At 38.6% G+C, this 72,089-nt stretch overlaps 2 protein-coding genes across 10 annotated transcripts; one reads left to right on the top strand and one right to left on the bottom strand.

The window, feature by feature from the left end:
• Positions 1-25,645: 25,645 nt before the first annotated feature.
• On the top strand, positions 25,646-33,879 carry LOC131158828 (probable plastidic glucose transporter 2). Of its 9 annotated transcripts, none has more exons than XM_058113734.1 (15): positions 25,646-25,871; positions 26,597-26,746; positions 27,456-27,567; positions 27,691-27,758; positions 27,866-27,998; positions 28,602-28,701; positions 28,795-28,907; positions 29,031-29,124; positions 30,814-30,967; positions 31,133-31,276; positions 31,357-31,430; positions 31,862-31,950; positions 32,930-33,044; positions 33,164-33,348; positions 33,540-33,879. In XM_058113734.1, the coding sequence occupies exons 2-14, from the start codon at positions 26,656-26,658 to the stop codon at positions 33,344-33,346; spliced, it is 1,470 nt and encodes a 489-aa protein (XP_057969717.1). In that variant the 5' UTR covers positions 25,646-25,871; positions 26,597-26,655; the 3' UTR covers positions 33,347-33,348; positions 33,540-33,879. The 9 variants fall into 9 exon arrangements, with proteins under 9 accessions (XP_057969717.1, XP_057969714.1, XP_057969718.1 ...); XM_058113735.1 differs by having other exon boundaries at positions 25,652-25,871; positions 26,594-26,746; XM_058113733.1 differs by having other exon boundaries at positions 25,661-25,871; positions 26,624-26,746.
• Positions 33,880-38,702: 4,823 nt separating this feature from the next.
• On the bottom strand, positions 38,703-51,121 carry LOC131158827 (cyclin-dependent kinase F-1). Its single transcript, XM_058113726.1, has 2 exons — positions 50,479-51,121; positions 38,703-39,821 (listed from the first exon to the last, which is right to left on the bottom strand). The coding sequence occupies exons 1-2, from the start codon at positions 50,974-50,976 to the stop codon at positions 38,883-38,885; spliced, it is 1,437 nt and encodes a 478-aa protein (XP_057969709.1). The 5' UTR covers positions 50,977-51,121; the 3' UTR covers positions 38,703-38,882.
• Between the last annotated feature and the right edge of the window lie 20,968 nt (positions 51,122-72,089).

The raw sequence follows: 72,089 nt of genomic DNA, 5'->3' as shown, positions 1-72,089 counted from the left end.
ACAACAATTTTAGAATACCATGATTATACAGTATACAGTACCATGGCATACAAATTTATAGTTAATTTCAGAAATATAGTTCTTATAAAAACAATTCATTTCAACATCATGGTTAATGCAACTATTACAGAATCATGGTAAAACAGATAGTTATATACAGAAACGTACTATATAGTATCAGACCCTAATGTAATATTACAGATACAGTTTACATAGCACGGTACCATAGCTATATACATAATAGAGTTCAATCACATATTTAGACAATGCGTGGTAGATAAGTCGATCATGCCTATGTTGCGGACAGGCTCCCCATCAGATATAGGTTGAGGGCCGATCTGACTGACGGAGTACAGTGGTTTATCCTGGAAGGCCAGCCAGCAATAAATCTCGCCTACGGGCCGCACAACCCTGTCATAAAGGGTTAAATCATGACATACAATTATCCATCCAGGGAAGTTTTCAGTTATTATTATGTATGTACAGTTTCACAGAAACAAGAAATATACCTATGTACATTAGAAGTATTATGAATAGAAACCTAAAATACAGATATGTTAAGCAACATGGTTAAATGTGGTGCTTTATATTACTTGTATTGTATTTACAGATTCCATTATACATGATTATATAGAATCATATTTTCATAGTATTGTACCTCATTTGCCACACACTAGCAATAGCATATTTCATCTTACTAAGCATCGTCTCATCCTATTAAATTAATATTTTTCAGGGGATCCAGTTAGGCAAGAAGATCAGGCTCGCAGATAGAGGAGGTTATAGTTCAGGCTTGTCAGTATAGTGAGTATATTAGGGAGGTTATTTTTGTATAGCCCTAGTCTCAGTTGAGGGTATTTTGGGAAATAGTCGTATATGTATATTTTGGGAACATTTTAGCACTCTAGTATTGCATATTTTTTATTATGATTATATGAGTTCAACTTCTCACTGCTTAGGTTGATGATTTGGTTTAATCTAGTAGATATCAGAGCATTATAAATTCCATAGTACAATATAAAAAAAACTGAAAAATAAATAGCAGGTCGTTATAGTTTGGTATCAGAGCCTAGGTTGTTAGGTTCTATAGACTTTAGAGTGTAGCGGAAGCAATACCCGAGTATAGGAGATGATTTAAGGTTTGTTCTGTAATCTGGGTACAGGATTACCATGGTGGTTTCTATTTTTTTCCTGGGGTGAAGATTATAAGAAAACCATAGTAAACTATTGTCGGGTCATGTGTCTAGGAGACAAAACTGGATATCAAATTAAGATCAGGGAAGGTAGGTAATTTTGAATTGGTATAGGATAGGTCTGTGTATAAGATAAGGTTCTTAAGTATGTTTCTTGTTTTCAGGATGGACCCAGAAAGTAGTGGCATGAATGCTGGGGGAGACATGCCAAGACCTTCCAGCATGGGTGGTGATACCGATGAAGTACTACGCAAGGTCACCTAGCAGGTGATGGTTGAAATGGCCAGGAGCTCAGGGAAGCATAGCTGTTCGATCGAACAGTTTACGCGAATGAAGCCCCCATCCTTTGCTGGAGGAGACGACCCAATTGTAGCTGAGAATTGGGTCCAGGACATCAAAGAGACGTTGGCTACGCTTCCTTGTTCAGATGAGCAGAAGGTAGTGTTTGCAGCATTTAAACTAACAAGGGAGGCGAAGTGCTGGTGGAGATTAGCATGACTGATAGAGGAGCAGAGGCAGGTTCCAGTGCCAGTGACGTGGGATCGATTCAAGGAGCTATTCTTTGAGTGGTATTTCCCTGCTATCATTTGGAGCGCGAAGGCAGCAGAGTTTATGCTTCTGGTACGGAGGCAGATGACTGTATCTCAGTACGCGGCTTAGTTTATCTAGTTGTTGCGTTTTGCTCCACATCTAGCACCTGATGAAGAGAAAAGGGTAAGGAAGTTTGAAGAGGGACTGAGGCAGAACTTGTTTGAGTAGGTGATTGGTTTCAGGGCTCAAACATTTATGGAGGTTGTAGACAAAACTACGATCATTGAGAGTGGTATACAGAGGGGTATAGCAGCCCGGAGTCAGAGGAAGAGGCATATGCCTCAGGGTTTCCAGGATGGCTTCAATAGGGGTCCATGGAGAGGAGGTCGTGATAGGGGAGATCAGAGACAGATGATAAGACCTTGTGAGAATCAGGGTATGACGATTTTCCCAGTATGTCAGACGTGTGGAAGACGTCATTTAGGGGAGTGCCGGGTAAGGAGAGATGTATGCTATTGCTGTGGAAGACCCAACTACATGGCACGTGCATGGCTAGGTCCACTAGACCAGGCCCCAGCTCCAAGGCCCTATTGGTGAGGATATCAGGCACCTTGTGGAGGTCAGCAGATGAACGTAGCCCCGACGAGGGTTTACGCATTGACGCCGGGTGATGCTGAAGCTGCTACGAATGTGGTGACAGGTACTTTTACTATTTTATCACATCCCGTTATTGTTTTATTTGATTCTGGTGCTACTCATTCCTTCGTTTCTGTATCCTATGTTAAATTATCTGGAAATGAGACTCAGTTATTAGATAGAGAACTGTCAGTAGCTACACCATCTGTATCAGTGATGAGGTAAAGAGTACTTAGAGGCTATCCTATAGAAATTCAGGGGAGAGTGCTACCAGCTGACTTGATTGTATTAGAGATGTTCGAGTTTGATGTAATACTGGGTATGAATTGGCTGGCAGTTAATTATGCCAGTATTGATTGCTATAAAAAAGAAGTAGTTTTCAGACCCCCTGATGAGAAAGAATTTAGGTTTACAGGTTCACGTGTATGTGTGCTGTCGCAGTTGGTATCCGCTGTGCAGGCGAGCAGATTGCTCCTAGATGGAGGTTAAGGGTTTGTAGCTTTTTTAAAAGAAGTGACAGAAAATGAATCAAAGTTTGGCAATACACCAGTCGTGCGAGAATTTCCCGATGTATTTCCAGAGGAGCTACCAGGGTTGCCTCTCGAACGCGAGGTGGATTTTTCTATAGATTTGCCTCCACGGACAGCGCAAATCTCTAAGGTTCCCTACCATATGACTCTAGCTGAATTTGGAGAATTAAAGGATTAATTGCAAGATTTACAGGATAAGGGATTTATATGACCCACTGTATCGTCGTGGGGAGCTCCAATGTTGTTCGTAAAGAAGAAGGACAGGACTATGAGGATGTGTATTAATTACGGGGAGATAAATAAGGTTACTATTAAGAATAAGTATCCTCTACCCCGTATAGACAATCTGTTTGATCATCTCCAGGGTACACGGGTGTATTCCAAGATCAACCTCAGATCAGGTTACCATCAAGTGAGGGTAAAAGCAGAGGATGTTGCGAAGACAGCCTTTAGGATCAGGTATGGGCACTATGAATTCCTCGTTATGCCGTTTGGTTTGACGAATGCCCCAGTTGTGTTCATGGACTTGATGAATAGAGTTTTTCACCAGTATCTTGTTCAGTTTGTAGTAGTTTTCATTGACGATATACTAGTATACTCGAGGAGTTTTGAGGATCATGAGGTGCATTTGAGATAAGTTCTGCAGACACTCAGGGAAGAGAAACTTTATGCCAAGTTTAGCAAGTGTGAGTTCTGGCTTTAGAAGGATGCATTTTTAAGTCATGTGATCTCAGGAGACGGTATATCAATGGATCCCAATAAAATTAATGCGGTAGTGAATTAGGCCAGGCCGAAGAATGTGCAAGAACTCAGAAGTTTCTTGGGACTGGCAGGTTATTACCGTCGATTTGCAGAGGGATTTTCAGTTTTGTCAGGACCTCTCACGCGTTTAACCAGGAAAAATGCCAAATTTGTGTGGGATGAAGAATGCGAGCAGAGTTTCCAGGAATTAAAGCAACGATTCATCACTGCATCAGTTCTGATAATTCCATTAGGAGGTGATAGGTATGTGATTTACAATGACGCATTTTGAAAGGACTTGGTTGCGTGCTGATGCAGCATGGTAGGGTAGTAGCGTATGCTTCTAGACAGTTGAAAGAATATGAAAAAAACTACCCTACACACAATCTGAAATTGGTTGCGTAGGTACACGCGCTAAAGATCTGAAGACATTACTTATATGTTGAGAGATGCAAAATATTTTCTGATCACAAGAGCCAAAAGTACTTCTTTACACAGAAAGAGTTGAATATGAGCCAAAAGAGATGGTTAGAACTCATCAAGGATTACGACTGCACCATCAGTTACCACCCAAGTAAAACAAATGTGGTGGCTGATGCTTTGAGCCGTAAATCAGAAGACATAGCACAACTAGCAGTAGTAGTTTAGCACCCAAATCAGATGGACTTGGAAAGGATTGGTGTGGACTTAGTGGAGGATGATCCTCAGGCACTTATTGCCAGTTTGGTTGTATAGCCTACACTTTATGAAAGGATTAAAACTGCTCAAGGGAATGATCCAGAATTACTAGAGGTGATAGCCAAAATACAGGATGGGCAGGGAGAGGGACTTAGTATTTCTAACGATGGGGCTCTGAGATTTCGCATTAGATTGTGTGTGCCTGCGGATGATAGTATCAGGAGGACGATTCTAGAAGAGGCACACAGATTTTTATACTCTGTTCATCCTGGCAGTACGAAAATGTATAGGGATCTGCGGGAGTATTTCTGGTAGAGTGGCATGAAGAGTGAAATAGGAGAATTTGTACAACAGTGTTTGACGTGCCAACAGGTTAAGGCTGAGCACCAGAGGCTGGTAGGTCAGTTCCAACCACTTTTCATTCCTGAATGTAAATGGGACCACGTATCCATGGATTTTGTTACTAGGCTACCGCCTGCGCCGCATGGTCAGAATGTCATTTGGGTAATGGTTGATAGGTTGATGAAGATAGCTCATTTCCTGGCCATTAGAGTTAGCTACCCTATGAACAAGTTAGTAGAGATCTACATACAAGAGATTGTTTAACCCCATGGAGTGCCGGTATCCATAATCTCGGACCGTGATCCACGTTTTACATCACGGTTCTGGAGGAGCTTGCAGGAGGCATTGGGGACTCAGCTAGCATTTAGCACCGCTTTCCATCCTCAGACAGATGGTTAGACAGAGAGAACAATTCAGGTACTTGAGGATATGTTGCAAGTGTGTATATTGGATTTTGGGGGTAGCTGGACTCAGTATATGCCATTGGTGGAATTTGCCTACAACAATAGCTACCAGGCTAGCATTGGCATGGCTGCTTATGAAGCACTCTATGGTAGGAGGTGTCGTTTCCCTTTATACTAGAGTGAGCTGGGTGAGAGACAAGTTTTGGGGTCAGAAATAGTACAGCAAGTGTACAATAAAGTTTGACTCATTCGAGATAGAATCAGTGCAGCATAAAGTTAGCAGAAAAGCTACGCGGATACTTGCCGTTGGGAACTGGAATTTGAAGTGAGTGATTATGTATTTTTGAAAATAGCACCATTGAAAGGGATCATGAGGTTTGGGAAGAAGGGTAAGTTGAGCCCTAGGTTCATTGGCCCATTTGAGATACTCGAGAGGGTAGCTTTACCACCATCTCTATTCAGGATTCATGACATATTTCATGTTTCTATGTTAAGGAAATACGTCCCAGATCCTTCCCATATTATTAACTACGCAAAATTGGAGTTTAGTGATGTTCTGGCATATGAGGAAGCTCTAGTGCAGATCCTAGATAGGAAAGAACATGAATTACGTAGCAAGAAGATATCATTAGTAAAAGTCCTATGGAAGAATCACGCGATAGAAGAAGTCTCGTGGGAGCTTGAAGATGAGATTAGATGGAAATATCCCACTTGTTTAGTGAATACAATAGTGATGTATAATTAAGGTAATGGTAATTTTATTTTGTTTAGCATAGTGGAATTGTAATGTAGTGTATATGATAGGTAGTATTTTGGTTTTGGGGGAATTTTCTTTTATACTTGTAATATCCCAGAACTACCTATGTAACCACGGTACTCCTCTGCCATAAGTGAGGGCAGGTGATAAAATAAGTAGACCAATTATCTTGAGAGATGAGGGATCAGATGGATAAGTGAATTTCGAGAACGAAATTTTATAAGGAGGGGAGAATGTAATAACCCAAGAAATTAATTCATGGCCATGTCAACGAACACATGAGATTCATCGACGAGGGATCAAGAGGGTCTCGTCGACAAGGACATGTTTCGTGGATGAGAAGATACCGAGAGACTATTTTCTAAGTTCTAAATTTTGTCGACGAGAAGATGGTATTCGTCGACGAATCTCCTTTGTGGCCTCGTCGACAAGATGACGTGGCTAGTCGACGAAGTCTGCAGTATAAATAGTGCTAAACTCAGTTTTAACGTAGGAAAATCGACCCAAACCCTCTCTCGTCTCTCTCTACGGCCTTTCCCTTCCCTCTCTTCGATTTTGGCCCCGTTAGTTGCCGGATCGACAATCTGAGGCCACCACGACGCTCCTAGAGAAGTTCTCTCCAAGTTTGCTAGAGTGGATCATTGGTGGGACGAAGTTGAATTTCATCCCAGATTCAGGGTAAGACTTTTTTATCAATTTTTGTAGGAAATGTAGTAGACGTAAAAATAATGATATTTTGTTCTGGGATGTATGATTTTCAGGGTGTTGAGTGGAGAATCTTGTGGGTGTAGGACCCGTCATAGTAAGGGATTTTAGTAGGAATCAGGTAAGAGAAATATGCTATGCTAGGCAGTTTTAGAATGATCTTAAGTATGAAATATATATTTTTACTAGATTATTATTCATAGCAGGAATTTATATAGTTTATCAATTATGTTTAATATGTTTTAAATTACTGTGTGACTTGAGAATATAGATATGATACAGAAACCTATTTTATAGTAATTTTCGGGATTATGTTTACAGAATGTACAGACAAGAGATATGTTTTACAGCAATTTTAGAATACCATGATTATACAGTATACAGTACCATGACATACAGATTTACAGTTAATTTCAGAAATACAGTTGTTATAAAAACAATTCATTTCAGCGTCATGGTCAATACAGCTATTACAGATTCATGGTAAAACAGATAGTTATATACAGAAACGTACTATATAGTATTAGACCCTAATGGACTATTACAGATACAGTTTACAGAGCACGGTACCATAGCTATATACAGAATAGAGTGCAACCACATATTTAGACAATACGTGGTAGATAAGTCGATCGTGCCTATGTTGTGGACAGGCTCCCCATCAGATATGGGTTGAGGAGGGCCGATCTAACTGACGGAGTACAATGGTTTATCCTGGTAGGCCAGCCAGCGATAAATCCCTCCTACGGGCCGTACAACCATATCATAAAGGGTTAAATCATGACATACAATTATCCATCCAGGGAAGTTTTCAGTTATTATTATGTATGTACAGTTTCACAGAAATAGGGAATATACTTATGTACATTAAAAGTATTATGAATAGAAACCTAAAATACGGATATGTTAAGCAACATGGTTAAAGGTGGTGTTTTATATTACCTGTATTGTATTTACAGATTCTGTTATACATGATTATATAGAATCATATTTTCATAGTATTGTACCTCATTTTCCACACACTAGCAATAACATATTTCGTCTTACTGAGCGTCGTCTCATCCCATTAAATTAATATTTTTCAGGGGATCCAGTTAGGCGAGCAGATCAGGCTCGCGGATAAAGGAGGTTATAGTTCAGGCTTGTCAGTAGAGTGAGCATTTTAGGGAGGTTATTTTTGTATAGCCCTAATCTCGGTTGAGGGTATTTTGGGAAATAGTCATATATGTATATTTTGAGAACATTTTAGCACTCTGGTATTATATATTTTTTATTATGATTATATGAGTTCAACTTCTCGCTGCTTAGGTTGATGGTTTGGTTTAATCTAGTAGATATTAGAGCATTATAAATTCCATAGTATAATATAAGAAAAAAAAACTGGAAAATAAATAGCAGGTCGTTACAACTAACATAATATTCCTAGAATCATAAACTTCAGTTTAATTGGTTCAATTTTGAAGACAAACTGACATAATCTATTCCCCTTACCTGTTCTTGAAAATATGCCTAAAAAGCTCGGAGGATGGAACCCCAGCTTTCTTAAACTTGCCGCGAGAAGTGAGCCGACAAGCTGAGAGGGGAGAGAGAAACAATTAGAGAGCGAGAGCAAAATCTCACGAAGCCTTAGGGGAGAGAGAGAGAGAGAGAGAGAGAGAGAGAGAGAGAGAGAGAGAGAGAGAGAGAGAGAGAGAGACGCGTGAGGGGTGAGAGAGAGAAAGCAAACCGAAGCCCTAGTTTTAGAGGGAGAGAGAAAGGAGATTTCTAAAAGAATGAAACTGTCGACGGTTTGGCCCTGTGATCCTGTTATACAAGCTTTCAGTTGTTTTAACTATCGACGATTTTTCCAAGCTTCTTGAAACCGTTGAAGGTTTTTCCAAGCTTCTTGAAACCGTTGACGGTTGGCTTGTACCAAATCCATTTCCTTATTTTCTTTTTATTTTATTAATTTTTCTCTTCTTTTCATTTATTTTTCTTTTCTTTTCTGGGTTCGGGTTCCTACAACCTTCTTTCTCAACACTCATTCATTTATTTGTGGAATTTCTAATTACTACATTGTTCGTATTATCCTTAGATCCCTTCATGTCTTTGATAATTTGATAATCTAACAGTTCGTGCATATGAAGACCTAAAAAGTCATATTACATTTTTCATTTACTCATTTCAATAGAATTCTTTGAGTGTTGCAATTTCACAAATTTTAGAAAAAGTACAAGAAGAAAGCCATCGATTATCACTAACAAAGGACCATCCAAGTAAAGAGACCTTACTTGGTTGATTCGAAGTATGGTGCATTCAATTGCGTTAGTCATCATAGTGGAATACTTGAATTCGATTCGACTTAGAGCAGTTGCGTTAGAAACTTTTCTCAATCTTAATTGATTATAAAATTGTATAATCTGACATCGACTTGGCTGCAAGTTCTTAAGATTCGAGTTTGACTCAATTAAATTTAATTTGATTAAAAATAAAATACGTTGATTTATATTAAATGAAAATAATAAAATATAAACATACTATTAAATATCTATAAAAAATATATTCTATATCTTATGTAATTAAAATAATAAAATAATTAAAATTGGATTAACTTCATGCATAGTATTATAAAGTCTAATTCAACTTATTTAGCTAATTAAGTAGTTCTAACTCCACTTGAATAAAATCAAGTGAAGTCTGAGAAGATTCGATGGCTGCTAAGAGGATTCCAACCTACGTAGATATTGGGAGTGATGTATCACGTAATGTGGTCATTTAAGAAGTTCGGGTGTTTATCCCTATACCCGTAACTTCAACGAAAATTGTTGTTTCTCCAGTTGTCGAAGAGTAAGATAACATTGAACAATAATCTAGTAATCAATCACTCCATAATGAGAATGTGGCGACCTGCTTAATTCCCACACTTCCTTTTTTTTTTCTTTCCATAATATAAATACAATATCATAAAGCTTAGTAGATCATAGTCCACCTGGACCCGTGGGTACTAGGGATATATCAGAACATATAATGGAAGCTTAAGTAGCAGGAAACATACAATCATATACATCTCATTATACCATATATCATAATACCAGAGTTACTAGAACAATTGTATTTATATACACACAGTACACAACCCAAAAAATAAATACATCTGACCCTATCAAAATACTTACCCTTCTGGAAGGGCAGTTCAACCGTACTAGATCAGCGGGGCTTTACCCGCTTTCCTATCAGGGGCTCCTGAAATGTTTATGAAATTCGGGGCGAGACACCTCTCAGTAAGGGAAATAAACTTACGCAAGTGTGTGGCAACATGAATATTTCTGTGGTATACATATAATCATAAACATAACCAGTAGAACTGTATATATATCATTTCTGGGCAACGGTACCGTGCAAGTGCTAGCCTAGACCAAGCCAACCAGGTTCTTATATCATATAACATATACTGAAACTGTGATACATGGATATTTTTATATCATTAATTATCAAATCAATCATATCATTTTGCATATATACGTATATCATGAAAATTGTCGGCCCGTACGCCAGTATTTCACATTTTACCATAGCTGGGCCCGTACGTTGGCAAATCATATCCATAGCTTAGCCCGTACGTTGGCAAATCACATCCATAACTTGGCCCATACGCTAGCAAATCATATACATAGCTCGGTCCGTACGCCGACAAATCATACCCATAGCTCAGCCCGTACGTCGGCAAATTATATCAAAATCTTGGCCCGTACACCGGTTTTTCATTATAAAAATTCATATCTTTATCATATTCCCAGAAAACAGTATTTCATATTATTTTCAAATCATGCCACACGAAACATGTTTTTCGTATATATAACATACCATCATTTTCAGTAGTATTTCCCAAATATAAAACATATATACATATATTTATTTTCCTAAAACCAAATGATGTAATAACATACATACATTTTCATAAAATAACTAACTTAGTTTATCCCCTTACTTGATTCTTGAAAAGTCCCTAAGAAAATATGTCCTGTACCCGCAGGGTTCCCCTTTCAACACCTTGAAAATGACATTTCTCAGAACTAAAGTTCAGTATTTCTATGCGTACCACGCTTTCTACAATTGTCAAATAGGCAAATATTGAGTAGAAAGTCTTACCCTGGATTTGGGATGGTTTCAACCTCAGCCCCACCGACGATCCGCTCCGGAAGATTTGTAAATAAATTTCCCAGGAGCATCGTGGTGGCTTCAAATCGTCGAATCGGCAGAAAATTGGCCCGAGATCTTAGAGAGAAGGGAGGAGGGGTGTAGAGGAGAGAGAAGGAGGAGTTTTTGCGCAGGTTTTCGGCTAAAAATGAATTTTTTCCCTACTTATACACTGGCCTTCATTGATGAGCCATGTCATATCGTCGACGAGGTCATAAAGAAGACTCGTCGATGAACTCTCTCTCCTTGTCGATAAAATTCGAAATCCCTCAAACCCTTGCTCGGTATTTTCTCGTCGACGAATACTGTCCTCGTCGACGAGCTCCTCTTATACCCTTGTTGACGAATCCCCTATGTTCGTCGATGAGGAGCTGAAAAATTCCTCGGGTTATTACATTCTCCTCTCCTTATAAAATTTCGTCCTCAAAATTTACTATCTATATAATTCATCCTCCCTTAAACAAAGCAATCTACTTTTTTTATTACTTACCCTCACTTATGGCGGAGGAACCTTCCTAGTCCTGAGAGATTACATATACAAAAGAAAAATTCTCCCAAAACTAAAATGCTACACTAATTAAACCATATATGTACCTGCATAAGAAATATTATCTAACTACTTACATTTTACCCGATTAGACTTCTTGGAATAAGTGCAGATACTTCTACTTCATTTGCTTCTCGGATTCCCAAGAAGCCTCTTCAACTATATGATTCCTCCACAAAACTTTTACCTGAGGAATCTCATTGTTACGTAACTCCTGCACTTTCCTATCTAGAATTTGTACTGGTATCTTCTCATACACCAGTGAATCACTGAGCTCAAATTCACCATAACTGATGATATGAGAAGGATCTGAGACGTATTTTCTCAACATAGACACATGGAATACGTCGTGGATCCTGGACAACATAGGTTGCAAAGCTAGCCTATAGGCAATCGGTGTAAGAACCGGAATCGCGATATATGGGTTTAAATAAATAAGAGAGGGGCAAATTGGGAATTTGGCAGATTTCATCGACGAAGCTCGAGTTCGTCGACGAAGTCCATGTAATTCTTGTCGATGAAGTTTAGAGGCTCGTTGACGAGGAAAAGTTGAGAGGTTTCGGGAAACTGGGGATATCAGGATTCATAGATGAATCCATCGTCTCGTCGACGAGCTGTCTATATGACCTCATCGATGAGGACGCCTGAGTCAAAGGGCTATAAATATCATTTCTCTTTACTTCCAAGCTAAGAAATCTAAAATTTTTTTTTCTCTCTCTAGAACTCTCCCTACACTTCCTCTCTCTAGATTTCTTCGCCGTTCATCGCGATAATCATTAATCTGAAGTTACCACGAGGATCGTGGAAGGATTCTCTACAAAACGTATAGATCAGAATCCCATTTTGGAGATTTTCGGGTTTTGACTAAAAATCGAGGTAAGGCTCAGTTTTTTTCTCTGATCTGGTAGTTTGGTAGAGGACGGAGTCGTGAGTATTTTCTGTACTGTGTTTTATAGATTTTGAGAACTCGGTTCACTGTTTAGGATTCGTAGAGTTTGGGATTGTTCTTTTGGGGGAAAGGTAAGAGAATACAATTTATATTAGTTATTTTTGAAATCGGACTAGGTGGAACTGTGGTCCACGGTCCTGTGTGTGTTTTGACTACTCATTTGGGGGAATCTAACGGGTAAAACTATGGGTTTTTCATGGTTACAATTTTGGGAAAAGGGGGCGACGGGCTACATCCTTGGTTTTGTTGAAAATCGTGTGTATATGATGATTTATACTGTGATATAAGGATGGTCGTGCCTTGACTTATTTAAAACTGTGTGTGTTTGGAAAACCATGATTTTAGATTACCAAATAGGTGTGGTTTGTTTGGTTATATGAGCATGCATGTTTGTGTTTTGCTTGAAATGCAGTAGGAACTGGGTTCCAAATTGTTCCAGGTATGAAAGAGTGTCCAGCTCTATATCCGAGGGCGTGTGTTTATCGCCTTCCATGTAGGCAAGAGTGTTCGGCTCTATATCCAAGGGCGTGAGCCTATACTGGTTGATCACTGAAGGGTGTGGATCCACCAGTTAGCGCTGGTGCAATGCCATGGTTGTCTGGGACTAGCCATGTGCTGGTGGCGCCGTGTATTGCGGGTTGGCTATGGGCTAACGCCAGATATCGCAGACCGGCTTAGGGCCGAGGGGTGTGATGACATCGGGTAGATCATGGGCATGTGTATGCGTGTGTGTGCGTGTATGCATTGTACTGGAACTGCATTGTGAAAACACTAGAAATACTTTTAATTGTGTTTATATTTTCTGTCATGATAACACTCAAATACCACACACTAGTGTAACCTGTATTTGCCTTACTAAGATGTGTCTCACCCCTACTGTACGTACATTTTTACAAGACCTTTGAGTAACTGGAACTAGCGTCCTTGTATTAGGAGCGTAGTGGCTGGTGTACTGCAGGTAGCGCTTTGGTAAGTGTTAGGACTTGTGTTTTGTGGGTTGCCGTTTTAAGATATGTTGGGCACTCGGTTGTACGTTGTATGCTAGAGCCTTGTTTCTGCTCTTGTATAGACTCTAGTATGGTACCATGCTTGTATAAAAAAACCTCTTTTCACTGCGTATATTCTGTTGTGTTTGGATGTGTATAAGGTGCCTGAAAACCTCATAGGGTCAGACCCTCATCCTTTGTATTGTATCTGTGGATGGTTTGTATGATACAGGGACATGTTAGATTACATTTTCACCTCTAGGTCCCATTTTCGGGTTCGAGGCGTGACAACCGGCCCCACTTTATCTAGAATCTCAAATGGACCGATAAATCTAGGACTATGTTTACCCTTCTTACTGAACCTCATAACCCCTTTTAGCAGATCTATCTTCAAAAACACACAATTACCCACATCAAATTCCAGATTCTTGCGGAGATTATCAACATAAATTTTCTATCAGCTCTGAGCTGCACTGATTCTATCTTTGATAAGCCAAATCTTATCAGATGCCTGCTGCACAAGCTCTGGTCCCACTACTCGCCGCTCACCCACTTCATCCCAAAATGAAGGAGAATGACATCTCCTACCATATAGAGCTTCAAATGGTGCCATGCCGATGTTGGTATGATAACTGTTATTATACGCAAATTCTACCAATGACATGACTTGAATCCAACTACCCCCAAAATCTAATACACACGCTCAGAACATATCCTCTAATATCTATATCATCCTCTCAGTCTGCCCATATGACTGAGGATGGAATGTCATGCAAAAAGACAACTGAGACCCTAGTGCTTCCTACAGACTCTTCCAAAAACATGACGTGAAATGCGGGTCTCAATTTGACACAATAGATACTGGCACCCCATGTGATACATGGATATTTCATATCTTAATTATCAAATCAATCATATCATTTTGCATATATACGTATATCATGAAAATCATCGGCCTGTACAACAGTATTTCACATTTTACCATAGCTCAGCCCGTACGCTGACAAATCATATCCATAGTTCAGCCCATACGCTAGCAAATCACATCCATAACTCAGCCCATATGCCGAAAAATCATATACATAGCTCGGCCCGTACGCCGGCAAATCATATCCATAGCTCGGCTTGTCACACCCCGAAATCGAAAATGGGACCTGGGAGTGAAAATGGAATCTAACCTGTCCCTGTATCATAGAAATCATCCAAAGATACAGTATAATGGATGAGGGTCCGACCCCGTGGGGTTCCCAGGTACCCTAAACACATCCAAATACAATCATATACACAGCGGAAAAAAGGTCATTCTATATCAACATATACAGTACCATACTAGAGTCTATACAAGAGCAGAAACAGGCTCTATCAAAATGTATAAATGGGTGCCCAAATACATCTCAAAATCGCAACCCACCAAAATTACAGTTTTAGCACTTACCCAAGCACTAACAGCAGTACACCGGCCACTACGCTCCTTACACCAGGACGCTAGTTCCGGTTACTCGAAAGACCTGTAAAAAAAATGTACGTACAGTAGGGGTGAGACACCTCTTAGTAAGGAAAAACATAGGTTATATCGATGTGTGGCATTTGAGTGTTATCATGATGCAACATACACGTAGTTGAATGCAATCCAGTACTAATTTACACAGTGCATACACGCACACACAACACAAGATCAGCAATCCCAGTGTCGTCACACCCTTCGGTCCGAAGCCGATCTGCACAATTCGGTGTTGGCCCGTAGCCAACCCATGAAGCACGACGCCACTGGCACATGGCTAGTCCCCGACTCCCATGGCATCGTATCGGCGCTAACTAGTGGATCCACACCCTTCGGCCTGATTTGTCAGAATAGGCTCATGCCCTCGGATATAGAGATGAACGCTCTTGCCTATGTGGCAGGCAATAAACACACGACCTCGGATATAGAGCCGGACACTCTCAGTACCAGGAACAATTTCGGAACCGCATTCCTACTCGCATTTCAACATATCACACACACATGCATGCTCATATAACCAAACAAACCACACCCATTTGGTAATATAAATCATGGTTTTCCAAAAAAATACAGTTTAAACAAGTCAAGGCACGACCATCCCAATAATCCAGTATAAATCAACATATACTCCCGGTTTTCAACAAAACTAGGGATGCAGCCCATCGCCCCCTTTTCCCAAAACTATAATAATGAAAAACCCATAGTTTTTCCCGTTAGATCCCCCCAAATGAGTAGCCAAAACACACATAGGACCGTAAACCACAGTTCCACCGAGTCTGATTTCAAAAATAACCGATATAAACACAATTCCCCTAACCTTTTCCCCAAAAAGCAAATCCCGAACTCCAAGGCCCCTAAACAGTGAACTGAGCTCCAAAACCTACAAATCACAGTACAAAATATACTCACAAGACTGTTAACTACAAAACTACCAGATCAGATACTAGCCCCGAACGGTGCCATCTCGATACTAGATTGGAAGTTGTTGTTATAAGCGAACTCCACAAGTGACATAAACTGTATCCAGTTACCACCGAAGTCTAACACACAAGCCTGTAACATATCCTCCAAAATCTATATCGTCCTCTCCAATTGCCCATCATTCTGGGGGTGGAACGTTGTACTGAAAGTAAGCTTCATCCCTAATGCCTCCTGCAAGCTTATCCAGAATCGACAAGTAAACCTCAGATCCCGATCTGATACTATGGACACTGGTACTCCATGCATTCTCACAATCTCATGCATATACAAATCTGCTAGCCTACTCAAAGGATAGCCAACCTTCATCGGGATGAAATGAGCAGATTTTGTCAATCTATCCACGATCACCCAGATAATATTCTGCCCGTGAAGTACTGGTGGCAATCCAGTCACAAAATCCATGGAAATATGCTCCTATTTCAACACTAGAATAGGCAAAGGCTGCAACGGACCTGCCTGCCTCTGATGTTCAGATTTCACCTGCTGACACGTCAGACACTGCTCCACAAACTGAGCAATCTGCCTCTTCATACCAGAGCACCAGAAGGTCTCACGCAAGTCTCGATACATCTTTGTACTACTAGGATGTACCTTATACATAGAACGATGCGCCTCCTCTAGAATCGTCCTTTTGATCTCATCATCGTTCGAAACGCATAGTCTGGTCCCAAAATTCAACACACCTCCCTCAAAGATGTTAAACTCCGTAACCAGTCCTTGTTGTACCTTTTCCATAACGTCTGCCAACTCTGCATCACTAGCCTATGCGGCTTTTATACGCTCAAACAAGGTCGGTTGGATCACCAAACCAGCAAGATAAGCTTGATGATCGCCAACCATCAACTCTATACCTGAGCTTTCCAAATCCTGTCCGATGTGACACTGAGTTACAACCGCAGATACAGCTAAAAGCCCTGACTTCCGACTCAACGCATCAGCCACCACATTAGCCTTCCCCGGGTGATAACTTATCGTGCAATCGTAGTCTTTAATCAACTCTAGCCACCGTCTCTGCCTCATATTCAACTCCTTCTGCGTGAAGAAATACCTGAGGCTCTTATGATTAGTGAAGATCTCACACTGCACCCCGTACAAATAGTGTCGCTAGATCTTCAGTGTATACACAATAGCAGCCAACTCCAAATCATGCGTAAGGTATTTCTTCTCATATTCCTTCAGTTGCCGAGAAGCATAAGCTACTACATTACCTTGTTGCATAAGAACACATCCAAGACCTTTCAAAGATGCATCGTTATAAATCACAAACCCACCATTCCCCGAAGGAATAGTCAACACTGGAGCAGTAACCAGTCGGTGCTTCAACTCCTGAAAACACTGCTTGCAATTACTAGTCCAGTCAAACTGTACTCCTTTCCTATTCAATCGTGTCAGAGGTCCAGATAGTTTAGAGAAACCCTCTACGAACTGACAATAGTAACCCGCCAGTCCCAGAAAACTCCAAACCTCCTACACATTCTTCGGCCTTCCCCAGTCAACCACAACTTCAATCTTTCTAGGATCAACTGATATACCATCCCTAGTAACCACATGGCCTAAGAACGCAATTTGACTCAACCAAAATTCACATTTCTTCAGTTCAGCATACAACTTCTCCCGCAAAATCTGTAACACTAACCTCAAATGTTCCATGTGCTCTTTCGTACTCCTCGAGTATACCAAATTTCATCAATGAACACCACTACGAATCGATCTAGGTACTCATGGAAAACCCTGTTCATCAGATCCATGAACACCGCCTGAGCATTCGTCAACCCAAATGGCATGACTAAGAACTTGTAGTGGCCATATATGGTTTAGAAATCTGTCTTTGCTATATCCTCCGATTTGACCCTCACCTGATAATATCCTGACCGCAAGTCGATCTTCAAAAAGACCTGCGTCCCCTGCAATTGGTTAAAGAGATCATCTATACGTAGTAAAGGATAGCGATTTTTCACAGTCACTTTGTTAATCTCACGGTAATCAATGCACATCTGCATCGACTTATTCTTCTTCTTTACAAACAATACTAGAGCTCCCCAAGGCGAAACACTAGGTCGAATGAATCCCCTGTCCAGTAATTCTTGCAACTGCTCCTTCAACTCCCAAAGTTCTGCTGGAGCCATCCGGTACGGAGCTTTAGAGATCGGTTCCTTACCAGGCAGCAACTCTATCGCAAACTCCACCTCATGATCTGGAGGTAAACCGGGTAAATCATCTGGAAACACATCTGGGAACTCGCTGACAACCCGAATGTCCTCGAGTCTCAACTCATCCCGCGGTAGTTCCTTTATACAAGCTAGGTACCCCTGACATCTGTCCAAGAGTAGCCTCCTCGTCTGTAGAGCCGACAGAATCTGTGGCGCTGAACGCACACATGATCCCATGAACTCTTACTCCTGCTCCACAGGAGGTCTGAAAACTACCACCTTCCTACGACAGTCGATCATAGCATAACTGGAGAACAACCAATCCATCCTTAGAATAACATAGAACCCCGACATGTCATATACAATAAAATTTACCGGTAGCAGCTTTCCCTGAATCACCACTCGGTAGTCTTCCAACATCTTCCTACAAAAATATACACTCTTAGATGGCGTAGTAATAGATAACTCCTCATTCATATCTCGGGTCTCAACCCCACACCATCCCACAAAATTCACAGACACAAAGGAATGGGTTGCACCTGAATCGAACAAAATAGTAGCTTTATTTGAATGCAATAACAAGGTACCTGTCACCACGTTACCTGCATGCTCAGCGTCTGCTAGAGTAAGAGAGTATACTCTGGCCGGAGATGTATTCGCCTGAATGGTTCCCCGAGGTATCTGATTACCACCTCGGTTCCCACTGAATGCAAGCATATCTCGCTTCGGTGCATGACAATCACGAGCTATATGGCTTGGCTGGCCACAGTTGTAGCAGTTACCCTTAATGACCGACACTCACCCTCGTGCCGTTTGTGGCACCTGGTACAACGATCACTAGTCTGGATCCCTTACGAATCCTAGCGCTCGGTATTTTGGCGGTAGCCCGAGCCCTTGCTCCTCTTCTTACACGATCCCTGACAAGATCCTATTTGAGAACCAGAAGGTAACGTCCTCTTCCTCGATTCCTAATCCACCTTGTCCTCTCGGATGCCGGTCTCAATCACCGTGGCTTTATCCACCAACATTGAGAACTCGCGGATTTGAAGCATACCCACTAGTTTGCGGATATCCTTCCTCAAACCCTTCTCGAACCTCTGAGTCTTCTCATACTCGCTCGAGATCAAATATGGTGCAAAGCAAGATAGCTCTATGTACCGAGCCGCATACCCCTGCACTATCATACTCCCTTGAGTCAGAGTAGAAAACTCATCTGCCTTCGCATCACGTACAGAAGCCAGGAAGTATCTGTCAAAGAACACCTCCTTGAAACGGCTCCACGTCATCTCCTCAGGACCACCTCTCTACTTCTCCAGCAGACTCACCGCAGTCCACCATCGACCCACCTTGTCAAATAGCTGGAAGGTGGCATAAAGGACTCGCTGCCTATCCATACAATGTAGGACCGCCAAGATCCTCTCAGTCTTCTCCACCCAATCCTCTGCTATCATTGGGTTAGGTCCCCTAGAGAACGTCGGAGGATGCATGCATGTGAACCTCTCAATGGAGTACCCCGCAGCAGTAGGAGAGCGCTCGCGTCTCCTCACACTCCGCCCGATCTCCCGTAACACCTGCCTCGTCAAACCTCGAGGCACAGAAGGGGACTCATCACTCACAGTCTCCTCGGAGCCACTTCCCAAGTCATTATCCTTGGGCTCCATTCTGCAGCACAATAGGAATCTATCAGTATTCCGTACTACACATACAGTTAACACAATGGTCTACACTAATTGTGTTAACTACTCCCTACTAGGTCTAGGTCTATCCTATCACACAAACATGAAAGTCATCAATGATCTACCCTTCTTTTACTAGAATCGTCATCCTAGGAAAAACACGGAATACCGTCGACAAATCTCGATCTAGCAACCGAACAACCCTTAACCAACTATACCCATATCCACATCCTATACTTTGGTATGTACTCACAACTAAGCCTAACTAAGTCTACAAGATCTAGTAACTTGGTTAGCTTTGATACCAAGTTGTCACGCCCCGAACCCGGAAATGGGACTCGCGGGTGAAAATGGAATCTAACCTGTCCCTGTATCATATAAATCATCCAAAGATACAGTACAATAGATGAGGTTCCGACCCCATGGGGTTCCCAGGTACCCTAAACACATCCAACTACAATCATATACACAGTGGAAAAAGGTCATTCTATATCAACATATACAATACCATACCAGAGTCTATATAAGAGCAGAAACAGGCTCTATCAAAACGTACAAACGGGTGCCCAAATACATCTCAAAATGGCAACCCACTAAGATTACAGTTCTAGCACTTACCCAAGCGCTAACCGTAGTACACCGGTTATTATGCTCCTTACATCAGGACTCTAGTTTCGGTTACTCGAAGGACCTGTAAAAAAATGTACGTACAGTAGGGGTGAGACACCTCTTAAAAAGGAAGAACACATGTTATATCGGTGTATGGAATTTGAGTGTTATCATGATGCAATATACACACAGTTGAATGCAATCCAGCACTAATTTACACAGTGCATACACGCACACACAACACATGATCAGCAATCCCGGTGTCGTCACGCCCTTCGGACCGAAGTTGGTCCGCGACAATCCGATGTTGGCCCGTAGCCAACCCGCTAAGCACAGCGCCACCGATACATGGCTAGTCCCCGACTCCCATGGCATCGTACTGACGCTAATTGGTGGATCCACACCCTTCGGCCTGATCTGTCGAAATAGGCTCATGCCCTTGGATATAGAACCGAACACTCTTGCCTACATGGTAGGCAATAAACACACGCCCTCAGATATAGAGCCGGACACTCTCAGTACCTGGAACAATTTCGGAACCGCGTTCTTACTAGCATTTCAACATATCACACACACATGCATGCTCATATAACCAAACAAACCACACCCATTTGGTAATCTGAATCATGGTTTTCCAAAAAAATACAGTTTAAACAAGTCAAGGCACGACCATCCCAATAATCTAGTATAAATCAACATATACGCTCGGTTTTCAACAAAACCAGGGATGCAGCCCATCGCCCCCTTTTCCCAAAACTGTAATAATGAAAAACCCATAGTTTTCTCCGTTAGATCCCCCCAAATGAGTAGCCAAAACACACACAGGACCGTGAACCACAGTTCCACCGAGTCCGATTTCAAAAATAACCGATACAAACACAGTTCCCCTTACCTTTTCCCCGAAAAGCAAATCTTGAACTCCAAGGCCCCTAAACAGCGAACCGAGTTCCAAAACTTACAAATCACAGTATAGAATATACTCACAAGACTGTTAATTACAAAAACTACTGGATCATAATTGAAAATCGAGCCTTACCTCGATTTTACACCAAAACCCAAAAATCTCAGAAACGAGATTCCAATCCGTAGAAATTGTAGAGAATCTTTCCATGATCCTCGTGATAACTTCAGATTCCCGATTCCATTAACGATCGACGAATAAATCTAGAAAGAGAGAGAGTAGGGAGAGTTTTAGAGAGAGAGAGAGAGAGAGAGAGAGAGAGAGAGAGAGATATGTTTGAAGTTTCTTAGTGAGGAAGCAATGAAATTTGATATTTATAGCCCTTTGAACCGGGCAACTTTGTTGACGAAATGGTGTTCTCATCGACGAATCTTCCACTGCCTTTGTTGACGAATCGATGGCCTCGTCAATGAATTTGGGATCTCCGATTTTTCCGGGACTCCTCGGCTTCTCCTCGTCGACAAGTCTCTGAATTTTGTTGATAAGAAGAACAAAGGCTTCGTCGATGAAATCTGGTTTCGTCAATGAGGCTTGCTCTTTTACCAAAATGTCCCTCTCTTTAAAGTATTCAAGTCCACTCATCACGGTTCGGGTTCTTACACGGCCCGTATGCCAATAAATCATATACATTGCTCGGCCCGTGTGCTAGCAAATTATATCAAAATCTCGGCCTGTACACCAATTTTTCATTATAAAAATTAATATCTTTATCATATTCCCAGAAAACAGTATTTCATATTATTTTCAACTCATGCCACACGAAACAGGTTTTTCGTATACATAACATCATTTTCAGTAGTATTTCCCAAATATAAAACATATATACATATATTTATTTTCCTGAAACCAGATGCTGTAATAACATACATATATTTTTATAAAATAACTAGCTTAGTTTATCCCTTTACTTGATTCTTGAAAAGCCCCAAAGAAAATCTGTCCTGCACCCGCAGGGTTCCCCGTTCAATACCCTAAAAATGATATTTCCCATAACTAAAGTTCAGTATTTCTACGCGTACTACGCTTTCTACAACTGTTAAACAGACAAATACTGAGTGGAAAGTCTTACCCTGAATTTGGGATAGTTTCCACCTCAGCCCCACCGACGATCCGCTCCGGCTAATTTGCATAAAACTTTCCCAAGAGCATCGAACCGGCAGAAAATTGGTCTGAGATCTTAAAGAGAATGGAGGAGGGGCGTAGAGGAGAGAGAAGGAGGAGTTTTTAAGCAGGTTTTTGGCTAAAAATGAAAATTTCCCCTACTTATACACTGGCCTTCGTCGACGAGCCGCGTCATCTCGTCGACGAGGTCATGAATAAGACTCGTTGACGAACTCTCTCTCCTAGTCGACGAAATTCAGAATCCCTCAAACCCTTGCTCGGTATTTTCTTGTCGATGAATATTGTCCTCGTCGACGAGCTCCTCTTATACCCTTGTCAACGAATCCCCTGTGTTCGTCGACGAGGAGCTGAAAAATTCCTCGAGTTATTACAGAGAATGTCACCAATGAACCAGTTGCAAAACAATCACAAGGAATAACATTAAGGAGATCTCAAAGAGAAAGGAGATAAGCTATTTCAGATTATTATTTTGTATATCTGCAAGAATTTGATTGTGATTTAGGGACAAGTAAAGATCCAATTTCATTTTCACAAGCTATTGAAAGTAGTGATTCTTAAAAGTGGATCAATGTTGTAAATGATGAGTTGAAATCAATGGAATAAAATGAAGCTTGGGATGCCATTGATTTGCTTAAAGGTTTTAAGATAGTCGGGTGTAAGTGAGTCTTTAAGACCAAACGCGACTGTAATGACAATATTGAATAACATAAAGGTAGACTTGTTGCAAAAGGTTTCACTCAAAAGGGAGGTGTTGATTACAAAGAGACGTTCTCTCCTGTATTGAATAAGGACTCTCTTAGGATCATAATGGCTCTTGTGGGCTATTTCGATTTGGAGTTATACCAAATGGACATGAAAACTGCTTTTCTGAATGGGAATTTAGATGAAGAGGTTTAGATGGATCAACCTGAAGGTTTCTTGATTAAAGGAAAGGAGCATATGGTATGCAAATTAAAGAAGTCAATTTATGGACTTAAACAAGCTTCCAGACAATGGTATCTTAAGTTTAATGATACCATCACGTACTTTGGATTTAAGGAAAATACCGTTGATCGGTGTATATATTTAAAGGTTAGTGGTAGCAAGTTTATTTTCTTGATTCTGTATGTTGACGATAGATTGCTTGCCAGTAATGATCTTGGTTCATTGAATGAAACCAAGAGATTTCTTTCTATGAACTTTGAAATGAAAGATATGGGTGAGGCAACTTATGTGATAGGAATTGAAATATTTCGTAATAGATCACATGAATTGTTAGGGTTGTCTTAGAAGGGATATATTGATAAAGTTCTTGAAAGATTTCATCTGGATGAATATGTGGCCACTCCTACTTCTATTTGTAAAGGGGACAAGTTCAGTGAAAAATATTGTCCACATAATGCATTAGAAAAGAAAAAATGGAAAATATTCCTTATGCATTTATTGTTGGAAGCTTCATGTATGCTCAAATTTGTACAAGATCGAGCATTAGTTTTGTAGTTGGAATGCTCGGGAGATACCAAAGTTATCCTAGAATGGAGCATTGGAAAGCTGCAAAGAAGGTTTTAAGATACATGAAGGGAACAAGACACTATATTCTCACATATTGAAGGTCTGATCAATTGGAGGTGGTTGGCAACTTCGACTCAGATTTTGTTGGTTGTGTTGATAGTCAAAAATCAACTTTTGGTTACTTGTTTCTATTAGTTGGAGGAGCAATATCATGGAAAAGCGCCAAACAGACTATCATAACAACATCTCTACTATGGAAGCTGAATTTGTTGTATGTTTTGAGACCACAGTTCATGATTTATGGTTGCGAAATTTTATCTCAGGATTTGGAATTGTCGACAGCATTGTCAGGCCACTAAGAATGTATTGTGATAATTCCGCAGCTATCTTTTTCTCCAAGAACAACAAATATTCTAATGGTGCTAAGCACATGAAACTCAAATATTTGACCGTTAAAGAGGAAGTTCAGAAATAAACAGTATTTATAGAACATATTAAGACTGAGCTCATGATTGTAGACCCTTTGACTAAAGGGTTAGCACTAAAGACATTTAAGAAACATGTTGATCGCATGGGCCTTTGTTGCAATTCCTGAGGTATGTTTGTGGATCTTTACGCTTTTTTTTTCTTTCTATAACATCTATAGAGATATCACTAATTGTGTTTCTGACATTTTTCTTGCTTACCATTAATTACGTAATTATGAAGATGAATTATTGATGATAGGAATCGTCTTTGACAAAGACATTATGGGGACAATACAGTTACAACCTATTATAGATTATAATTAAGTGATTTTTTAGCATTATAGTGCATGGAAGGGAAGATGTCACTTTATTGATATTTACCGCCATGACTCATGTTGGTAAATTATTTAATTATGATATTATTGTAATCTCACTAAAGTGCAAATAAGCTAATGTTATGCGCATATTATGTTTACCTTGTCAATCTAAATAAGTGTCGTTCATATGGGTCAAGTGGGAGAATGTTAAAATATGTCCTACATGAAAAGGTAATATGGACATTATTTGGACTTAATGAAATCAGGTGGTTATTGGCTTTGGAAAAGAGATGCACAGTTGCTTAAATAGTGGGAAATAATAGGGAAAGTTATTTTCCTATACTTAATTAATGAGAATTAATAGGGGAAGTTATTTTCCTATTTACCTACTTTTATGGGAAGTAGGATAACGGTTTATTTTAAAACGTAGGAATTGTCCTCTTTCTACCTACATTTTTATTTTTCATCGGATTTTCCCATAGGTTCTGGTGAAACAAAGAAAATGGGTTAAGTGAGAGAAATAATTTCTACAAACTTTTTTCAAGAAGAAGATTTCATTATGGCTGATTCTGGTATGTTTTATAAAACATTTTATTTCCGTATAAAAGATGATTATGTAATTTCTATGATAGTTGAAGATTTATATTTCAGGAAATTAAAGTTTTACATATATCCTTTCATGTCTTTGATAATTTGATAGTCTAATAGTTCGTGCACATGACGACCTAAAAAGTCACATTACATTTTTCATTTACTCATTTCAACAACATTCTATGCGTATTGTTTAGCTCTTGTGAAAGATTTCATACAATTTCACTAATCTTAGAAAAAGTACAAGAAGAAAGCCTTTGATTATCACTAAACAAAGACCATCCAAGTAGAAAGACCTTACTTGGTTGATTCGAAGTATGGTGTATTCAATTGCGTTAGTCATCAGAGTGGAATACTTGAACTTGATTCGACATAATAAAAATAAAGAAATTATAAAAATTTGATTAACCTTCTTGCATAGTGTTATAAACTTCACCGGAAGAGTCTCTAAGAAAAGGTATTAATTTTTTTTTAAAAAAAAAAAGAAAAAAAAAAAGATATTAAATTATTAATTAATTGGCCGCGTGTAAATCCCATGGGCTATTTAATTTAATTATCTTTATTTATTTAATTATTTATATTTAAAGTGTCTGTTTCTCTTTCTGTCGTCATCGAGCGAACAGCGTTACTTTCTTTGCAGTCTACTGCGCAAGGCAAGGTTGTCTTCTTCTGCTTCGCCCGGATCAGGAACTACACCCCAGGCGCACGTTAGCGCACCCTCCACCTTCAGAGATAAGAGGTCTCCGGAGTCGCGCGACCTTACCTTGCAGTTTCCAAGTCACCAACACTTGGACGTAATAGTCAGATCTTCAATCGTTGAATGCTATAAGGTAAGGAGCTTTGAGCATCGAATTTGATTCATTTCGGTGGCTGAAATCAGCTTATCTTCACTGATTTCGTTGATTTCCCACCCGTAAGTGCTTAATTGGGATTGAATTCTATGTGTTTTGCTCCAAACATTCTTTCCCCTTGTTCTATCTGTATGGCTTGAATCAAGCGTAAAGAGAGACAGGTTATGAATTTTGTTCTGTTTACAGAACCAGAAAATTTGAAATAACTCAGATTTTTTTCTTATTTTTAAAATCAGTTGATTGAGATTTTCTTGATTACTTTGGTTTATTTGATTGACTCGTCCTGACGTTTTCCAGTATAAGTTGATTCTAAATTTCTAATTCGCGCAAAGACTGGAGTTATTGCCAAACTTAAGTCAAAGGCGCAGAGTTCTTATTCATAAAATTAAAATTCCTCTTGCTTCTTTGTTGGTTTTTAATAAATTCAATCAGTGTTATTTGTTTTGTTCAAATAGGTTAATGACTTACTGGGATCTTAGTGGATATATTCTTGTAGTTTATACCGATCATCTTTTTAGGCGGAGTAAAACATAGGAACAGAACTAGAAGCTTGGAAAGATTGAATTAGGTTTACTTTGGATTGGCTGTTGTAAAACTTTACTTATTATGGGAGCAAGTGGACCATACATTAAATAATTATTAGTTCATGTCCTGATGATGACTTGCTCTAAATGTAATTGGTCTGTCCTGGTAACTGCTAGCAGTTTGATTCTGGAACTCTCCAAATTAAGGGATTTGGAGGGGAAGCTGGCTTATATTTGGCATGTGGGGACGCCTCCGTGAAGCTTCCTCAACTTACAAGCGAATGTCATCAAGAGATTATATGCATGTAGTTGATCCAAAGGAAAACTCAGGTAAGTCTAGTCGTTAATTGGGCCATTGCTAGTTTTATTCAGGTATATTTTTATGTTCTCCATGAGTCCGCACAGACTTTATTTTTGGACTTAAGATATTGAAGTATTTAAAACTTTCATTGCTAATATTGTGAAGATCCTGGCTTCTCAGTTGGTTGTATCTGACTCTTACTGTTAAAAACTAGACCTGAATCAATTTTAGAATATTGATTTGGTACAATTTTGCTGTTGCTTGTTTCCAGTGCTCTCATTAATTTGTTTAAATATTTTCTTTTGATGGATAAAACTGGAGGTAATAAATAAGGTAGGTGAATTGGAAAATATTGATTAGCATGCACATTTAGGGCATGTTTTTTAGTTGTGGAAAACAATTTTCATTTTTTCATTTCCAATTGTTCAAATAATTACAATTTTTTTTTCCATTTTCCAACATCTTTTAATTGTTTTCCAATTTCTCTATATAAATGTTGGAAAACTAGAAAGTTTAGTCCTTTGGAAAATTGGTAATGGAAAATGAAAACTATCCTTACCCTTACCTTTTTTTCAGAATTAAATAGGCCTTTAATTACTCCAATTGTGTGCATGATTCATGTGTAGTGAGTTTGAGTATCCTTCTTCAGTTGACGAGGTTGATAGGGTCCAAGCTTGGTGAATCATATAGAGCAGAGCTTGTAATAATGCTTGAGCTGAATGCTTCTTTGTGTTTTAGCTCTTTTACAGAACGATATGGGTCAAGAAACTACCAACCCTTCATGGAAGCACTCACTTCCCCATGTGCTTGTGGCAACCATATTCCCGTTCTTGTTTGGCTACCATCTTGGGTCTGTTTTTATCCTGAATTCACTATCTCTTGTAGCATTTTTTTCTCACTATGATTATTTATAATTTGGGAGGGAAGATAGTGGAATTATTGTTTACTTTGTTTGTTTTCTTGTTATACACAGAGTGGTTAATGAACCGCTTGAAAGTATTTCTTTTGATCTCGGTTTTAGTGGGAACACATTGGCAGAAGGTGAGATATGCTGTTGATTTAATATTTTTATTATTTGATCTACTCTAATTTATGTTTCTGGCATATTATCTCCATTTAACCTAAATCAGTTTTGTTGTCAAATGAAGGTTTGGTGGTGAGTACCTGTTTGGGTGGTGCCTTAATTGGGTCTCTACTTAGTGGTTGGATTGCAGATGGAATTGGGCGCCGAAGGGCTTTTCAATTGTGTGCTTTGCCTATGATTATTGGTGCTTCTGTGAGGTATGATGTGTGTTTTTGTGGGTGCATGTGTTTGTGTGTATTTGCTCCTCCTCCTCCTCCTCCTTTTTCCTTTCATAACACTCCATCATTTTTCTTGACAATCAATTACAGCCTGACCTTGAGGGAATTATCATGTAATTTACTTTTGTCCTGTTCAGTGTTATGAGAGGGTTGAACACTTTCATGCAGAACTACTTAATGAATAATGAAGATGGGAACATTTTTAGGCAGGAGAAACTACAAAGAAAAAGAAATATAGGTCTTTTAATCTTGAGGATTATTGTGTCAGTTCTTTCTATGGCCTAAGAAAGATGATACATTTTACAAAACCTAAGTAGTGGCAGGTTATATCCTCTAGGGAATCAGCTTAAGATATTATAAATAAATTTACTTAGAATATTTCAAATGGTTGGTGTTCTTTAAGTTCTGTTGATAGATCTTCTTTACATATTTTTATATATGTTTACTAGTCTTTGCATGTAATCATTTTATATTTGTTACTGCTCAAAGATCAGTACTCATATTTCTTATATTGTTTTCCTAGTCTAGATTTGCATGGATATTGAATTTAGTCTAAAAGATATTCGTACCTGCATTTTTCAGCGCAATAACAAATAATCTCGAGGGTATGCTTTTAGGGAGGTTACTAGTTGGGGCTGGGATGGGTATAGGTCCGACTGTTGCAGCCCTTTATGTGACAGAGGTATGAGAATTGTTATTGTCGTATCGTAGTATTTCTCGGTGTATAATATGGGGTATCTTTGCATTTTTAATTTTTTTTCATCTTTCTAAACAGGTTTCTCCTGCTTTTGTGAGGGGTACTTATGGAAGCTTCATTCAGATTGCAACTTGTCTTGGCCTTATGGCTGCTTTCTTTATTGGAATCCCTGTCAAGTCAATAGTTGGTTGGTAATAAACTGGACTCAAAATGCCTCCGATGATTGAAGCTAGTGTTATTATTTTGTATTTTATATCATTCCTTGTTATACTTGATATTATGCTTCAAATTTACTTATCTCAGTACTTGCATAGGTGGCGTATGTGTTTCTGGGTATCTACAATTCCAGCTGCAATACTTGCTCTTGCCATGTCTTTTTGTGCAGAGTCTCCACATTGGCTGTACAAGGTTTGCTATTCAGCGTCTTGGGATGATTCATATTTTATTGCTTGTTTCTCTACCTCGAAGTCCTCATTGACGTGGGTCTTAGAAAGATCATATCAGTGACATTTTGAAAATTATCAGAGCCTTGTACTGATATTAGCCACTCTTCATATATATATATATATATATTTGTCATTGGTCTATCACTTTTTCTTGATCTGCTTGTGAGTGAAAATCTTCCATTCTTAATGATGAAGATTTTTAAATCTCTCTTCCTTTGTTGGAAATCTCTGTCTGTCCATATTTCTCTCTCTCTCTCTCTCTCTCACACACACACACACACACACACACAGAGCATTTTATTCTTAAGATCCATTGTGCTTGCCAAATGACCCCAATGCATCTTTTACCCTTCCTTGAAATTTTGATTGATTGGTGGAACCTTGTTCTGGTCAACCAATAGTTTTTCCATCTTGATCTGAACATTTTGTTTTACTTTCAATTTGCATGGTTAAAGTGCACATATCATCTAAGAGGAGGTTCTTGAACAGATCTTCATCTTGAATTGCTGATTAAATTTGTGCAATTAATACTCAGCTTTTGCAGCATTCTGCTACTCTAGTTACAAAGCTAGTATGCTTTCATGTTCTGCTTTAACAAGTATTAGTATGGTGTTCAAACTGCCCCAGATTCTCCATGTTATTTATTTCTTAATGATTTGTTCATAACCTTGTTTAGTTGATCTGTTTCTGCTTTTATTGTTTTTATCTAAATAAAAATCCTTCTCAATCTTCTAAATAAATGTATCGACTCCTTATGTGTGTTTGATGCATGTTCACACATTCTTACTCGTTCACAGACAGGCAGATGCAGCCAAGTGTTTTGTAATTTTTATCAATAAAATTCGTTGTGTTCAATTAGTATAAAAATGCAAAATGTGTGTATCAATTTTCAACTAGAAAGAAATAGCTGAACCTTTTCCTTTGTAAAAAAAAATGTTCTTCAAATATACTTACCTGAGTCAATGTTTTAAAAGGCGAGCGTGTAAAGTGAGGCATTTTTAACCCTTAAGAGGCGAGGCATAAGCCTTATGGCATTTGGGTGTACGCCTTTTGAGAAATTTACTTTTAGATAAAAATATATAAATAAATTACATGTATTTTAAAAATAAAGGAAAAATTAAAAAAAAATCACAAATATGGTGTAAAAAAGACAAATATAATTTGCAAATTACTTGTTGGCCATTTAAAATTTGCTGACTTGAATTCGTTACAAAAATCACGACAAGAGGTTGCTATAACATTACAAAGTTCAAATTCAAATTATTCTTAATATCTAAGATACACAACTCTCAATTATTTTGGAAAGGTTGAGGTGCAAGAGTTTTAGAAATCAACTCATATTATGGCATCCTTTTATATAAATATGGAGTTAAAATTTTCCGGCTAAATTTTAGTTGAGAATCACACACCCAAAATGTGTATGCTTCAATGTATAAATGCATAAGCCTCAGCATGTGATGTGTTAGCCTTTTTGGGATTTGATATTTTTAAATCAAGGCATTTTAGGCATGTCCTGCCTTGGAGCTCAGGGTGTGCCTTGATTGAGCATTTTAAAACATTGACCTGAGTGGTGTATGGGATCATAATCTTAAAACAATATCAACAACCTTGTGTTGAAGGCGAGCGCTAATTTGTTTCTGTGTGATTACAGCAAGGAAGAAGTGCTGAAGCTGAAGTTGAATTTGAGAAGCTCATAGGAGGATGGTATGTCAAATCTGCAATGGCAGAATTATACAAGTCGGACCGAGGGGATGATGCAGATACTGTAAAGCTTTCAGAATTGTTTTATGGTCGTCATTTCAGAGGTAAGTATGATATTTTTCTGGTATACTTCTTGAGCTTTGTGAGTTCAGTTTTTCTCTATTTTGCAGTTACTGGCCACATTTACTGCCAGTCTGCCGCATCTTCTTCACCTCCTTGCCCCTTTTCTCTCCCAAATATTTTTTGTTATTCACTCATTCCTTTTGCAGTTGTTTTTATTGGGTCAACCCTATTTGCTTTACAACAGCTATCTGGTATAAATGCTGTTTTTTATTTCTCATCAACTGTCTTTAAAAGTGCGGGAGTATCATCAGAACTTGCAAATGTTTTTGTGGGACTTGCAAACCTAGCTGGTATGTTTTTCTCTTTAATAGTTACTTGATATGTTGGAATATCATGTACTGTTTCTCAAATTTTAATTATTATTCTCCAGGCTCTGTAACTGCGATGCTTTTAATGGATAAAGTTGGAAGGAGGATGCTTCTTCTTTGGAGCTTCTTTGGCATGGTAATTGCAATAACACATCATGTACTCATGCAGATGAAAAATTTTAGTTGTCATTGGGCATTTTTTAAGAAAAAGAGTTGTCATCAGGCATTTAGGTTCATGCTATACATTTTGCATGCTTTAAAATGCTTGAAAATGAGGTTGGCAAAAACTCTGAAAACCATCTGCTCTGGTGCTCAAGTGCAAGATGTTAAACTTTTATTGACTTAAACTTATATCTCACATATGAAAGAAACAAATTGATTTTTCGCAGAAGTAATTTCCTGGAAAAAATCTGGTTACACAAGATTATTTCACTTTGTATTATGCAATACTTAGTAGTTTATCATAAATATTATTGTCAACAGAATTGATAATAAAATGCTTCCTTAGTTTATTTTGCAATGAAATGTTGATCTTAAGTGTCTGGCTTTTGCATTTAATCCATCCAGGCCGTTTCAATGGTCCTTCAAGTCACTGCTGCAAGTTCCTATGTATTACATCCTGGAGCTTTGTACCTATCTGTTGGAGGCATGCTCTTGTGAGTATTCGTTCGCTTGCAGAGTTATTTCAGATGACTTCTAAGTTTCTGATAGATGCATGTGAAAAATAAAAGAAACATTGTTTTAATCATTGTATACTTCTAGCTTTGTTGCATGTTGATAATGAAGCTGTGGCTTACATTCTATCTAAACTGACTAGGTGAAATATTGTTGAGGCTATGACATCTCTAGCATGGTATCAGAGCCGTGATTGCAAGGAGGTCCTAAGTTCTAGTCTTATAGTCTGAGTTTATTGTATGGTTGTTAAAACTTATCTTATTACCCCTGGTGAGTGGTATTCATTGTTTGTTTATCTCCCTACGTGCAATCAGGCTGCATAGGCAGAGGAGTGTTGAGGTCAATATAAATTGTTGGCTGCCAACCTAACAGCTTAAGCATTTAGTAAAGTGGTTGCTTCAACGATGTAAAATTCTTGTTTAATTGCCATGGTGTATCTTTATTTATGGAGATTAGATGGCAGAACATATTGGAAGGTGTCTTAAAAAACACTGTTTGAAGCCCTGGAATATGGGTCGAATACGTCTTTGATGTTTTCTAACATCTATCTGGCATTCCAACGTCACTTGCCTGGCTGAATGAATTGGGTATCTGTGAAAATGTAAATTGTATTTTGACCTTGACTTAGTAGCATTTCTGCATTTAGGCTATACCAATCTGTTTGTTTATGGCCAACTATGGTGGGTTCAGAATCATGTGGTACACAATTACGATTTTGGCTGGGGATGGAGGATTACATGCATGATGCAATAACAAAAAATACATTCCAACTACTTGGTGGTTGGAATTCTATTTATCCACTCAAATCCATCTGGGGTAACTTTAATTTTATGGAAGGGATAGCAAAATGAAATGGAAAATATTGATCCATGCTGATGAACTCAAATGGTTCGTGAAGGCTTAGTAGTTGCTTCTCTTTGAGCTTTATCTAGTAATTTTGCGAATATGGTCTCTATACAGGTTTGTCTTGACGTTTGCTCTGGGAGCTGGTCCAGTTCCAGGTCTGCTGCTCCCTGAAATTTTCCCCAATCGGATTAGAGCTAAAGCCATGGCAGTCTGTATGTCAGTGCATTGGGTAATATTCTCGTGCATGTGTTTGTTTTGTTATTTTCATTTGTCTCTCCCTTGTTGAGCATGGGAGTTGTTTTGGTGGCTTGGTAATATTCCCTTCTGTTTGCTATTGGTGTTCTTCAGGTGTTGAACTTTTTTGTGGGGTTGCTATTCTTGCGTTTGCTGCAGCAACTTGGACCGATGCCATTGTACTCTTTCTTTGCTACCTTTTGTTTGATGGCAGTAGTTTTTGTCAAGAGAAATGTGATTGAAACCAAGGGGAAATCCCTCCAAGAAATAGAGATAGCACTTCTCCCGCAAGAATAGAGGTACACACACACACACATATTATATAATTCAGATTATCCTTTCCTGTGAAAAATTCAATACTGGGATTCTTAAATGGCTGAAAAAAGTTGGAAGCTCTGGATAGGATTACTTATGTTGAACAACTGAAATCCATGCCCTAAAAATCTCAAATTCAAGACATGATGTTCTTTTATGGTACATTAACATGCAGGAAGATTATGGAACCTTGTGTGAAGCAGGCTGCATTTTAAGCAGAATATAGCTTTGTCACCGAAGTTCTGCCGTCAAGACAGGTGCTTTATTTGGAGAATATATAGTAGGCACAGATGCATACGTGTAACCAAGGGGGTGTTCGGTGTTCACCCACCGAGTTCCATGAGTTAGGGCTTCGCAAAATCATGAGGTACCCAATCAGAGTGGCTGATGCTTCGCGCACTGGTGCATTTCTGTTTGGGCTTTTTTACATGTGTATGAAATGTTAAAGAGTGCATTTGTGCGTATTTTATAGAATGTTGCATTTGTCATAATCATTAATATAAGCTTTTCAGACTGATCATAGTCTCTGGCAGTCTGTCGTGCATGGTATTTTGGGCTCTTTTCCTGCACCCAGAAATTCCATGACATCTATTCTTCCATTAGCATTTGGCATTGCTTTAAAATCACGTGGAATACTGATAAATTGCCATGAGAAATCCCATTTTGTGCTTAAAACTCCACGTTCAGCTTCATGCTTCTTTGAATGAGAGAAAAAATGTTCTTGGTTGCCCAGTTCTTTGAAATCCATTACAGTTAGTCGAAACCAGCCCAGCCAAGATCAGGTGAAGCCCAAGCTCTTTGATAATCTCGAAGATGATCAGAAGTTCTTGTTTCCTTGCATGCAAAGCTAGCCAAATAAAGGGGCAGATCTTCCTTGGAATTGGGAGGTGCCAAATTGTTTACATACACCCGCATCGTTAACAATAATGAAATTGAATTTTTGAATTTATTACTTTATTTTTTTTATTTTATTTCTAACCTGTTCTTCTACAAACCAAACATAATGTATTGAAGCTCAACAGCCTAGGACAATCTGGAAAATGAGTATTAGATCCCAAAACGTACAGGGAGAAAACATATCAGCAACCTTCAGATCTTTGCCCTAGGAGTGCATGGTTGTCAGCGTTTCACATAAAAGCCTTGTGCTCATGACAGTTTATTTGGTATTGTTTCGGTTTTTGCTTCTATACAATAAAAAAAAATAGATTATGAAAATATGTTTATTTATGCTATTAATATTTTAATTTTAGAGTCAGTTTTTCAGTTATTTAAGAAAAAAATTTTAAACTTAGATTTAGTAGTTTTACCAATCTGTCGTCAAAATATTTTAATGTCTGGAGTTAACTTTTTTGGATTAAATAATTCATTTTATACATGATTTTTCATTAAAATAAAAGTGACCATTTGAATTAAATATAATTAAAATAAAAATGGCCATTTAATTTCAAAAAAATTTAAAAATAATAAAAGTCATTTGCAAATATATATATATATATATATATAATTTTTTAATTTCATGTACAATAAGATTGTTCTTTATTTAAAGTGAATTTTGAAATATAATAATTAAATAAAATTATTATATTAATTTATGTATTTTTAATTTTTATTATTATGTACTTTTATTAGTTTAATCATATTTTTAAATTGTTATTTGACTCAAGGACAAAATTGGACATTTTATTAATAAATTTTTTAATTTATTCTAATTTTACAAATATCAATCAAATAAATTATTGATTTTTGTAACTTTTAGTTTTTATTTTCATAATTTTTGACAAGAATACCACATGACCCTTAAATTGTCCTTCCAAACCTAATTTTTCATGGCCTACCTAAAACCCTAATGTCTCCTTTGTTTGCAATTTGCTAGCTAGAAAATATGAATGAATTTGTTTTTGTCTTTTTTGAACATTTAATGAAAATGTCACAAATAAAACATTTATGGTAACTCAATGTTATTTTACATGCCATTAACTTTTGATCCTTTTTTTTTTAAATTCAAAGATATTTCAATAAAATTTCATTTTTAACAATATGAGATTGAAAAAATAAATAAGAAACATAATTTCCTTTTTTATTTTATTTTCCTTTCTTTTTCTCTCACAAAATTCTTGATCCAAACTGAGTGCAAGAAAGAAAAGGAGAAATTTGGAATAGAAAATGCAAAATCAAAGGACCCTTTAATGGAGGGAAATATTATTCATTATTCATTTTTTAGTTTTCCAAGAAAGAAAATTATTAAAATTTCAACCTACTTATAAATTTTTCAAGATTAGTACTAAAAGCGTAGAAATAAAGAGTTTGTTAAGTTGTGCAAAATATTTTCTATTTCTAGATTTCAAAATAACTATAAAAATATATATTTTTTATTTTTTCTCAAAATTATATAAGGTATCATTAAAATCATGAATTTGAAACGTAATTTAAAGATTGTGTAGATTTGAAAGAGACCTAATACATAATACGACAAATTAAAATCCAATATTTGAATTTTTTACCCCAATGCACAAAATAAGAAGTCAAAAATCTAGAAAAAAATAAAAATATTGTTAAAATTTTTATGCAAAATTTTAAAATTTAAAAATAAATTGGTATTTTCTAATTATCTAAAAATAAAAATTATTTTCAAAAACAAATGGTGTCAGAACTTTTTATTACTATTCATTTACTTTTTACAAATAATGTAAAATAGAAAAACGGAAAATCCTTTGTACTTTCACACAAATAAAAATATTTTCACAACTAAATGAGCTTAAATCATTAAGTTTCATATTTTCAAGCTTACGAGAAAATTCAAGATGGTTTAAAAGCCTTCTCTATATGGACCCGGCATGCAACTCCCCTTCTTTTTTCCACAATTTGTCTTTGTTTCCCAAATGGAATTTGATAATGACGGATTACTTTGCCACCTGAACACTTTTTCTATATTTATAGATGCCTTAAATTTAAATTTGTATTGAATTTAGATAAAACATAATATAAAATAATTTTTAAATTTATCCAAATCCAAATCTAAAATTTAAAATTCATGCTTCCAAATATCGCGTCTGTAAATTTAACTTGTGGTCTAACTTGTAAAAACACTTTAATGGGGTGAAAATCCTTTGTATTATCAGCCCTTATCTTTTAGGTTTACCATGGAAATCCTCAAAGACCATCTTTGTGCCATTTGCTTGGAAGAAAGTCAAAAAGGCCTATGAGCCAAGAGGCTAAGCTCCCGTTTAAAGCAGTTTAAAGCACTTAACAAAAACACAAAAACCTAACATTTGACTTGCACTACAACAAACTCTTATTATAATAAATATTTTTTCATATTCACTTTTTTAAGAACTATTTAAGTGAATTTTGATAAGCAATCTAAGATAACTTTTTGATCACTTATAAGTAAAGTATTCATAGGCAGGGTCAATTTTGTGAACATAACAAATTTAATGATTATTTTATAATTTAAGAAATATATTAAAAGATAATTATATATTATAATATATATTAATTATTAATGAAATATAATTTAATTTTAAGATGATGAAGAAAAAATTATCGATTAATTTAAACTAATATTAAAATTAAAAGGCTAATTTGATTAATAATATTATTTTAACATAAATTAATATAATAATCATATGTTATAATATAAATTAAGAACTAGATTATTGTTAATAAAAAATAATATTATATTATTTTAACTTAATAAAAATATTTAAATTTTAATTAAAAATAATGTTAACATAATTATTAATGAAAATATTAATTAAAAATTAATCATATATTATTTTATTATGCATTATAAATTATAAATTGTTAATATAATATAATTAAATTCTAGAATAAATAAAAGAACCATCTATAAATTTAAATTAACATTAAATAAATTAAAAATTTTAATTTAGTTATTAATATTATTTCTAAATTGATGTGATAATTATATGTTATAACTATACATTAATAACAAGATTATAGTTTATTATTAATTAATATTACATTATTTTAGTTAATAAATAATATTTAAATTTTAATTATAAAATTAATGTAATTATCATTTAAAATTTTAATTATATAAATATAAATATTTTTATTAAAAATATATTTAAAAATACATATTAATTATTATAATTCAATTCTAGATTGAACAAGAACTACTCTTTCATTTAAATTAACATTAAGTGAATTAGTATTTTAAATTTAATTAATAATATTATTTTTATCATAATTTCATATAATAGTAAAAATACATTAATAAAAGTAAGTATCCAAATACTACTTATTTAAAACACAACCAAATACCACTTATAACTTTCAACACTCTCCGAGTTCGGCACTTATTATCAACACTTATTAAATTCATTAATTTTTGAAAAGTACTTTTGCGTGAGTGGTTCCAAACTATCCCTAAATCACCATTGACATCAGTAAAGCTCAAGCCCTCAAATCAAAGTGAAATAGTTCTTTTTTGGGTAGACGTTACAAATTGCTTCCTTCATTGCCTCTGCTTCAAAAATAACCCTATCAACTTCCACCTTAGTCATATGACTGTATCTTCTTCTAGTGTTAGCTGTTCTATAGAAGAATTTGGTTTCTCCATCCACATCTTTGAGCTTAAGGGACTAAGATTTTTGTCACCAGGACGCATCCTCCGTACGAACGGGGCTGAACAGCTCCATCCCATGTGAGTAGATATATTGCATTTTGTCCAAATTCATTCAAATTGAAATACAAGACCCCAACTTCATACTCCCAAATGTAGCATCAAAATTAAGCTGGACACAAATATGTGATATACTCCAATCCAATTTAACATGGTCTTCTTTTCAGAACTTACCCTGCTTGCTAATTCTGGCACATGTCAGAAGTGCAGCAACAATAAGTATATTTGCAACCGTCAACAGGACTGGATCAATTATTCTAAGCTCTTCCATATCTAGGGAAGTTATCATATATAAACATTTCTACCCTACTGCCAGAAAGGTAATGAATAATTCTATTCCAACACCATTTGCAGCTCAATCAGACGCTGTTGCCATTTTCTAAGCCCTACAAGTATATACTCAAGATTCAGAAATCAAAACCGATGTTTTCTAGTACTTTTCTAAGTTGAACAGTTAGTAGCCAACAGCTATGCATTTTGATGAAAGAAATCCATGTGCATAGGAAAATTAAGATAAATGGTAAATCGTCTGATAAAGTGTATCTTCCGATTTAATTTAGTATCACACAGCAGATGTATCATGCTAGTAATACTAACATAAAATCCCTCGTAGGTTTCTCTTCTTTCTTTTTTTTTTCAAAAAGACTCTTGTATTAGTATTACCAAAAAAAACATAGGACCAAACAATGATTGCATATGAAGTATTCAGCAACCCCTCTTTTCATCGAGCAGAACCAAAAAGAAAATCCAAATTTAGAGTATCAATTTTTAGTATGGCATGTCTCACTCCAACCAAGAATTTTCAATTACTTCTTGAACAAGGTGGAACATAAAATTGAGCAATCCATTGTACCATTGTGCTTGTTAAAGTCAGAGGAATTGAATGGAAAAACCAGTATCAGTAGTTGCGACGTTCACAGGGCCAAAGTCCTCGAAATCGGAATCTGAATCCATGCCCTTATAGTCATACCACCCACAAGGAGAATACTCGTCTTGTCCACAGCTAGCAGAAGGAACCCTCAGCTCAGATATGGGAACTGGCAGAGGCTCTTCATTCAAATACTTATCATGGAGCAGTTCCATTGCAGTAGCTCTATTTGCTGGATCAAAACAGACAAGCTTTTTGATGATAAGGATTTCATCAGGAGAACGGTCAGGCAGGCAGGCTTCTAAACCGCTTGGATTCTCTGTCTTACCAAATGAAATGCTCTTATAGTCAGGAAGTTTCAAACAATCTGGCCAGAGCTCCTCATCTAGGTTGCCCAACACATTAAATATTCTGCTGAGCTGATCAATATCTGAAGTACCTGGGAAGAGGGGCTCTAAACTAAAGAGCTCCGCAAAAATGCAGCCTAATGACCAAAGGTCAATCTCTGGGCCATAATCTGTGGATCCATAGAGCAATTCAGGGGCCCTGAACCAACGAGTTCCAACACAAGATGTGAGTGGATCACGTCTATCCCCTCCTCCACCCTCCACCTCATAAGAATAAGAACTCTTGAAAGGATCATCTTCAATGTCACTTGTGGAGCATGTGGCAAGACAAGATGCATCTCCATCATAAATACCCATTTCCTTATCAATTTCATTGACTAAGTTTTTGGCCTTAAGCTCATCCAACTCTCTAAAAGATTCTTTCATACCCACAATACTTCCCTCTTGATTTCTGGGACTTTCTCGGTAAATATCATTTGTCTCATAAATAGCATCATTTCTTTGAAATGTACTTGCCTGATTTGGAGTATCCTGTTCATGTGTACGTCGATCGTCATTGACACCGACAGATCCATGCTCAATAAGTATCCTTGCCTGAAATCAACCATCAAACTAAACATATTCACTCATAAAAACTAAATAACACCTGTTGCGGCGTCCCGGACCTGCCAGAGCACTAGCACGCATGCGGCTGCGAACTGGGAGAAAAAATGGATGTGAATTTTGAAAAAAATGATTTTCGTGGAAAAACAATGTGTGATGGAGTCGCCACTAACCTTTTGGAGTGCGGTTAGAACACTTGATTGCTACCCCGTTAGGGGTAAAATCGGTTTGCACTACCAGAGTCGAGTTTGGGAGTACGGTTATGCGAAGGGAAGGTATTAGCACCCCCTACACGCCTGTTCTTACGAATGGTACCAGATTAATCGAAAATTATCCCACAAATTAAATGTAATAAGTCTTTAAGATTACACCTTTCCAACAGTCGAAAAATGAAGGTACTATATAGGTATTCCCGCAGAACTAGGGCATATCGCTCTCCGAAGAGTTCATGCCTCCATTTGAAATCATCGGGATGGGAAAATCAAGAAAATAGTTAGGAAAATATGCTCCTGGGATTTTGAAATTTCATAGAGTTTTTCTAAGGAAAAATAATATTTGGAACCTTGGGAGGTTTTGGGCTCATTCGGAATGAAAATGATTTTTTGGGCCTAAAAAATATTTTTGTGATTTTTTCTAAGTGTGAAAACATTTTTTTGTGATTTTGTGATTTTTTCAACATTTTTCCCAAACTTTAAAATAGCACAAATAAAATTATGACAAAAACCATGGAAATCAAAGATTGAAAATATTTTTGGAATTTTCTAAAAAATTTTGTGATTTTTTTTTGTGGACTTTTGTGAACTTTTCAAACATTGAAATGATACTAAATAAATAAAATGAAGAAAACCGATGCCAACTAATTCGGGAGGGGTGAACCGGTCAAAATTGTCCGGTCTGAAAGGAAAACTAGTTTAAGGTCTTGGTCGAGACCATGTCAACACGCAGTGCCTACGAAGCACATGAGTTAGCGTGTGTTTTTAGTGTGTGCATGGGATGTGTGTAAATGTGTGTGTGCATAAGTGTTAGGATGCATAGATGGATGGCAATGTATTTGTGCGAGTGTGTTATGCATGTGCATGCATGCATGCGTGCTTGCATGTATGTGTGTGAATGTCGGAATGCATGTATGAATGAGAGTATATTTGTGTGAATGTGTACATGCATGAGTGTCACGGGCTAAGCTTGTTCAGGGCATTATGCTTGCCTATGACCGCTTATCTCGTGTGTTTGGGATAGGTTTCCATCATGTAAATACTAGTGTAGGGTTATTTTCTAGTATTTCTTTCATTGTAAGCCAAATAAGGCAGTATGACTCCTCGGTCACTTTGATGTTTCCTAGTGCTAGAGTGAGAATGGCCTAGAAAGCTCTTTAGGGGAGGGTGAGTGTTCATCAATCATTGTAAAACTCACTAGCAATTGTCAACGTGCTTAGCCTACTTGCCTCCCTCGCTAAGTACAACATGTCAACGGAGGATTTGTTAATGAATTACGTTTGCTTCAATATTTACTGCTTGGTTGCCACGGCTTTCATGAATTGATTATTATTTCAGCTGCTATCTGATTGAATGTTAATGAAAGTTCTTCGTGGATGAATGTTGGTAAACAAAAGGCTGGCTAGTTAAGCAAGAGTGCTTTAGCTAGCGCCGCACGGCCCTTCACAACGGTGTGAAAAAGGCGGACCGTGACATTTGGTATCAGAGCCCAAGTCGGTGACACTTGGTGAGAGCCCAAGGTTGAGTTGCTACGTGAATTCGATTACCTTCGTTGTTGGGTTTGGAAAGCTTTGGTAAGTGACCATGGCACCAAACAATGCTGAGAGGATCAGCGTGCTGGAAGCACAGGTTGAAGAGTCAACCAACACTATGGCCGCGGAGGTGGCCCAGATGAGAGAACTTGTTGATGAAGTGAGGGGATCACAAAAACATCAAGCAGGTTTGATAGGCGACATGTCAGAGGACTTTCGCCACACTGTGGAAACTTTGCAAGCCCGGATGGCAGATCTGGATGCAAAGGTAAATGTGATGGTTCTTGCTATGGGGAACTCCAACACTCCGGGAGTTAGCAAGACCAAGGTGCCAGAACCCAGGACGTATGGGGGTGCCCGAGATGCCAAGGAGTTAGAGAACTTCTTGTTTGATGTGGAGCAGTACTTTCGCGTTGTGAGGATGGCCTCAGAACAGGCAAAGGTGGATACTGCGACCATGTACTTGGTTGGTGATGCCAAACTGTGGTGGCGTACCAAGTACAGAGAAATTGAAAATGGAAGCTGTGTGATTGATAGTTGGGCAGACTTGAGGAGAGAGCTCAAGGCCCAATTCTTTCCTGAGAACGTTGAGTATAATGCAAGGAGAAAACTGAGAGATCTCAAGCATACGGGTTCAATCAGTGACTATGTGAAACAATTTTCTGCTTTAATGTTGGATATTCGGGATATGTCGGAGAAGGACAAGTTGTTCTATTTTCTAGAGGGGATGAAACCGTGGGCAAGGACTGAACTTCATAGACAAAGGGTTCAAGACTTGTCAACTGCACAAGCGGCTGCAGAACGCTTGACAGACTACGCTGGTGATGAGACCACTTCGTCCAAACGGTTTGGCGGAGAGGGAAACGGTGGAAAGTCTTTCAAGAATGGCAAACCCAAGAGTGGGGGAGCCGACCCTAATTCACCAACCTCACATGAAGCTTCGTCGTCTCGAGGGTTCAACACACCCAATGGAAAGGGGAAGAGTAAAATTGAGTGTTTCTTGTGTCGAGGTCCTCATAGAGTTTTTGAGTGCCCTCACAAAGCATCACTTAATGCCTTACAGGCTTCTATTACAGAACAGGCAGTGGAAGACGATGGGGAAGAGGATGATGCCCCGAGGGTGGGTTCAGTGCGGTTAGTGAACGCATTAGAAAAGCAGGCAAAAACACCGAAAGTTACACGAGCAAAAGGGTTAATGTTTGTGGACTTGAGGATAAATGGGAAGAGTACTCGCGCTATGGTGGATACGGGAGCTCCTCATAATTTTGTTTCGCAGTTGGAAGCAGGAAGACTCAACTTATCCTTAGAGAAGGATACAGGACGCGTGAAAGCAGTTAACTCTGTAGCCCAGCCTACTCTGGGAGTAGCCAAGCAAGTGGCTATAAAGCTTGGACAGTGGGAAGGTCATGCGAATTTCACAGTGGTGCCATTGGATGACTATCCAGTCATTCTAGGAACGGAGTTCCTAATGGGGACGAGGGCAGTGCTGATGCCTTCGGCTGGTTCCCTGTGTCTGATGGGAGATCACTCGTGCATGGTGCAAGTCGTTGCAACGAAAGGAGACGAAGGGAAGTCCCTTTCAGCCATACAACTCAATGAAGGATTGGGTAAGGGTGAGCAGACACGTCTAGCCACGGTGGTGGTAGACAAAGAAGTAGGCCAAGAGCTGGAGCCTACAACCATCCAAGCGGTGTTGGATGAGGATAAGGAGGTGTTGCCGGATAAGCAGCCTCAAAATTTGCCTTCACGACGGACTGTGGAGCAAGAGATCGAGTTGTTATCAGGAGTGAAACCACCTGCTAAAAGGCCATGTTGGATTGCGCCTAGAGAGATAGTAGAGTTGGGGAAACAGCTTGATGAAGTGGAAGCGGGATGTGTTCGCCCTTCCAAAACACCGTTGGGAGCATCGGTGTCGTTTCAGAAGAAACATGAAGAGCATCTACGGAAGGTGTTCGACAGGCTGAAGGGAAACAGTCTGAATTTGAAGAAGGAGAATTTCTCTTTCGCTCGGCGGAGCAACAAATTCCTTGGTCAAGCCGTTGAACAAGGTCGTATCCGGAGGGGTATGGAGAAGGTAAGGATGATTCAAGAACGGAAGATCCCCACAACAGTGAAGGAGTTGCGTTCCTTTCTTGGCCTTACTAGTTTCTACAGGAAGTTCGTTAAGGGGTATTCGCGGAGAATGACTCCAATGACAGGACTACTGGGAAGGTATTATTGGCCGCACACGCGGGATGATGTGGTTAATTATACCAAAACTTGTCTCACTTGCCAACCAGACAAGGGGGAGCGGAAGAAGTATGGTACTTTCATGGCCGCACCAAAGTACTGTTCGGCAGAGGGGACGACACAATTGTTCCTTGTGACTGTTGTGAAACATTGGGGTTTTCCCCAAGTTATTCTTTGTGACCAAGATTTAATGTTCACTGACAACTTCTTGATAGAGTTTTTCAGGATATTCAGGTCACACCTTGACATCTCTTCGAGTTATCATCGACAGACAGACGAACAGATGAAGAGATTCAGAGAGCTACTAGATGAGTACTTGTGCCATTGTGTCAACGACAACCAGAAGAATGGCGTGCAACTACTTGATGTGGCTCCATTCTGTGGCAACGCCCAAAGGCGCTCAACAACCAACAAGAGCCCTTTTGAGCTTGTTACAGGCCAGCTGCCGCTGTTACCTCACACAGTGGGCGAGCCGTACAGACGAAAGAGTCCTAAGGCGTACATCTTCACCAGTGAAGGGAGACAGAATGCAGACTTTGCCCAAGCCTATCTGGAGAAAGCTCTAAGCAGATGAAGAAATGGGCAGAACAGGAGAGAAGACCGCAGTTTCATGTCAACTTCCTCAAGCCATTCAACGCCAACACCAACAACCTGAGCAGGAGTCAGTCAAACAGCGTAGAGTTGAAGACAGTGCCACCTGACAGACATGATGTTGAAGAGATCCTTGCAGACAGAATGTTCATATCCTCAAGGAAGAAGCGGCAGAAGTTCCTAGTGGAGTGGAAATGCCTTAATGACAAAGAAATCAGCTGGATTTCAGTGGGAGATTTGAAGCCATTCGTGGACAAAGTTGAAGTGTACCTATCGCCAAAAGTCTACGAGGCCGTCGACCGCATAAGTGGGGGAGAATGTCACGGGCTAAGCTTGTTCAGGGCATTATGCTTGCCTATGACCGCTTATCTCGTGTGTTTGGGATAGGTTTCCATCATGTAAATACTAGTGTAGGGTTATTTTCTAGTATTTCTTTCATTGTAAGCCAAATAAGGCAGTATGACTCCTCGGTCACTTTGATGTTTCCTAGTGCTAGAGTGAGAATGGCCTAGAAAGCTCTTTAGGGGAGGGTGAGTGTTCATCAATCATTGTAAAACTCACTAGCAATTGTCAACGTGCTTAGCCTACTTGCCTCCCTCGCTAAGTACAACATGTCAACGGAGGATTTGTTAATGAATTACGTTTGCTTCAATATTTACTGCTTGGTTGCCACGGCTTTCATGAATTGATTATTATTTCAGCTGCTATCTGATTGAATGTTAATGAAAGTTCTTCGTGGATGAATGTTGGTAAACAAAAGGCTGGCTAGTTAAGCAAGAGTGCTTTAGCTAGCGCCGCACGGCCCTTCACAACGGTTAGCGTGTGTTTTTAGTGTGTGCATGGGATGTGTGTAAATGTGTGTGTGCATAAGTGTTAGGATGCATGGATGGATGGCAATGTATTTGTGCGAGTGTGTTATGCATGTGCATGCATGCATGCGTGCTTGCATGTATGTGTGTGAATGTTGGAATGCATGTATGAATGAGAGTATATTTGTGTGAATGTGTACATGCATGAGCATGCATGGATGTGTGTGTAAGTGTTAGAATGTATGTATGAACGAGAGCGTACTTGTGTGAATGTGTACATGCATGTGCATGCATGCATGTATGTGTGTGAATGTTGGAATGCATGTATGAATGAGAGTATGTTTGTGTGAATGTGTACATGCATGAGCATGCATAGATGTGTGTGTAAGTGTTAGAATGCTTGTGAATGTGATAAAATTATTTTCTAGACGACTTAAAATATTTTTGGGGAATTTTCTATTATTTTTCCAGATTTTTTTTTAGCATGTTTCCTGAATTTTTAAGAATTTTTATGGATTTATTTGGGGTTTTAAAGGAATTATTTAAAATAAAGTAAACCGATAAGAACAGGTTTGGGGAGGGGGCTTGGACTAGGGAGACCGGTTTAAGGTCTGAGTCAAGACCATTGGTGCCATGTGGCGGGCTACGAAAGGTAGATGCGCACGGGTGAGGATGGACTATGTGGCACAATCTTGAGCGTGCATTGATGGTGGGGATCCAACGGTCTGAAATGGGGATGCTTTTGCATTAATTGCGAGGGAGACCGGGGGCACCACATGGCAATGCGCGCGGATGAGCAGGCTCGGCATTAATGCCTTCTGACACACGAGCGAAATCCTGATTGTTGATGTGGTGGAGATCAGACGGCCGTGATGGAGAGTCTTGAACGGGCGCTGCCTTGTGCATTAATTGCATGGGAGCCGAGAAGCCACGTGTTTCGTGGTGGGCGGATAGATAGGCTATCATTAACGCCTCCTCTTGCGAACGAAACCCCTGGCCATTGATGCATGGAAGATCGGACGGCCGCGGTGAAGCGCGTTAAATGCGCGCCACATGTTCGTGAGGGGTTGGAGCGGCAGATGTTCAAATGATGGCATTTGGCCTGATGCAATCGTGGCCGCTGATGGAGGTTTTGATCCGATGGTCTTGAGAGGATCCGCGTGGCTTACTGATCAAATGAACGGAGGTGACGCCACGTGTAAGGATCCTAAAGCCCCGAACCCCCCACATACCTAAACCTGAATTTTTTGTTTCTCCCATTTTTGTTTTCCTTTCTTTCTCAAACCTTCTCTCTTCTCCTCTCCCCTTTCTCTCTGGTTCGAACCGCTTGGAAACCCTAGGGTTTCTTCCTCCTTTGCAAATCCTAAACCGAACGCTAAACAAAAACCCTAACCAGTATTAGTAGCCCTTCTCACTCTCCCTCGTTCTCCTCTTTTTTCATTCTTTCCGTATCTACAACCTAATAGACAATACCCTAGATTTGCCACTCTTCCTGCAGACCCTGACTTATCCCTTACTCTCACCCTAGCCTCTCAAATTCTTTGTCCCAAGAATGGACCTTCCGCACAGAGGCTTAACCCCGAGGAGGCCACCGTTGAGTCCAATTTCTGGTTAGGACAGCCGGATGGTTTCCATCAACAGTTCAAGTGTGACCCGAGCACTGAAGGAGGGTTGCAAACTGCGACTAAAGGCTTCTCGAACCTCGAGTCTGTCCAAAAGTGCGAGGACCTCAAAAGATAAGTTTTTCGTTTTATTTTTAGCTCCATGTCCCCACTGTTTTAGCGTATGGGATTTCGAATGCCAGTTTGCATTCAAGTCCTTCTGAGTTTTGGTTGAAGATCTACATGCCTGCTTGTGATTCCAAATCTATGTGTGCATGATTGAGTTCTGTTTGTGACAAATACTGGTTGTTTGGGGTATTGACATGTTAGGGTTTAGTTGCAGGGCCGGGTTCTAGTTTCAGTGGTGAAGACGAGTCAACTCGTCTTTACCTAGTGAACTAGTGGGGGAGTGGGAAGGGGTTGACTCACAGGCGAGTTGGGGACTCAGATGGGTCCGGGTGAGCCATGTGACCTGAGTCATGAGCAGGTCCAAGCCAGTGAGCTTTTTTTTTGGGGCTTTGAAGCCCTACTCAGGGCTTTAGGTTAAAGAGGTTTTGCTAGCTATTTTTATGAAAATGGGCTTCAGATTTGAGTTTTGAAGGCCGGCCACTAAATTCTAAAAATTAAAACGAGCCCAAACTTGAGAATTGAAATGGGCCTGATGCTTTGAAAGTTAAATTGGGCCTGGCGTTTTTGAAAATTAAAACAGGCTGAGTTGAGATTGGTCACTGGGCTTATTTTTAAAAGGATAACTGGGTATGGGCTCATTTTAAAAACTTGGCGTTGGGTTTATTTTAAAAACTAGGAATTGGGCTTATTTTCAAAATTGGCTGTTGGGCTTATTTTGAAAACTGGGTATTTGGGCTTATTTTTAAAAACAGGGTATTGGGCTTACTTTAAAAACTGGTTATGGGCTTGGTTAAATCAAATTTAAAATGGGCTCTGAGTCTGTTTTTAAAAGAGGTCAATGGGCTTAAAAGAAACAAAAAAAAAGGTTAGTGGGCTTGCTAAGGAAAACGAAAGTGGGCTGGGTTTGAAACGGGAACAGGCCAGGGGGTCTATCTAAAACTGAGATGGGCTGGTTTTTTTTAAATCTTTCAGATGGGCCTTGAACTCAAACCCGAGTTGGGGTCTAGGGGTTCGAGTCATATGGCTAGGGGTTCGGATCTCTATTCGGGCATGGGTTCAGGTATGGGCCCAAACCCGGGTTCAAAACCTGAGGCACCTGCACTCACACTTATACACAGCACATCATAATTTAGTATGTGACCCAAACAGGAGATGGGAAGTGGATTCTTACCTCAAACTTTCTCTCCTCCTTTCTTCTTTTCAGGGACTTCGAGTGTGTCTGATTTGAATGTCTGGCTCTCTGTAACTTAGCAGAGCTCCTCCAACCTTTGAGAGAGCTCCTGCTTCTCCGCAACAAGTACTGCAACCCTTTCTTTCTCCTATGTTCTCTGCTTCAGCAGAGTTTCTCTCCGCTCTCAATCCTCACTTCTCAACTCGGCAGAGTATCTCTAATGCTCTTTCGCTCTCAATTTGGCAGGGTGCTTTTGCGCTCTCAGCTCTAATTCCTCAAAACCTCCCCTCTCCAATTCTTCTCTCTCAACTCTCTCAATTTTTGCAGGGCTATATTAGCTCTCTCAGGTGTCCTATCTACAGTGTCGGGACTCCCTATTTATAGGGAGTCTGAGAGTGCATTTGGTGCCAATTCCTTAACAAATTTCCCCACCAACGGCTTGTGTTAGGGAATAATTCCCTTTAACAACCTGCACGTGTGATTTATTTTATCATTTTTGAACTTCTGTTAACCAATTGTGCAATTTTCCTTCCTATGAGCAGGTGAAGGTCGGGGTGGCCACCCAGGACTTGTGGGCATTTTGGGGGCTTCCGACTGGTAGCACCAGATAGGAGGGCATGGTATATTCCTTCTTTTTATTTTTTTGCATTTTCCTTTTCTGCTGCTAACCAACTTTATTCTTTCTTCTCTGCACAAGTGGGAAATCCAGGTGGCAAGCTGGGACTTGCGGGCATTTGGGGGCTTCCAGTTGGTAGCATGAGATAGGAGGGCATGGCAGTGTTCCTGTTCTGATTTTTCCTTTTTGAATTTTCTTCTTTTTGTAGTTGTTGTATGCACATGTGTGTACCCCTTGTCCTTCCCCTGTATTGTAGCATACTGGTGACACTTGAATTCCCTTATGCTATTTGTAAATTCTGCATATACCCTCATGTGTAATGTGTACCTCACCGTGCACCAGCATGTTATTAAAGACGATCTATTTTATTTTGACTTCAAATTTGACCAACAATTTTGACCAAATAAATTGACCAATTTTACCAACCAATTGACCAATTTTGACCATATCAATTAATCAATTTAGACCAAATTTGACCAAGCAACACAATCACCAGGATGTAACTTTAATATCTAACACAAATCGATTTTTAAAACTAAGACCCAATTTTCAACATCTAAGATTTTGAAAGCTTGATTCAAAGTTTGAAAATTCCCGGACTCGTGAGAATGTTAAGGACTCGTCTAACTAAACTAAAAATTTTTGGGTTTTGGCATTTAGACTCATTGATTAGGACATTGACTTGTTGCGAGAAGCAAAAATTTTAGAATTAAAGGACCATATCCTATCAAGATGGAGTCTCTAAATTGACTTAGGGTTTTTGAAATTGAAATTACAAATTAGGACCTTGACTTAGTATGTAGGATGATGATTTCAAAACTACAGGACCATATTAGATGAGAACTGATTTTTGAGTTTTTTTTTTTCCTAAAAATGAAGATAAATTGAAAGAACATATTATGAAGGATGACAACTTTGAAATTGAAGGACCACACCATAGGAACTCCACTAAAGATGCTTGAGGGGAATTTAAAAGTACTCGACTTTTCTTTTGAAAATCCGGGGCTACTCAGGGTCTTAATTTTAAAATTTCGGGTCCTTTAGGTTTCAAAGTTAAGTCCTATTTTGCTGGGTTCGCTTGGAGTGGCCTGGTTAAAATTGGAGTGTCGACAATACCAATACTTTAAATTCACAATTTTCTCTATTTGCATATTACACTATCAACGCATTTGAAATGCAACAGGTTTAAGCAGCACAATCAAAAAATGCAGCTGACAAATTGTTACAGTAGCTCAAAGAATGCCAGACTGAAATAAGGCTTTCATGCCAAAAGGGGATGGTAAGGCCAACCCAAAGTAGCTGGCATAGTGTTTTGTTGGGACAAGAGAGTGGATACACCAAGGTAACGCATTAACATATGAAAACAAAATGCATTGCTATCCATAAACATTAAATTCACAATTGGTTTTCCCTATTTGCAGTCCATCTTTTGCTTACCTCATTTCATGCTCTAAAAATTCGACCAAAGAACTGACTCAATAACTACATATTTTCACCAACTTGCAGTGCACTTTTATTCATATAAAAAAATACAAAAAAAAAAAAAAAAAAAAACTTGCGAATAGAAACATTAACCCCGTCTTTTACAAAAATGAAATTCATAACCACACAAAGACATAGAATCACAGAATTTGAAAAACGCTGCCAAAACAAATACATAACAAAATCATAACTCATAAATCATACGCCCAATGCATTGCAACTGCCAATCAAAAAATAAGCTAAAAAAACAAATGCATCATAAAATTTCGTTATCACCTGTCCAAAATCGGCTAGCTTGAGAACCCCATCAGCGGAAACCAACATATTCGAGGGCTTCAAATCGCGATGCACAATCGAATAACGATGACACGCATCGACCCCGTGCAAAATCTGAACCATCCATCGCTTGATCTCGCCGATGGAGATCCGACCGCCCCAGTTCCTCTTTGCCTCCCTGATCACCGAAGCGAGGTCGGTCCTCAAGAACTCGAGCACGAGGACGGCGTCATCGTCGTCGCGCCAGAAGTACTCATGCAACACAACGACGTTGGGGGAATTCTGCAGCATCTGCAGGGCCTCGATCTCACGAAACGCCGACTGGTAGTCGTGGATCTCTTTGAGGGCGACGGTGAGGGAGTCGGAGAGGCGACGGCCACGGTAGACGTCGGAATAGGCGCCGGACCCGACCCGCTCCAAGATCTCGTATTTCTGGGTTATCTCGGGTCGGGTGTAGATGCTCCAGCTCCCGGATGGCGGTGGAGGGTCCATCTCCATGCTCGGATTGCTGGAAAGGACGACGACGACGGTAGGCGACAATTGTTGCCGGTGACGACGAGCGATTAAAGGAGGATTAGAATGACAGTGTCCTACTCGGGCAGGGGGATTGTCCAAAAAAGGGGTTTCTTTTTTAATTTCTATTTCAATTAATTTTTACTTTCTCTTTCTCGAAATGACTTGAGACATGTTTTTTGACAGCTTGAAAATTAAAAATTTTAATTTATATTTATGTAAATTTAAGTAAAATTATTCAATATATCACTTGCATTATAATAATATTGTGTAAAATATTTTTATACTTATACATATTATAAAAATAAACTAAAAATGTATTTCTTAATTTAATTTATAAATATTAAAGTGTAAATTTTAAAGCTAATTATAAAAATTAAAACTTTATTTAAAAATTGTATAATATAATCATTAACATGAAACACTAATATGAACCCACAACATGTAAATATAAAGACATGAAAAATATTTAAAAAATATATAAAATAGATTCGAACACTCTAATTAAAATTATAAAAAAAAAATACTAATTTTTAATATTTACTTATAATTTTTTTTTTTATAAAAATCTTAGCATAGGACTTCTTCTCGTGAAAATATTAACAATTTTATTATAATTTATGAATTATTATTTGCTACATAAAATCTTAGTTATTGCTATTTTTTGTTTACCTAATGATCAATTAACGAGTTCTTAAAATTTTCAATTAATTTTAAGTTTTTTTTATCAACATTTTAATTTCTAAAATTTATTTTAATTTTTTTGTTATGTATCTAGATGATGTTAAATACTTTAAAAGGCTATCAAACAAGTTTACTTATTTATTTTGGGATGTAAATTTTATTTAACATTTATAATACCATTGCATTTATTTTATTTTTTGAATGAAATAGTTTTTTTAGGTTCAAATCTTGGTTTATTCAAAATAAAAAATTTTAAATTTAGATTTATTGTTATTGAAATTATTTTTTTAGAAATATGTCTTACTTCTAAAAGATAATAATATTTTTATTTAAAAAATTATTTAAGTTATTTGTTCTTTTATATACAATATGCATATACACTACCAATTTTTTTTCTTGGCTAAATAAAGTTCCTTTTTCATATTCAAAATTTGATATACCTAAAGTAGATTTTATATATGTAATCTTATCTATTTTGACGAATTTATTTTCTTTTAGGGATATTTTGTATTACTTCTAAAATATAGGTTATTTTTGCTGCAAAATAATTTACTTTATTTGTAATTTTATAAATGTATTATTATAGTATAGGTTAGATGTAAATATTTATATATAATGTTAGTTTATTTTATTTTTTAATTAAATTAAAGTTTTTTTGTTTAAGTTTAAGCATTAACTATTAGACGTTCAAAATGTAATTTTATCTAATTTTTGTTGAATTATAGAAGTTTAATTTTTTAAAGAATATTGGGTTTTACATTCAAAAGAAAAGATAAGAATATTTTTGTTGTTCTTAATTTTACCTTTTTTTATGTTGAATGACCTTTTTTTTTTTTACAATTTTTTTTTATAAGTAATCAAAAGAAGATATTGAGATTTGAACTTGTTAAGATTCAAAAGGTATTGACCTTACAATTAAACTACATTTAAATTTTAATCCTTAACCTGTTATTTGTTATTTCCACAAAATTAATACTAGCCATGGCAGTAGAAGATACTGGTGCAGTAATGAGCTTTCGTATACACTTATGCTATGTTTGGTACGTAAGAATGGAATGTGATAAGAATGAAATGAATTGCGGAATGAAATGGAATGGAAAGTGGAATGACCATTCACATTCCACTGTTTGGTGGCAAGCATGGAATCACACTGGAATCAAATGGGCATTCCTCTTCCATTCTTCATTCCATTCTCATATTTGGTATAAGTAATTAATAATGAAATGGAATACTAGTCAATTTTTAAAAATACATTAAAATATACAAATCTAATAATTTTTTTAAATAAATTAACTCTTTTAAATATGACTTGTAGAAGCCCGAACCCAGAAAATAAAATAAATAAATAAGAAAAGAATAAAGGGGATTTAAAAAGGGCAAGGCAGTAGGGTTCATTGACGAATCCCCTGTTTTCGTCAAAGAATGTCTTTCCGTTTCTCATCGACGAAGTTCACGCGTCGTTGATGAAAAAATCCCGAATGATAGGAATTTCAGACTTACGATTCGTCAACGAACCCTTCCTTCGTCAACAAACGTCCTTCTGCAATTCATCAACGAAGGCACCATTTCGTCGACGAATGTGACCGGGCCAACGACTTATAAATATAATTCTAACTTTACTTCTTAATTAAGAAATCAAAAATCTCTCTTTCTCTCTCTAGAAATGTGCCCCCACCCCTTCTCTCCACGATATCTCGCCGTTTGTCGTCCGAATTGATGATCGAAAGTTACTACGAGGATATGGGAGAAATTCTTTATAAGTCTAACGGAGTAAATTTTTGAACGGGGTCTTTCTAGGCATCACCCCAAAGTTGAGGTAAGGGTATAAATGAGCTATTTGGTTAGCATTTAACTATTTAAATGGGGATGTATGGGCTTGGGGGTGTTTAATGATTATTATTCTATTGTGTAGTGGTTTGAACTGGAGAAATGTGTTTTCAGGGTTTTGGGCTCCGTATCGCCGTAGGGTGGGCTTTAGGAGCGTCATAGAAACTCTCTCAGTAAACAGATAAGAGGATTAAGTTAAGTCAAGATTTTTATTTAATATGAACTGATTAAATTATTATATATTTATTTATTTATGAGTTCAAAGATTATTTTGAAAACCAACCGTTCAATCATGATTTTTCAAACCAAAGATATATGAAACGGTTTTTTGAATAATATGATCAGTGGAAAATCTGATTTATTATATGAACTAAAAATACTGTGTATCTTTGGTTATCTTCTGGACTGTTTTCAAATACTAAAACTGTGTGGTAGGTGAATGATTTTATGGTTTATCGTGAAAACAAATTTGGGAATGATTGTGAAATATGCTGGAACTGTTTGTGAAAAATATTGGAACTGCTTGTGAATAATACAGGAATTTGATATGACGGCCGAGGGTCAGGTTTTATATGATGGCCAAGGGTCAGGTTTTATTTGACGGTTGTGAGTGGTTTATGTGATGGCTGGGGGCTAGGTTTTTATTAAATGACAGGTGTAAAACGAAGTGATTTAAATTATAATTTTTATTACTTAAATTGCATGATATACTTTAGGAACCCTGGGGACCAGTTGTTATGTGAGCACAGTACCATTGCTAGTGTTTAATTATTAGACCATGTGCTCCCACACTATTCTGGATAGAAGTGTAAGGTGGTCTCAACCGATAGCTTGCGCGAGGATGAAGTAAGGTCATCGGGCCTGCAGCTTGGTTGTGGATGCCTGCAGATAGACTTGCAGAGGGATATTTTGACTTTGTTTTAGGCTGATCACCCAGTCTTAGTCCAGCCTTCGGGCCGCACAACTCGTACCGTGGGGGAAGTAAATGATGTTAGTCACAGGGAGTTGTCTTTTATGCATATCCGTAGATTTATGTAAATGATGTTACTATTTAATGAACTGTTTATACTATGGAAACAAGATGAGTATTTTCAATTGTATAAAGTGAGTACTATATAAAATAACTATTTTCGGTTAAATGAGGGATGAATGTTTTCTGTAAACACTAAATTCATGCTAGCCACACATTGATTTTAACTTAGTCTTCCTCATTAAGAAGTGTCTCACCCCAATATACAAATTATCTTTTCAGAAAACACTAGGGATCACGTTTAGCAGGGCTAGAGGGACCGAGCTAGTCGTAAAGTCTATGTATGTAGTGTGTATGGAGTGAGTTTTCTTTTTGTACAGTATTTTGGTTGTAATATGGATATTTGGAGACATTTATGCACAATAGTAATTAGAACTCTAGTAATGTGTTTAGAGAATGTATCACTTATTTCCGTTGCATTCATATTGAATATGGTATCAAAAACACAGACATCACTTAAGTAGCACCTCGAGCCCCACATGGCGAGTTGGGGTGTTATAGTTGGTATCAGAACCTAGGTTTTCTAGGTTCTACAGACTTTAATGGTTGATAATTACCAAAGAATAGGCTGAGATAGGATAAGGATGAGAGTGATTAGGTTGGATTTTGGTGTTGAAGCTTAGAGGCGGAGTTCCTTTGATGTTTTTTTTTTTTTGTGTTTTTCCTGGAATGATGATTTCAAGAAAACCATGGTAAATCCATCGATAGTTTCTTTTCTGGGTTAAGAGACTGGAACTCAAAAATTTAGGTTGTTATGTTAGGGCAGTCGAGTACGTGTGTGGAGTCAGTGTTATGTTGGAAACTAATACCTTGTCGGTTTTTTTACAGAACTAGGCAAATGAATCTTTAAACTGAGAATTCATATGTATTAGTAGTTTCTTCATTTCATACTTGCTTCAATCATGATAAATGAGGAGTTTCTAAGTCTGTTTATATCCTATCTTCACGATGGATCCTAGGGTAAATGATGTCATGGCTAGAGGGGATAATCATATGGATACCTTCATTGAGGACGATGCTAATGCCTCGGCAGTGCTGCGAAGTATAGCACGACAGGCTAGGAAGGAAAACCGGAGGGATTCCCAAGAGCAGAATCAACTATCTGCTGATAGGGGCTGCACGTTTCAGCAGTTTACTTGGGCAAGTCTACTGGCATTTTCAATGGAGTGAACCTGATTGCAGCTAAAGATTGGGTTCAAGAGATAAAGGAGCTGTTGGGTGTGCTGGACTGCACAGAGGAACAGAAGGTGCGATTTTCCTCCTTTAAATTGGCGGGGGAAGCAAAGAGGTGGTGGAGATCGGCAAAGCTAGTGGATGAATAGCACCTAGGACATGCATCTATTACCTGAAGCCGTTTTAGAGAGGTTTTCTTCGACAGATACTTCCCCGTTGCCACCCGAGAGGCGAAGGCAGAGGAATTCCTGCATCTAACCTAGGGGCCTATGATTGTGCAGCAGTATGTGGCCAGGTTTGTTGAGCTATCCTGTTTCACTCTGAATATGGTCCCAGATGAGCCAAAGAAGGCTCAGAGGTTTGAGAGAGGTTCGAGGCAGGGAATAAGCGCTCAGGTGGTGGCGTTGTTGATTCAGAGTTTCTTTGAGCTAGTGGATAGGGCCATGATAGTTGAAGCCAGTAGTCAGGAGGGGGAGAAAGCAACAAACCAAAATAAGAGACCCTTGCCTCAAGGGTTTCAAATTAGCACTAGCCAGGGCTTATGGAAGCGGCCTGGTAATTTCTCGGGCCAGCGACAAAAGGTGGGGTACCAAGGCCATCAGGGGGGTTCGCAGCATCCTATCTTTTCTAGATTCCATTAGAGCCATTGGTGCGAGTGTAGGGGAGGACCAGCTGTCTGGTACCAGTACGGTGGGGCAAGACATCTAGCGCGAGACTACCATGCGACATTAAACTAACCTAGCACCGAGTGGGAACTACCGGAGAGGCACAACCCAGATGTGTGTGTATTCTATGACTCCGGGTGATGCCAAGCACGCAAGAGATGTGGTTGTAGGTAACATTTACGTGCTTTCAAATAAAGTTGTTATGCTCTTTGATTCAGGTGTGATGCACTCTTTTGTGTCTTAGGGATTTATTAAACTATGTGAGGTAGAAACACAGCCATTAGATGCTGAATTAGCAGTGGTCACACTGACAGGGTCGGGAGAAGTGTGTAACAAGGTGATTAGGGATCACCTAGTGGAGATTCAGGGAAGAAGGCTGCCTGCTAGTCTAATTGTTTTTTACATGCATGAGTTCAATATTATTTTGAGGATGGATTTGCTAGCATCCAATTATGCGAGCGTTGACTACCACATGAAGGAGGTAGTGTTCAGACCTCTAGGGGAGCAAGAGTTCAAATTTATTAGGTCATGTGTGAGCTCTGCACCATAGATCCTTTCAGCGATTCAGGCAAAGAGGTTGCTTCGAGATGGCTGCTAGGGGTATCTTGCATTTATGAAAGAAGCACCGAAGGAGGAACTTAAGATAGAGGGTATCCCAGTGATAACGGAGTTCTCAAATGTCTTTCCAGAGGACTTAGCGGGATTGCCTCTTAATCGCGAGGTGTAGTTTGTCATTGAGTTGAATCCGAGGACAACACCGATTTCTAAGGCTCCATATAGAATGACTCTAGCTGAAATAAAGGATTTAAAGGAGCAGCTACAGGAACTTTTGGATAAGGGTTTTATCAGGCTGAGCATATAACCTTGGGGAACACCGGTGTTGTTTGTAAAGAAGAAGGATGGGTCGATGAGGATTTGCATCGACTACAAGGAAATTAATAAGGTGACAGTGAAGAACAAGTACCCGTTACCTCGTATAGACGATCTATTTGACCAGCTAAAGGGCACACAGGTTTTCTTTAAGATCGATCTGTTATTCGAGTATCATTAGTTGAAGGTGAAATCAGAGGATGTACCAAAGATGACTTTCCATACCAGATATGGCCATTACGAATTCTTGGTTATGCCGTTCGGTTTGAAAAATGCTCCGGCAGCATTCATGGATTTGATGAACAAGGTGTTCTATGAGTACTTAAATCAGTTCGTGGTGGTGTTCATCAACGACATCCTAATTTATTCGAGGAGTCCTGCAGAGTATGAAGCTTATTTGATACTGTTTCTTTAGGTACTCAAAGAGAAGAAGCTATTTGCTAAATTCAAGAAATGTGAGTTCTGGTTGGAACATGTTGCATTTCTAGGACATGTAGTGTCTAGGGAAGGAATGTGGACCCGGCAAAGTAGAGGCAATAGTTGATTGGGCGAGACCAAAGAACGTGCATAAGGATAAAAGTTTCTTAGGTCTAGCAGGGTACTATCATTGGTTCATCAAGGGTTTCTCCATGCTGTTAGATCCTTTGACACAGCTTATGAGAAAGAATAGTAAGTTTGAGTGGACTAGGGAGTGTGAGCAGAGTTTTCAGGAATTGAAGCAACGACTAGTCACAGCCCCAATGTTGACCATTCCATTAGGGGATGGTGATTTTGTGATTTACAGTGACGCATCTCCAAAAGGACTCGGGTGTGTTTTGATGCAACAGGGAAGTGTTATCATGTACGCTTCTCGCCCACTCAATAAGTACGAGAAGAATTATCCGACGCACGACTTGGAGCTGGCAATAGTGGTTTTTGCACTAAAGATCTGGCGACACTACCTATACGGTGAAAGGTGCAAGATCTTTACTGACCATAAGAGTCTTAAATACTTCTTCACCCAAAAGAAGTTGAATATGAGATAACGCAAATGGCTTGAGTTGATTAAGGACTACGACTGTACCATTAGTTACCACTTAAGGAAGGGAAATGTAGTAGCCGATGCTTTGAGTTTGAAGTCGATGGGTGCGTCAATTTCAACTGTTGTTGTACAGCAACAAATCAGGATGGACCTAGAGAGGTTAGGTGTAGAGTTAGTGGACAAGGATCCACAGGCGATCACGGCCTGTTTGATCATTCAACCAACCTTATAGGAGAAAATTAAAGCTACTCAAACGAAAGACACAGAATTAATGGAAATTATGGAAAAAGTACGGAGTGAGCAGCAACCAGACTTCAATGTTTCTGAGGATGGAGTTCTCAGATTTCATATTAGGTTGTGTGTGCCTAATGACGCAGAGATTAAAAAGACGATTCTAGAGGAGGCTCATCGCTCTTTCTATACTATTAATCTAGGGAGCATGAAGATGTATAGAGATCTACGAGAATCGTTCTGGTGGAGTAACATGAAGAGGGAAATTGTCATATTTGTAGACTAGTGCCTAACATGTTAGCAGGTAAAAGCAGAGCACTAGAGGCCAGCAGGACCATTTCAGCCACTTGATATCCCTAAGTGGAAGTGGGAGCATATCTTAATGGACTATGTATTAGGATTGCCTTCAGTGGGGTATGGGCAGAATGTTATCTAGGTTATTATGGATCGACTGATGAAGATTGCGCACTTCGTCCCGATTAGAGTCAGTTACTCTATGAATAAGCTAGTAGAGCTTCATGTACAAGAAATTGTACGACTCCATAGCGTCCTAATTTCCATTATTTCATATCGAGATCCACGATTCACCTCTCGATTCTGGAAGAGTTTATAGGACGCCTTGGGATCTCAACTCACCTTTAGTACTGTGTTTCACCTGCAGACGGATGGGCAGTCTGAGAGGACCATTTAGATTCTAGAGGATATGTTGTGGGCATGTGTGTTTGATTTTGGGAATAGTTGGATTTGGTATCTACCGCTCATAGATTTTGCATCTAATAACAGTTATTAGGCCAGTATCGAGATGACACCATATAAGGCTTTGTATGGTCGCCAGTGCCGATCTTCGTTGTACTGTGATGAGCTAGGTGAGCGGTAGATTTTGGGGCCGAAACTAGTTTAGTATACCTCCGCAAAGGTCGAGCTTATCAGGGAGAGGATTAAAGTAACACAGAGTTAGCAGAAGAGTTATGCAGATACTCGCCGACGGGAGCTAGAGTTCGAAATCAGTGATATGATATTTTTGAGGATTGCTCTGATGAAAGAGGTGATGAGATTTGGGAAGAAAGACAAGTTGAGTCCTAGGTACATTGGGCCATTTGAGATCCTGGAAAGGATTGGTCCAGTTGCCTATCGAGTGGCGTTACACCCAGCATTGTCTGGAGTTCATAATGTTTTCTATGTATCAGTGCTGAGGGAGAATGTGCCAAATCCTTCGCACGTAATAAGTTATGAGCCTTTGGAGATTGGGGATGCTCTGGCATATGAGGAGGTACCAGTTCAGATTCTGAATTAGAAAATACAGGAACTGCGTACTAAGGCATACCGTTGGTGAAAGTGTTGTGGTGTAATCACACAGTAGAGGAGGCTTCTTGGAAGTTAGAAGCAGAAATATGCCAGAAATACCCACAACTTCTTAGAGAGGTTTAACCCTAGACAAATTAGTTGGCAACATAGGTAAGTGTTAGTTTTATTTGCAGGTCAGGTAAGATAGGTTTGTTTAGTTGTTAGTTGTTTATGATTTCGTATATGAATGTTCTTTAGGAGAGTTTTTTTTTATATTGGAATCTCCCAATACATTGTATGCAACCACGTTATTCCTCCGCTATGAGTGAGGGTATTTAATAAACTTGGGATGGGGCCACTATGTGGGTGGCTACCGACTTTTCGGTAGAAATGGATTGTGAGATAAGGATGTGATCGGTATCAGTTAGAAATTTTGAAAACGAAATTTTTATAAGGATGGGAGATTGTAGAAACTCGAACCTAGAAAATAAAAGAAATAAATAAGAAAATAAGAAAGGGGATTTAAAAAGGGCAAGGCAGTAGGGTTGATCAACAAATCCCTTGTTTTCGTCGAAGAATGCCCTTCTGTTTCTCGTTGACGAAGTTCAGACGTTGTCGATGAAGAAATCCTGAATGATAGGAATTTCAGACTTATGGTTCATCAACAAACCCTTCCTTTTGTTGACGAACATCCTTCTGCAATTCATCGACGAAGGCACCATTTCGTCGACGAATGTGACCAGGTCAACGGCTTATAAATAGAATTCTTACTCTTATTGATTAAGAAATTGAAAATTTCTCTTTCTCTCTCTAGAAACACACCCCCACCCCTTCTCTTTACGATATTTCGCCTTTCATCGCCCAAATCGGCAATCGGAAGTTACCACGAGGATCTAGGGGAAATTAGCGGAGTGGATTTTTGAACGAAGTTTTTCCAGGCATCACCCCAAAGTTGAGATAAGGGTAGAAATGAGCTATTTGGCTAGAATTTAACTATTTAAATGGGGATGTATGGGCATGGGGGTGTTTAATGATTATTATCCTAGGGTGTAGTGGTTTGAATTGGAGAAATGTGTTTTCAGGGTTTTGGGCTTCGTATCGCCGTAGGGTGGGCTTTAGGAGCGTCGTAGAAACTCTCTCAGTAAACAAGTAAGCGGATTAAGTTAGATCAGGATTTTTATTAAATATGAATTGATTAAACTATTATATATTTATTTATTTATGAGTTCAAAGATTATTTTGAAAACCAACCGTTCAACCAGGATTTTACAAATCTAAGATATATGATACGGTATTTTGAATAATATAACCGATGGAAAATCTAATTTATTACATGAACTAAAAATACTATGTATCTTTGATTATCTTTTGGACTGTATTCAAATACTGAAAATGTGTGGCAGGTGAATGATTTTATGGTTTATTGTGAAACCGAACTTGGGAATGATTGTGAAATATATTGGAACTGTTTGTGAAACATACTGGAACTACTTGTGAATAATACAAGGATTTGATATGAAGACTGGGGGCCGGGTTTTATATGATGGTCGGGGGCCAAGTTTTATTTAACGGTTGTGAGCCAACCTCATGTGACGATCGAGGGCTAGGTTTTTATTAAATGGCAAGTGTAAAACGAAATGATTTAAATTGCAGTTTTTATTACTTAAATTGCATGATATGCTTTAGGAACCCTGGGGACTAGTTGTTATATAAGTACGATACTGTTGCTAGTGATTGATTATTAGACTGTGCGCCCACACTGTTCTAGATAGAAGTGTAGGGTGGTCTCAGTCAATAGCCTACGTAAGGGTGAAGTAAGGATATTGGGCCTGCAGCTTGGCTATGGATGCCTGCAGACGGACTTGCAGAGGGATATTTTGACTTTGTTTTGGGCTGATCACCCAGTCTTAGTCCAGCCTTCGGGCCGCACAACCCGTACCATGAGGGAAGTAAATGGTGTTAGTCATAAGGAGTTGTCTTATATGCATACCTATAGATTTATGTAAATTATGTTACTATTTAATGAATTGTTTATACTATAGAAATGAGATGAGTATTTTCAACTGTATATAGTGAGTACAATGTAAAATAGCTATTTTCGGTTAAATGAGGGATGAATGTTTTCTATAAACACTAAATTCATGTTGGCCACACATTGATTTTAACTTAGTCTTCCTTATTGGGAAGTGTCTCACCCCAATATACAAATTATCTTTTCAAGAAACACCAGGGATCGTGTTTAGCAGGGCTAGAGGGGCCGAGCTAGTCGTAAAGTCTATGTATGTAGTGTGTATGGAATGAATTTTATTTTTGTACAGTATTTGGGTTGTATTATGGATATTTGGAGACATTTATGCATAATAGTAATTAGAACTATGGTAATGTGTTTGGATAATGTATCACTTATTTCCGCTGTATTTATATTGAATATGATATCAAGAATACTGACATCACTTAAGTAGCACCCTGGGCCCCACGTGGCGGGTCGGGGCGTTACATGACTTTTAACTAAAGAAAAATAATAATAAAGTATTCATTTATAATTCACATATAGAATCTAAAAGTAAAAAATTAGACAAAGTAAATCTCAGCAATTTCATTCTATTACTATCGCATGTTTTAAATGCATATTAAAATTAAAAAATCCCTTTTACATTAAGAAGTTCAATAATTTTTCAAATAAAGCCAACATCCACATAACAAAACTGTAATGACCTCAAAATTATATAATTTTTTTTTTACATATGAACTATTCTGATACCCTTTGCTATGAAACTCGGCCTCAAAAGGCACCGGGGTAATCTTGTATACAAAATCATACCTACGCACCGAAAACATAGATCACACAACCACCTATACCATACAATATTAGGAATCTGTATTTCTAAACCATAGCTATATAATACGTCTCTCTCCAGTAATATCTATCCCAAAATACAAAATCCTGTACAAACTTACCCCATAACCAGGGTAACCAAGTAAACTCTCTATCCGCGAGCCTGATCTGCTCGCCTAACTGGCTCACCTGAAAAATGTTAGAGTCATGGGGTGAGTCGACGCTCGGTAAGTAGAAATATGCTATTACTAGTGTGTGACAACTAAGTTATATAAATTTTAAATAACATTTGAGCTGTAATAAAGGATAAATCTGTAAAGCATATCTTACACTTTTGCAATTTAAAACATAACTGTATCATCTGAATTTTCTACTTTTCATACTGCTAATATCATACTATATTTATCAAATACTATAAAACTGTATACATACACATAACTGTGCTTTATCCCTAGAACTTTGTATGTTATGATTTGACCCCTCATGACAGGGTTATGCGGCTCGTAGGCGAGACTTAACTTGGTCGACCCTCCAGGTAAGTCACTATACTCTACACTGCCTCAGGCCGGCCAAATTGCATCCACTCCTAGGCTTGGGACTAGCTGCTACCTCGTCAAACTGGCCCCCTCCACCCAGCGAACTAGGGAGCCGCATCCTCTCCGAGCACAGTTTGACGGTACCCACACACTATCTGAGATATGTGGTTGCACTCTATCTGTATTAGCAACGGTATCGTGCTCTGTATTCTATATCTATATCTATTTGTAACCTTTTCACAGGGATCTGATACTATATATATACATATATACTCTTCTACTGTAATCATCATATTTCCAAAATAACCATAACACTATAATTATGTACTGTAAATACTAATATCTGAATAACTATAGCATCTTGATGCTATATTGTATAATCTGTTTATATCATCTGTCTGTATACTCTGAGTCTTACAGCATTTAGGAAAACATGAAATTTTGTAAATACTATACATACTAATCTGAGTAAACATCTGTATACATACATACATATATATATATATATATATTTGTCTACGAAACTATCTGAATAAAAGTTGTACATGTACATATATTTGTCTGTATAATATCTGTGAATATCTAGCTATATCTTTATGTTCTGTATAACTTCATATACAGGAAAAACTGTATAAAGTTCTACATCAAATATTATCTACTTAGGCCACACATATTTGAAAAACACATATTCTGTAAAAACTACATAATAACTGGTATACACGCACATTTGTAAAATTTTTATTAATATAATCAAATCTCCTAGCATAGCATATTTCCCTTACCTAGTTTCTAAAAAGCCCTCACTGAACTCTGGCCCTGCACCCGTAGGTTTCTCCACTCAACACCCTGAAAACGACATCCCTCAAAACAAAATATCAGTATTTTCTTGCATACAACATTTCCCATAACTGCAGGAAAAGTATATTCTAAATAAAACACCTTACCCTGAATTTGGGATGAATTCCAAATCAACTTCACCAACGATAAGCTCCAGTAGACTTGTAGAGAACTTCGTCAGGAGCGTCATGGTGGCCTCAGATCTTCAATCCGGCCAAAAATGGGGCTGAAATAGAAGAGAGAAGGAGAGGGGCGCGTTTTAGAAAGAGAGGGAGAGAGAGGAAGATTTACGCCAAATTCTACAAATTAACCCAAGTTTTCACTATTTATAGCCCCAGATTCATCGATGAGACACGTCATCTCGTCGATGAGTCCTTTAAGAAGTTCGTCGATGAACCTTCTCTCCTCATCGATGAATTTCAGACAATCATATACCCCCTCTTGGTATCTTCTCGTTGACGAAACCTATCCTCATTGACGAGATGCCCTTGTATCCTCGTAGATGAATCCCCTGTGTTCGTCGACGAGAACCTTATTAGTTCTTGGGTTGTTACATTCTCCCCTCCTTATAAAATTTTGTCCTCAAAATTTACTATCTGTATTACCTTCTATTATCCCATAAAGGCAAATGGTCTACTTATTTTATTACTTACCCTCACTTATGGCGGAGGAATACCGTGGTTATAATCTAAGTTCTGGGAGATTACATATATAAAACTAAAAGACCACCTGCTAACTAATTCAATACATGTACCTGCAAAAAAAACTTTATCTAATTACTTATACTTTACCTGCTATCAGTAATCTAGTAGAACAACTGCGGGTATTTCTGTCTGATATGCTCTTCGAGTTCTCAAGAAGCTTCCTCTATAGCGTGATTTTTCCAGAAAACCTTTACTAACGGAATTTATTTTATGCGCAGTGTCTGTGTTTTTCTATCCAAGATCTGTACCGTTACTTCTTCATAAGCCAACAAATCCTTAAGTTCTATCTCTACATAGCTGATGATGTGATCCGGGTTTGGAACGTATTTTCTCAACATGGCAATATGGAATATGTCATGAATTCTAGATAGAACTGGTGGCAAAGCTAGCCTATAGGCAACTGGCCCTACTTTCTCGAGTATCTCAAAAGGACCAATATACCTAGGGCTCAACTTGCCTTTCTTTCCAAATCTCATAATTCCTTTCAAAGGAGCTACTTTCAAGAATACCCGATCTCCTACTTCAAACTCTAATTCCTGGCGGCGAGTGTCTGCGTAGCTTTTCTGGCGACTTTGTGCGGTACTGATTCTTTCTTTAATTAGTCGGACCTTATCATATGCCTGCTGTATAATCTCTGGACCCAAAACTCGCTTCTCGCCTACCTTATCCTAGAAAAGGGGAGAACGACATCTCCTCCTATACATTGCCTCGCATGGAGCCATGCCGATACTAGCTTGGTAGCTGTTATTATAAGCAAATTCAACTAGTGGTAGAAACTGAGTCCAGCTACCCCCAAAATCTAGTACGCAAGCACGAAGCATATCTTCTAATGTCTGGATCGTCCTCTCGGTCTGTCCGTCTATATGGGGGTGAAAAGCAGTGCTGAAAGCTAACTATGTACCCATAGCTTTCTGAAAACTTTTTCAAAATCGTGAAGTAAACCGAGAATCTTGGTCTGAAACTATGGATACCAGCACACCATGGACACGAACTATCTTTTGAACATATATTTCTACCAATCTGTCCATGGAATAACCGACTTTAATTAGAATGAAATAAGCGATTTTTGTCAAATGGTCAATAACCACCCAAATCGCATTCAACCCCCGTTGTGCCAGTGGTAATCCTATAACGAAATCCATCGAAATGTGATTTCATTTCCACTCTAGAATAAACAATGACTGCAACTACCTTGCTGGTCTCTGGTGCTCAGCTTTAACTCGCTGGCACGTCAAGCATTACTGTACAAATTCATCTATCTCTCTCTTCATTCCACTCCACCAAAAGTACTCCCACAGATCCCGATACATTTTAGTGCTACCTGAATGTACGGTGTATAGCGATCCGTGAGCCTCCTCCAATATAGTTCTCCTGATCTCGGTATCTGTAGGAACACAGAGCCTAGTACGGAACCACAGGGCTTCGTCATCTGATATGCTCAACTCCTCTCCCTGACCATCCCATACTCTAGCCATTACCTCTACCAACTCTGCGTCATCACCTTGAGCGACCTTTATCTTCTTATATAATGTAGGTTGAACCACTAGACTGGCAATGACTGCCTGAAGACTCTCCTATACTAACTCTATGCTAAGCCGCTCCAAATCCACCAAAATTAAATGCAGAATCCCCATGGCTGCTAGTGCTGGTCCCCTTGATTTCCTGCTCAGAGCATCTGCTACCACATTCACTTTCCCTAGGTGGTAACTAATGGTGTAGTCACATTCTTTAATGAGTTCTAGCCATATTATTTGCCTTATATTTAGTTCTTTCTGGGTAAAGAAATATTTCAGGCTCTTGTGATCCGTAAAAATCTCGCACTTCCCACCATATAAATAATGCCTCCAGATCTTAAGAGCGTATACAACAGCTGCAAACTTCAAATCATGCACATGATAATTCTTCTCTTATTTTTTAAGATGTCTAGAAGCATACACAATAACTCTATCGTGCTGCATCAACACGCATCCAAGTCTCTTCAGGGATGCATCACTGTATATTACAAACCTATCATCCCCTGAAGGAATGGCCAGCACTGGAGCTGAAACTAATGACCACTTTAACTCCTGAAAACTCTGCTCACAGTCGTTGGTCCAATCAAATTTCACATTTTTTCTCGTAAATCGTGTTAACGGACCAGACAACCCAAAGAAGCCATCCACGAAGCATCAGTAATAGCCTACCAATCCCAGAAAACTTATGATTTCTTGAATACTTCCCGGCCTTTCCCAACTCACCATAGCCTTTATCTTACTCGGATAAATTGATACTCCTGCTTCAGAGATCACATGGTCGAGAAAAGTAACCAACCTTAACCAAAACTCACACTTCTTGAATTTTTCATATAATTTTATTTCCCTTAATACCCGCAAAACCAGTCTCAAATGATGCTCATGCTCCTCAAAACTACTCAAATAGACCAATATATCATCAATGAGCATAACCACAAACTGATTTAAGTATTGATGGAACACCTGATTCATTAAGTCCATAAATACTGCAGGTGCATTAGTCAACTCAAACGGCATCACTAAGAACTCGTAATGCTTATATCTGGTACAGAATATGGTCTTCTATATATCTTCTGCTTTAACCTTCACCTGATGGTAACCCGATCGCAGATCAATTTTAGAGTAAACTTGGGTCCCCTGAAGTTGATCAAATAAATCATCGATCCTAGGGAGAGGATATTTATTCTTGACTATTAGTTTGTTTATCTCCCTATAATCGATACACAATCTCATGGTCCCGTCCTTCTTTTTCATGAATAGAACTAGTGCTTCCTAGGCGACACACTGGGCCTGATAAGACCTTTATCCAGCAATTCCTGTATCTGATCTTTCAATTCTCTCAGTTCAACTAAAGCCATATGATATGGTGCTTTAGATACTGGTGTTGACCCCGGCAATAGATCTACAGTAAACTCAATTTTACGGTCAGGTGGAAAACTAAGCAATTCTTCTGGAAAGACGTTTGGGAACTCCCTTACTACTGGTATGTCAGCTTGTTTCAATTCCTCTTTTGACAATTCTTTTATGTATGCGACATACCCCTGGCAACCACCCTGTAGTAACCTCCTCACCTGAATAGCCGACACCAGCTGTGGTGAGGCACGTACACGTAAACTCACGAATCTATATTCTTGCTTGCCTAGGAGTCTGAAAATCGCTACCTTCTGGTGGCAATCTATACTGGCGTGATGAGTTGCTAGTCAATCCATACCCAATATCATATCAAACCCTTGCATATTCAGAACTACCAAATCGGCTAACAGTACTCTCTCCTAAATGCTTACTGGAAAACTCTGAAGCACCTTCCTGCATTTTACCACCGATCCCATCGAGGTACCCACAAATAATTCTACATCTAATAGTTGGGTCCTTACCCCAGTTATTCTGACATACCTCACTGATATAAAAGAATGGGTGACACTTGTATCAAACAAAACAATAATTTTATATGGTAAAGCAGTAAGGGTACTTGTGATCACGTCTCTAGCCATCTTAGTGTCTCCCGGCGTCAATGCATAGACCCTTACCGGCGCAGTATTCCTCTGCTGACCTCTGCGAGGCACCTGATATCCACCTCGAAATGGTCTTTGAGCCAGTGCATAATTCGACAACATCTGACATGATCGAGTCATATGAACAGGTCTCCTACAGTGATAACAAACGTTCTCCCATAGTCGGCACTCACCAGGATGTCTCCGTCCGTATCTAGGACAAATGGCAGGAAGCTATCATCCCTGAAATCCACCATACTCTACCATCTGTCTCTGGCCTCCGCTAGATCTACCTCCTCTCCAAGGGCCTCGGCTGGGACCCACCTGAAAACTCAAGAGCGCAGTCCTCTTCTTTTGACTCCGTGTCTTAGTCTCTTTCAGTAGACTCTCCTCTGCTATAATAGCCCTATCCACCAATTCTGCAAAATCCTGGATCCTCAACATTGCCACCTGCCTAAAAATATCTCGCTTTAGATTTCTCTCAAACATTCTGGTCTTCTTCACTTCATCGGGGACAATATATAGGCACAAACGCGAGAGCTCGATAAATCTCGTAGCATGCTGTTGGACTGTCATTGACCCTTGAGACCGACTTAGAAACTCCTGTACTCGAGCCTCTCTAACTGAGGTAGGATAGTACCTATCGAAGAACACCTCCTTCAATCGAGCCTAGGTCATCGGCACTGGTATAGCCCTCTGCTTTTCCAATAGCCTGGTAGCTGTCCACCATCTCTCGACCTCTCCTGCTAGTCTATATGTAGCATATAAGACTTTTTGCTCGTCGGTGTAGTGAAGTACTATCAAAATCTTCTCTACCTCCTACACCCAGTTTCCAGCAATTGTAGGATCAGTCACTCCAGAAAAGGTTGGCGGATTCATCTTCATAAATTTCTCTATGGTGCATCCTTGAACTGGAGAAGGATCTCCTTGCTCTCTAGAGCTTCATGCTATCTCAGCCATAACTTGCTGAGCCACACTACATAGCACAGCATCTGAATCTCCACCTTATGTGCCAGAAGGACCTGCTCCATCATCACTATTGGCGTGAGCGCTACTGCCTCCTAGGTCCATCTTGCAAATATATAGAACACCATTTAAGAATCCTATTTCCCATATAGACCCAACTTATTCCATTTAACTAAAACTTCAAATTTTTTATTAACCATCCCTCCTGATCCTAACCTCAAAATCCAATCCTGTAACACAAACACACGACTCGTTGATAGTTTACTATAGCTTTCCTGAAATCGTCACTCTAGGAAAAACATAGAAACCACCACCAAAATCCTGTATCTAGACCATAGGATAAACCTCAAATCCTTTTTCCTATATTCTGGTATTGTTTCTCACTGCACTCTAGAGTCTGCAGAACCTAGCAACCTAGGCTCTAATACCAAAATGTAACGACCTCAGAAGGCACCGGGGTAATCCTGTATACAAAATCATACCTATGTAGTGGAAACATAGATCACACAATCACATATACCATACAATATCAGGAATCTGTATTTATAAACCATAGCTATATAATACATCTCTCTCCAGTAATATCTATCCCAAAATACAAAATCCAGTACAAACTTACCCTATAACCAGGGTAACCAAGTAAACTCTTTATCCACGAGCCTGATCTGCTCGCTTAGCTGGCTCACCTGAAAAATGTTAGAGTCATGGGGTAAGTCGACGCTCAGTAAGTGGAAATATGCTATTACTAGTGTGTGGCGACTAAGTTACATAAATTTTAAATAGAATTTGAGTTGTAATAAAGGATAAATCTATAACGACCTGCTATTCATTTTTTAGTTTTGATTTTTTTTTATACTGTAAAACTTATAATGCTCTAATACCAAATCGAATTAAACCAAACCATTAACCTAAGTAGCAAGAAGCGGAATTCATATAAACACAACCATATATATATATACAATACCAGAGTGCTAAAATGTTCCCCAAAATATACATATATGATTATTTCTCAAAATACTATCAACTAGGTTAGGGCTATACATAAATACTCCTAAAAATACTCACTCTACTGACAGGGCGGTACTGAGCGCCTCTACCTACGAGCCTGATCTGTTCGCCTACCTGGATCACCTGAAAAATGTTAAAGTAATGGGATGAGCCAAAGCTTAGTAAGACGAAATATGCTATTGTTAGCGTGTGGCAAATGAGTTACAATACTATGAAAATCTGTTTCTATATAATCACGTATAACTGAATCTATAAATACAGTACAAGTAATAAAAACCACCATCCTTTTCCATGTTGTTTAACATATCTATATTTTAGGTTTCTATACATAATACTTGAGATATGTATACGTATATTCCTTGTTTCTGTGAAACTGTACATACATAATAATAACTAAAAATTTCCCTGGATGGATAACTGTATGTCATGATTTAACCCCTTATGACAGGATTGTGTGGCCCGTAGGCGGGATCTATCCTGGCTGGCCGGCCAGGATAAACCACTATACTCCGTCAGTCTGATCAGCCCTCTTCAACCCATATCTGATGGGGAGCCTGTCCACTCGTGGGCTCTATATGATCGATTTATATACCACGTATTATCTGAAGAGGTCGTTGCACTGTATACTGTATATAGCTACAGTACCGTGCTCTGTAAACTGTATCTATAATGTCTATCAGGGTCTGATACTATTATACATCTCTATATACAACTATCTATTTTACCATAATTCTATAATAACTGTATTAACCATGACGTTGTGATAAACTATATCTGTATCAACTGTATTTCTGAAATGAACTGTAAAACTGTATGTTATGGTACTGTAAACTGTACATTCTGTAAACATAATCCTGAAAATTACCGTAAACCATGTTTCTGTACTATATCTATATTCTCAAGTCACGCAGTAATTTAAAACATATTATTCATAATTAATAAACTATACAAAGTTCTGTTGTGAATAATATTCTGGTAAAAATATACATTTCATACTAAAAATCATTCTAGAACTGCCTAACATAGCATATTTCCCTTACCCAATTCTTGCTAAAATCCCCCTACTATGACGGGTCCTACACCCACAAGGTTCTCCACTCAACACCTTGAAAACCATATATCTCATAACAAAATATTACTATTTCTACGTCTACAGCATTTCCTACAACTACTGGAAAGTCAAATTTCAACAAAAAAACCTTACCCTGAATCTGGGATGAAATCCAACTTCGTCCCATCGATGATCCGCTCCAGCATACTTGAAGAAAACTTCCCCAGGAGTATCGTGGTGGCCTCAGATTGTTGATCCAATGACTAATGGGGTCGGAATCGAAGAGAGAAGAGGGAGAGACCGTAGGAGAGATAAAATGAGAGAATTTCACTAAAAAATTATGCATTTAACCCGAATTTAGGCTATTTATACTGTGACATTCGTCGATGAGCCACATCACCTCGTCGACGAGTCCTGCAGAAAGTTCGTCGATGAACCTGCACCCTCGTCGATGAATTTCAAACTTCCCAAAAATCCTCTCTCAGTATCTTCTTGTCGACGATACGGAACCTCATTGACGAAACCCCTATGTTCGTCGACGAGGCTTGGAAAAATTTCTTGGGATTATCACATCCAAAGTGCAACGTTTGCCTCCTTCTGTTACTGTTTCCATTTTTGTAACGATCCGAAGAATAATGGAATTTAAATAATAAAAAGAAAGGGAAATGGAAACTAGAAACAGAAGGAGGCAGTCGACTTCGTCGACGACGTTGCATTTTGGAAAGGATAATCTTGAGAAATTTTTCAGCTCCTCGTCGACGAATATAGGGGACTCATCGATGAGGGTATAACATAAGCTCGTCGATGAGGATAGGATTCATTGACGAACTTTCTACAGGACTTGTCGACGAGGTGACATGTCTTGTCGATGAG

This window comes from Malania oleifera, chromosome 6, assembly GCF_029873635.1.
Source record: "Malania oleifera isolate guangnan ecotype guangnan chromosome 6, ASM2987363v1, whole genome shotgun sequence".
NCBI classification, from domain to species: domain Eukaryota; kingdom Viridiplantae; phylum Streptophyta; class Magnoliopsida; order Santalales; family Ximeniaceae; genus Malania; species Malania oleifera.
The sequence above is the reverse complement of the archived record's forward strand: the minus strand, read 5'-3'. Positions and strand labels throughout refer to the sequence as shown.

Coding starts and splice junctions, on each gene's coding strand:
- LOC131158827 (XM_058113726.1), bottom strand. CDS start 50,976: ATGGAGATGGACCCTCCACCGCCATCCGGGAGCTGGAGCATCTACACC. Junction 39,822..50,478: donor AGCTAGCCGATTTTGGACAG/GTGATAACGAAA, acceptor GGTTGATTTCAG/GCAAGGATACTTATTGAGCA.
- LOC131158828 (XM_058113731.1), top strand. CDS start 26,656: ATGTGGGGACGCCTCCGTGAAGCTTCCTCAACTTACAAGCGAATGTCA. Junction 26,747..27,455: donor TGATCCAAAGGAAAACTCAG/GTAAGTCTAGTC, acceptor TTTGTGTTTTAG/CTCTTTTACAGAACGATATG. Junction 27,568..27,690: donor TTGTTTGGCTACCATCTTGG/GTCTGTTTTTAT, acceptor TGTTATACACAG/AGTGGTTAATGAACCGCTTG.